This window comes from Macrotis lagotis, chromosome X (genome assembly GCF_037893015.1).
Source record: "Macrotis lagotis isolate mMagLag1 chromosome X, bilby.v1.9.chrom.fasta, whole genome shotgun sequence".
NCBI classification, from domain to species: domain Eukaryota; kingdom Metazoa; phylum Chordata; class Mammalia; order Peramelemorphia; family Peramelidae; genus Macrotis; species Macrotis lagotis.
Genome location: NC_133666.1, coordinates 11,108,428 through 11,180,516, shown reverse-complemented (window position 1 = coordinate 11,180,516; position 72,089 = coordinate 11,108,428). Strand labels below are relative to the sequence as shown.

Sequence of the window (72,089 nt, the reverse complement as noted above, 5' to 3'; positions counted from 1 at the left end):
AATTTGGATCTATGTATAACATGGGAACAATGTAGAGAGTGGCAAATGACCTTCTGTGGGGGGGTGGGAGAGGGAAATAAGATTGGGAAAAACACTGTAAATCACAAAATAAATAAAATCTTTATTTAAAAAAAGGAATACTCATTGAAGGGGTGGCTATGTGATGCAGTGAATAGAGTACCAGCCCTGGAGTCAGAAGTACCTGAGTTCAAGTCTGGCCTGACACTTAATAATTAATTAGCTGTGTGGCCTTGGGCAAGCCACTTAATGCCATTTCCTTGCAAAACCCAAAAAAAAGAAACATCAGGAATTCCATTTGTAGAAATTATTAAGTGTAGAAAGTTATTTCCTTCAGAACCTCCTTGTTTAAATTTGCATGCTTGGGATTTCAAACATGAGCATTTTCCACCCTGGGTTGCCTATCACACCCCAAACAGAAGAATTTATAATCATTCAATTTTACTACAATTGGGGAATTCTCTTGATAGAGCCACTTCATGGTGGGTATTCCAGGCTATATTAAACCAATTATATATCCATAAATAGCATTAGCTAATTCAGAGATATAGAAGGCTATGGCAGCTATAGATGAGATAAGGTATATACAATGGAATAAAAATTTGGGCAAAATATCTTATGCAGTAAAGAAATTGTCTGTGACTGTATGCACAAGACCAGATATTGCTTTCATGATAGGATCTTTCAAAGATGTCAATACTTTCAGAGAAAAAGGGAGGTATAATGTTAACTATTATAATTGCACTATTCAAGCATGTGTAAATAAGGAAGTGATGGAGGATAATGTTGTTTTTTCATGATAAGACAACCAATATTTGCTATAATACCCACCAAGATAGAAGGCTGGTATACGTCTCCTGCTGATGAGTACTTAGAAAAGGTATTAAGGAGAATTAGGCAAAGGAGATGTGTTTGTTGCGTTGTGTTTGGAATATTAAGTAATATGGTGGTCATTGTGGCAACCACCGCTACAGTTATTTCTGTACAAGTGGGGAATAAGGAAAAATGGAAGTTAATATATTTAAGAATTATCATAAAATGTTCAGGAGAGAATTAATGAAGATCTTTATCGTTTCATTGATGCATTACAAACCTCTGTAATGAACACAAGGGACAATTGCAATGTGATTACAGATTTTCTGCTATTTGTGTTACTCCTTTAAAATATAATAGTTCACTTATTCCATAGGATAATGTAAAAAGTTATTTGAATGAAATATGGTATAATGATTCTATAACTATGAATATGATTCAATTACATAAAATTGGTAATGATATTGCTTTGGTACCTAGAATGGAAATGGACTCAGGTATTGATAGTTTGTTTAACTTTGTTAATAGCTTTCACACTTTTCATTTTATAAACCTAGTAGTGTGCAATCTTCCTGGTATGTTTGCATTATTATTGATATTGTGCATTATTCCCATTAGTCTCAGAAGTCTTTTTTCTCTGGGACAAAAGATAGAAGTCCTAACACACCGTCTAAATCTTCAGAATGCCTAAGAAGAGGGAAGATGTTGAGGGCCAGCTTCTGGGAGTGATTTACACATATCCTTGTTGACCTTTTCCATCATATATATGTATGTATTCTTGCTCATTAAATGGATTTGTTGACTCTCCAGTGAACCCTGACCTGAGACAATATGTGGCTCTGGAGGTGGTTGTAAATTTACCCAGGAAATTGTGAAACTGGGTCTTCTTTAAAGCAGTCATTCCTGAGCTAAGTTTTCATTATAAAAAGTCTAAATTTCCAAAAATAAATCAGTAGATTTTATAACATGACCTTGCATGTGTACATTTCGACTCGATCTGACTCTCATTCAGCGTTTGGACTCACACTGGAGCTATCGAAGGTGATAGTTAACTTACCTTGGCAATGGACTTTCCAGGCAGCTACACAATGATAATGAGGTTGACATACACACTGCCAGAGATAGCTCAGAATTTAGGAGACTCGGAGAGAAAGTTTAGGTGAGCAGTATTAGACTAATCATCAAACTGAAGTTCTTGAGAGCCATTGTGCTCACTTTATTGAAGTATACCTATGAAATCTGCATAGGTTATCATGTGTCATGAGTGCCATGCCAAGAAACTGAGTAATTTCCATTTGAACTGTATAAGGAAGATTATGAAGTTCACCTGATAGGGTAAGGTATCAGAAAATAAGGTCCTCTATCAAATGGAACTGCCACACATTCAAACATCACTACAGAGTGCAACTTCAATGGGTTGGCCATGTTGTTCAAATGCTAAACTGTACACTTGTCAAAAAGGCAAATGCTCACATGGTTGTTCATAAAAAGGACACTCTCAATTGAGGTCTCTCTTAAGAACTTTGGAATTGATTGTGCAGTATGGGAGACACCATCCCAGAATCGCCCACCATGACATGCCCTCAAGAGAAAAGGCACTGTTCTCTATGAGCAAAGGAGAACTGAAATAGCTCAAAAGTGAAGTGAGATGTGTATTTTTAGAGAATTCACCTCAGTTGTTTACATGGTCTATGTACCGGATTTGTGCTAGAGTATTCTGAGCTTGAATTGACCTTAGCAGCAGCAGATGGACATACTGTAACTTGACTTTAACATAATGATGCCATTTTGCTCCTCTTTGACAACAAAAGACAACAGTCAACCAATTAGTCTTTCCTGACAAAAAGTGAGCTCCTGGTTAGCTTAGTGCATCCAACATAGCAAGGGTCAACCTGTAATAGTGTATTGTCAGTCCATCTCCATACTGTATAGGAATTTCTTGGTGACAACCTACATAAAAGGCAGGAGATCTAACTTGTGTAGGAATTCATGAGTCTTCCCATTAGTAAGGTATCTACAGTTATCCATCACACATCTCAGGCATCAGGCATGAACTAGAAAATCCATGTAAATTTTTTGATGCTCCCTTCCTAGCAGAAAAGAAGTCTGTCCTGCATTATTATGGCATTAAAAGATAAAATATTTGATATTATACAACACTATACATATATTCTATGCATTTTCTGTGTCATCTGCTGGCCTTCATGTGTCAGCTACAGCTTCCACAAAACTCCCCAATAGTTCCCATTTAATTTCTTATACAAATCTGTAAGAATATTGTTGATTATCATTTCTTTCAAATGATTTCTGAAATCCTACACAAGGGTAAGGCAGTCCTTACAGATCTGTTTAGAAAAGGTTAAGAATCACTGGAGTCGACTTTGTGTTTCCCTGCTACTTAGATAGAACACGGTGTGATTTACAATCAAGTTTCTCAAGGTCCCTCCATTCTTCTGGCACTGGAAAATTAGCAAAGTTCTCCTCTACTTCACAGTACATTTGAAGAACTCAATGTTCTTGTGATAATCTCTGCCATCATTATTCCTAATTTCTCTTAAGCAGGAGGCATGGATTCTTAGGGAGACCAAACTAAGCCCCAAGTCATTGCCTGCACAATTCTACTAAAAGTTGGAGAAGACTGGAGATGGTCCCAAAACACATAGATGTACCAGAGAGAAGGTGAAAAGACATATGAACTAATAGAGATCAAAGTGAACAGAACCAACAAATCAATCAACCAATAATCTTTCACTGAACATCTACTATATGCCAAGAAACCAAACCAGGACAACAGCTTATACAATAGTTACAATAATGCAAAGGAAAAAAAATTCAGAAAGATATGGCCTATCAGACTTGGACGTTCTGACCAAAATGTCAGAAGGAGCTAATTTTTTTAAAAATGAGCTGAATTCTAAAACTTCTCAGACATTTTTCACCTGTATGACCCTGGCCAAGTCGCCTCATCTCCCTGGCCTCAGTTTCCTCCTCTGCAAATTGGAGGGAAGCCTAGAAAGTAGGATAGTTTTGAGAGTTACATGTTAAGTTTCTTATAAATGTGAAAAGAAAAAGAGGCTCTACCTAACAGAGATTCCCACTTTCATGTCCAGTCCTCTCTTTCTGTTTGTGGAAGGCTCATTTGATTTGGTGTGGATTAAAACAAAAAAAGAAAATAAAATGGAAAAAAACGAGAGGAAGGGCTATTAAACTCAGAAGTCTCTAAGGTGCCTTCCAGCTCTAAATCTCTAATCCTATGATCAATGCAGTGCTAAGTCCTGATAGGGAAATATAACCTATTAGGCGAATATTTAGTTACATAGTGGTACCCAACACATGACCAATGTGTTGATTTGGTTTGTTTCACTACTTTTTTGCCATAGTTCTGTTGGAAGGCCAGAGAGTGATAGCAGTGTAAACAAATGCATTACTGAAACTCTTAGAGAGACAAAACAGCAAGAGAGAGAGAGAGAGAGAGAGAGAGAGAGAGAGAGAGAGAGAGAGAGAGAGAAAAAAAAGAGACAGAAAGAGAAAGATAGAAACAGAAAGAGAGAACGTGGCTGAGCTTGCCCCTCCTTCAGCCAATGACTTTTTTCAAGACTTTCAAGGCAGGGGCAGCTAGGTAGCGCATTGGATAGAGCATGGACCCTGGAGTCAGGAGGACCTGAGTTCAAATTTGACCTCACACACTTAATAATTACCTAGCTGTGTGACCTTGGGCAAGTCACTTAACCCCATTGCCTTGGGGGGGAAAAAGACTTTCAAGGCCAGGAGTTAGATTAGGCCATCAAATGAGAATTCATTTCAAGAATTAAGGGAAGCAGAATTAATTGGGGTTGAGCTGCCTTCCTGCTTACCCTTGCTGATAAAGTATGAAAGAAACCCTTAAGTCCTCCTTTCAGAGCTGAGTGACAACCACCCCTGTTGCCTAGAGATTTGCTATTTGTTCAGTTCCTAGTTGGAAGCACCTGAAAACTAAATTTCTGGGTTTTCATCTACACCGATGCTTGGGAAGGTGAACTAGAGATGAAAATGAAATGATAAATTGTACTGTACATTTGTATATTTAATTTCCAGTGGCTCCTTATTGCCACCAAGATCAAATAGCAAATCCTCTGTTTGGCTTTTGAAACCCTTCCTACTATTATAGTCCTTTTATAGCATACTCTTCCCTAAGTACTTACTCTAAGATCCACTGACATGCCTCCTTATTATCTACTTTTGCCCTGGCTATCACCCAGGCCTGGAATGCTCTCTCTCCTCATCTCTCACTTCTTCCTGGATTCTCTGGATTCCTTAAGGACTGACTTGATGGACAGCTAGGTGGCACAGTGGATAAAGCACCGACCCTGGAGTCAGGAGTACCTGAGTTCAAATCCAGCCTCAGACACTTAATAATTGCCTAGCTGTGCCCTTGGGCATACCACTTAACCCCATTGCCCCGCAAAAAAACCTAAAAAAAGAAAAAAAGACTGAGTTAAAATCTTACCTTCTGTAAGAAGGCCTTTTCCAATCCCTCTTTATGCCATTGCTTTCCCTCTGAAATTGGCAGTTAGGTGGTGCTGCAGGGGATAGAGCACTGGGCCTGGAGTCAGGAGGATTCCTATAAAGAGAAAATTTATAAATGTTTTTTGATTGTGAAAGGCAGTTAATCATCAGATACTAATATGCTAATAAAAGAAGTATCATGGTTTATTGGTTAGTTAGACTCAGAGTCCAAACACTTGGGTTTAAGTTCAAATTCTGATATAGGCTGACTATGTGGTCCCAGACAAGTCACTTTATCTCTCTATATCCCCACCTTTCTAAGGCTATAAGTATAATATATTTAAAATAAATATATGAAGCAGTGAAAGTCCTAATCTGCTTTGGTAGAAGGAATTTCCTTGCCAGGTATTCCATGTAGAAATGAATTATGTATACATATATGTTTATATACTTATACATATTTGTTAATGAATTTTGCCCTTTTTTTACTTTGGGGGAGGTGAGAAAGAGAAAAAATAAATGCTTGCTAATTGAAAAAAATGACATAATTTTAATGAAATTTTAATTAAAAAATGAAATAATTTTAAAATGTTTGAAATAGTAAGGCAGTTCCACAGTTCACCAATGTTCAATCTTGAAACCTTTCGCCCTTGTTCTGTAACACTGTTTGTGCCCCTCAATACCATCTACCTTATCCATTCCTATTACCAAGCTGCTAGACATTTCTGAGGAAAGTCATAAAACCGGGGTCACTACAAATTCATGGTAATTTCCAGAATCTCAATGCTTCATTACAATACTTTGATTCTTTACATGAGCCTCTATCACATTCTTTATGACAGCAGGTTCAACCTTTTTCTTCCTGTTCCCAGTGCCACATCAATGCCTCTCTCAGAGTAAATGACTCTTCTATTGCCATTCTTCCCTAATTCTCTGTTTGGTAGAACTGTGAAGTTTTCCAATTATTCTGGAAATCAGTGTGATATTATATAAAGAAAATGACAAATATGTCCACATCCTTTGACCGAACAATATTCCTGCTAGGTATACATGACAAGGAAATCAAAGACAAAAAAGTCTAATATACCCCCCAAATATTCATAGTACCACGTTTAGAGGGCGAAAAATTATAAACAAAATCAATACCCTGTTGGAGCGTGGCTAAACAAATGGTGTTACATGGATATAACAGAATATAACTGTATTGTAACAAATGAATAGGAAGAATATATATGTATAAGTATGTACATATATATATGAGGTAAGTATATCTTATATCTATCTATAAATATATACACCCAATGTTAGGAGGCAGTGTCACATAGTGAATCAAGCATAGGACTTTGAGCTAGGAAAACCTGGATTCAAATTCTGCCTGAGGCAGTTATTATGTGTATCAGCAAGTCATCTTACTTGGCCTCAATTTCCTCATCAGTAAAAGGAAGAGGTTGCATTGGATAGCTTCTAAAATCTAGATCTATAAATATGACAAAAACAATGTAAATGGAAAAAAGGAAAATTAAATGTGTTAAAGTTTTATAATAGCGTGACCCAACTCATGCTTTAAGAAGATAAGGGGAGGGGGTGGCTAGGTGTCACAATGGATAGAGCACCAGTCCTGATCTCAGGAGCATTTGAGTTCCAATCTGACCTCAGACACTTAATAATTACCTAGCTGTATGGCCTTGGGCAAGCCACTTAAACCCATTTGCCTTGAAAGACCCTAAAAAAAAGCTATGGGGAAATTATCTCCCTCCTTCCTTTGCAGAGGTAGTGGAATACAGATTTGAAATACTATATATAAAGTCTGATTTGTTTGATATGTTGATTAGCTTTCTCTAATTGCTTTTTTCCCCTGCTTTGCTTATCCTCTTTCTTAAACTGGAGTTTCTGACACTGCTGATCACCTAGCTCTGCTGCTGAATATTTTTTCCTCCTTCAGCTTCCATTACACTGCTCCCTCCTAGACCCTCTTTGTTGGACCAGTCTTCCTTGCAGAGTCATCATCATCCATCTGCTATTCACTAAGAATATGCCCTAAGGCTCTACCTTGGGCCCCAGTCTCTTCTCTTTCTAAAAGCTTTCCCTGGGCAAGCTCTTTTGGTCTCCTGGGTTCAATTATTTGTATAGAGGTGATTTCTGCAACTGATATCTTTCACTTGAATAAGTCTCCATCACTAGTTACCTGCCTAGTGATGTCCATTTTTCCCTTGATATTGTCAGTGTGTCCAAAATGGAAGTCCTGGCTTTCTTCCCTCAAAAGCTAGTTTTTGTCAAAGTTCCCTATTTATTTGGAAGGTTTTATCATCCTTCCAGTCCCCCGGATTTGCAACCTTGGAGGCAGTTGCTAAAAGAAATTTTCCCAAGGCCGAGAATTGATCATATTACTCCCCCACTCATAATTCTTTCCTTCTGTCCCTTGCAAAACAAGGTCTTCAGCAGGCACTCAAGGCTCTGCAAAGTCTGGCTCACTCTGACCTTCTTATTCAATCTTATCATATTCTTTGTTCTAGCCAAACTATTCTGCTGGCTCTCCTCCAAGTTCATCCAACTTCTTTCTCCATATCAATGTAAAACTTATGCCTGTATTCCCCAATTGACAAATGTTCAAACGATATGCAAAGGTAATTTACGATCAGGAAATCAAAGTGATCCATGGTCATATAAAAATTGCTTTAAATATCTACTTATTAGAGAAATGCAAATTAAACCTTCTCTGAGGTACCACCTCATACATCTTAGACTGGCCAATATGACCAGAAAGGATAGTGACCAATGTTGGAAGGGATATGGGAAATCTGGGACACTACTGCATTGTCGTGGAGATGTGAACTCATCCGACTTTTCTGGAGAGTAATTTGGAATTATGCCCCAAGGGCAATAAAAATGTGTATACCCTTTGATCCAGCAATACCACTACTGGGCCTATACCCTGAAGAGATGAGGAAAAAGGGTAAAAACATCAGTTGTACAAAAATATTCATAGCAGCCCTGTTTGTGGTGGCAAAGAATTGGAAATCAAGTAAATGTCCTTCAATTGGGGAATGGCTTAGCAAACTGGAATAAGGATGTCATGGAACACTGTTGTGCTATTAGAAACCAGGAGGGATGGGAATTCAGGTAAGCCTGGAGGGATTCACATGAACTGATGCTGAGTGAGCTGAGCAGAAGCAGTAAAACACTGTACACCCTAACAGCAACATGGGGGTATGTTCAAGCTTGATGGACTCCCTCATTCCATCACTGCAACAATCAGGGACAAATTGGGGCTGTCTGCAATGGAGAATACCATCTGGATTCAGAGAAAGATCTGTGGAGTTGGAACGAAGACCAAGGACTATTACCTTAAATGTAGAACAAAAATCCTTGATATCTTATGGTCTGATCTTACTATCTCTTATACTTTAGGTTTCTTTCTTAAGGATATGATTTCGCTCTTGTCACACTCAATTTGTATCAATGTATACCATGTAAACCATGTAAAGACTGGCAAATTGCCTTCTGTGGGGTGGGGGGCAGAAAGTAAGATTAGGAAAAAAATTGTAAAACTCAAAATAAATAAAATCTTTATAATTCAATAAAAAGGAAAGATTTTTGCCTTTGTATATCCTTTGACCATTTCTCAATTGGGGAAGGGCTTGTTTTTTTTTAATTTGACTCAATTCTGTTTTATATTTTAGAAATGAGTCCTTTGTCAGAAACATTAGTTATAAAGATTGTTTCCCAATTTACTCCATTTCTTTTGATCTTGGTTACAGTGATTTTGTCTGTGCAAAAGCTTTTTAATTTAATGTAACCAAAATCATCTAGTTTTTTTTTTTTTGGTTATGTACTCCATCTCTTCCTTTGTAATAAACTGGATCCCTTTCCATAGATCTGAGAAGTAAACGAGTCCTTGATCTAATTTCCTTATAGTATTGTTTTTTTATGTCTAAATCCTGTTTCCATGTGTATCTTATCTTGGTATAGGGTTTGAAGTGTTGGTCTAATCCAAGTTCCTTCCATACTAACTTCCAATCTTCCCAGCAGTTTTTATCGAAGAGGGAGTTTTGATCCCAATAGCTGGACTCTTTGGGTTTAACAAACAGCAGATTCCTATAATCATTTCCTGCTTTTGTACCTAGTATATTCCACTGATCCACCACTCTGTTTCTTAGCCAGTACCAGACACTTTTGATGACTGATGCTTTCCAATATAGTTTTAGATCAGGTAGAGCTAAGCCACCTTGTTTTGCACTTATTTTTAGTTTTTTGCAAGGCAAATGGGGTTAAGTGGCTTGCCCAAGGCCATAAAGCTAGGTCATTATTAAGTGTCTGAGACCAGATTTGAACCCAGGTACTCCTGACTCCAAGGTCAGTGCTTTATCCACTACGTCACCTAGCCGCCCCTCTTTTCCACTTTTTTTTCATTGAATCCCTCGAAATTCTGGACTTTTTATTTCTCCACATGAATTTACTTACAACTTTTTCTAACTCATTAAAGTCATTTTTTGGAATTTTGATTGGTAGGCACTAAATAGGTAATTGAGTTTTGGTAAAATTGTCATTTTTCTTATGTTAGTTCTACCAATCCATGAGCAATTGATGTTTGCCCAGTTATTTAAATCTGATTTTATTTGTGTAAGAAGTATTTTGTAATTGTTTTCAAAAAGTTTCTGAGTCTGCCTTGACAAATAGACTCCCAGGTAGATTATATTGTCTGAAGATACTCTGAATGGGATTTCTCTTTCTAGCTCTTCCTGCTGTATCTTGCCAGTCATATATAGAAAAGAAAATTTTTCTTTAAAGAAAAGAAAAGTTATGTCTGTAATGCATTTCTTCTTCATTGGATCCTAGATGTAGAGCTGGAAATCACCTTAGAGGCCATTTGCTTTTATTTTACAGAGGAGCAAACTGAGACCCAGGGTGGGGAAGTGACTTACTCAAGGTCACACATAGGATCCTAGGCCTAGCACTAAAAGGAACTTAAGAGGTCATTGTGTCTAATGCCCCCCTTTTACAGATGAAGAACTAAAGCTCAGGTTCCATAGCAAGCATGTTAACTGCATCCAGGTCTTCCTGACTCCACATCCAGCACTCTGTCCTCTAGAATGGGTTGTCTCTTAACTATGACTCTCAGAGATATGTGACATCAAAACTCAGCATACTGAGATCTCCTAACCAAAGTCGTTCTTGACTTACTCATTCCATCTATTTGGTACTTTCAGGCTCCTTAAGTTGATAAAAAGGACTCAAATTCCTGAATGAAATCTGGTCTCAGACACTTCCTAGCTCCATGACCCTGGGCCAAATGAGAAAACTGTTTCCCTCAGTTTCCTCATCTATTAAATGAGCTGAGAAGGAAATGGCAAGCAACCACAGTATCTTAACCAAGAAGTCGCAGAGAGTTGAACATATCTTAAAAACGAGTGAACAGCAACACATCTCAAATGAATCGGTTAAACATTTATTAATTGCCTACTATGGATTTAGCACTGTGCTGAGTGCTAGGGATTCAGAGAAGGCTAAGAGAGAGTTTCTAATCTCCAGGAGCTCACAGTCTAATGAGGGCGGCAATATGCAAACAAGTATGGAGATACATTGGAAATAACAAAGGGAAGCTTTAAGGAGATTTAAGAAAGACTGTAGGAGCTGGGATCCCAGCTGGGACTTGAGTGAAACCAGGGAAGCCAGGAGATAGAGATGAAAGGGTGAGCATTCCAGGTCTAAGGGAAGGACAACCAGGGAGCTTGCTGGGAGTCAAAAGATGGCATGACGTATTAGAACAGCCTGGAGCCCATGGGCACTGGTTCACTGAGTACATTGGTACAAGATGTATAAAGATGCTGGGGGTGTGGAGGTGGGGGTAGGTTATGAAAGGCTTTGAACACCAAAGGAATGTTTTTTATATTACATCCTTCCAGTTATAAGCAGCCACTAGAGGTGACTGAGTGGGGATGGGATGGGGGAGTAACCTTATCAGCCTGCATTTTATTTATTTATTTATTGTTCTTTTTTATTCATTTTGAATTTAAATACAAAAAAGACGAAATAAAGAACATTTCCTTAAGCACAGCAAATTATAAAAGTTTTCACTTCACACTGTATACTTTTTTGAAAAACTTATAAATCCTACACATCATTTTCAAAGCTGCTCTTCTTTTCTGTTTCCTCCTGTATTCTTTTGTTTTCTGCTGTGCACTTTTTTCCTCCCTCCCTTCCCACTCTGTCCTAGAGAAGGTTGCCATTAGACACAAATATGTATATGTTTGCATGTGTATGTTTCTATATATGCATATATACATACACTTCTCTTTAACAGTTCTTTCTCTGGATATGGATACCAAATTCTTTTATAATACTCAAAATTATTTATCTCAGAATATTGCTTCCTTTTATTCATTTTTTAAAAATTCTTTTTATTTAAGTCAATGTGGTTTAAGTGACTTGCCCAAGGTCACCCAGCTAGATAATTATTAAGTGTCTGAGGTCAGATTTGAACTCAGGTCCTCTTGACCCCAGAACCAATGCTCTATCCACTGTGCCACCTAGTTGCTACCCTTTTTTATTTATTTAAACTTAAATATAAAAAAGTAAAAAAAAACATTTTTATACACAGTACAACATAAGAAGAGGATTCAAAATAAAACCATGAATTTCTGTTTTACACTGTTTTCCTGGTTCTGGTCATTCAAAACTGAATTTTAGGAAAAATCCCTTTGGTGACCAAATGGAGGGTAGAATAGAATGGCAAAAACTTGAGGTAGGCAGAGCCACCAGCAGCCACTGTAATGAGTCAGAGGTGAGGCAATGAGGGCCTGCATGGGGGGTTGGGGGGGGGGGTAGGAGGGCATGTGAGATAAAAGAAGGTAATGTGCATAAGAGATGTTGCAGAACATTTTGTGCTGATGAACTATGATGAATTTGCTCATCTCAGCAGTACAGTAATCAAAAACAGTTCTAAAAGACTTGTGATAGAAAAATGCCATCCATATCCTATGAAGTAACTAAGGAATTTAAATGCAGATCAGTTTTCTATCTTCAGTCTTTTAAAGTTGTCTTATGTATTATGATTTTTGTATCTCTAATGTTCTAGGAATACTATTTTTCACTTTCTGTAATTTGTTGTTTACTTTACTTTGAGTGAGTGTCTTGTTTCACAACATGTTAATATGTTTTGCAGGATTTTACAGGTATAAGTGATATCAAATTGCTTACTGCCTCAGGGAGGAGGGAAGTGAAGGAAAAAGGGAAAATTTGGAACTCAAAATTAAAAAAAATAAATGGTAAAAATTATCTTATGTTGAGCTGATGCTGAGCAAGATGAGCAGAACCAGAAGAACATTGTACATTGTGCACCCTATCAACCTTAATGGACTTGGTCATTCCATCAGTGCAACAATCAGGCACAATTTGGGGGTATCTATGATGGAGAATACCATCTGTATCCAGAGAAAGAATTGTGAAGTATGAACAAAGACCAAAGACTATTACCTTTAATCTAAAAAACCCCATTATCTTATTATGTAATTTTGCTCTCTTATACTTCATTTTTTTCCCTTAAGAAGATATCTCTCTCAACACATTCAACTTAGAACAACGTATACCATGGAAGAAATGAAAAAGACTAACAGACTGCCTTCTATGGGGGGGGGGAGGGAAGTGAGATTGGGGGGGTTGTAAAATTCAAAATAAATAAATTTAAGAAAAATGTAAAAAAAACAAAAAATGTCTTATGTAACTAGAGAAAATACAGTATTATCTTTTCTAATTATTCATTTCTAAATTTGAGTTCTAAATTCTCTTCCTCCTTTTAACCCCTCCTTCACCCACTGAGAAAGCAAGCAGTATGATATCAATTATACCTGGAAAATCATTCAAAAACCTTTTCTTCCAGTTTGTCTGGTCAGATCCAGAGCTCCAACTTGTCACCTTTGAGGAAGGGCTCAAAGGCCAAGTGAAGCCCTTTCTCCTCCAGGGAGCAGGTTCTTGTCTGGATCAGTCACTTTCTCCTCTTGGATGTTCACTCTTTTGGCCTGTCTCACATCTACATCAGTTGCCTGGCTCCTACTGATAATGTCACCTAGGCTTATCATATAAGTGTTAACTTTGACTGGTTACTCTTTCTCTCATGATCCATATCTAATTTTTTTACAGGGTATGTCAATTTTACCTTTCTGACATTTCTTACATATGCCTCCTTCTTTCTTCTGCCATTGCCAATACCATGGTACAGAGCTCATTACTTTAGGGTCACCTGGACTACTAATAGCATCTTTCTGCCTCAAGTGGCTCCCCATTCCAGCTCATCATCCATTTAGTTGTCCAAGTATTCTTCCTAATGTGTAGGTCTCACTATGATACTTCCCTAATTTCCTCATTAAAATGTAAGCTCCTTGAGGTCAGGAACTGTCTGTTTTTGCTTATATATATAATCTCAGGATTTAGCATTGGACCTGGAACATAATAAGCACTTAATATACCTGTGATTTAATAAAATGTAACATTTAATCATAATACATAATTAAAACATAATATAATAATTACATAAAACACTTGACTATAACATAACACTTTAATGTATAACAATTATTATATATAAATATAAAATATACTATAATATGATGTATACTAGTTGTCTTTTGATTATCTTGTGTATAGCTTATTTGTCCTGATTGTTTGCATATCCTCCACACTGCATCCCCACCCCTTAGAAAAGGGGTGGATAATTATTTGGATATTTATAACATTATTTGAGGGTCATACAAACATTTCAACTTAAAAATTAGCTACTAAAAAGCTCCTAGATTTAATGAATTTCAAGTCCTGTCAGTGGTTGCCTTGGTAGCAGCAGATCAAATGATTTCTTGGGCCTTAAACATATATTCCCAGTTCCTGCCTTAGAGTTTAAGCTTCTGGAGGACATGTACTGTTCTTGCTTTTATTTCTATTCCCAGTTGAGTATAGTACCTGAGGCACAGGAGGAGTTTAAGAAATACTCACTGATGGAAGTTAGTATGGAAGAAACTTAGATTAGACCAACACCTCACACCCTATACCAAGATAAGATCTAAATGGATTACAGGATTTAGACTTAAAAACACTACTATAAGCAAATTAGGAGATCAAGGACTAGTTTACTTGTCAGATCTATGGAAAGGGAAGCACTTTGTGAGTAAGGAAGACATGGAGTACATGACCAAAAAGAAACTAGATGATTTTGATTACATTAAATAAAAAGCTTTTGCACAGATGAAACCACTGTAACCCATATCAAAAGAAATATATAAACTGGGTAACAATCTTTACAACTAATGATTCTGAGAAAGGACTCATTTCTAAAATATACAGAGAACTGAGTCATACTAAAAAAAAGCCATTCCCCAGTTGACAAATGGTCAAAGGATATGCAAAGGCAACTTACAGATGAGGAGATCAAAGCAATCCATAGTCATATGAAAACTTGCTCTAAATCATTACTTTTTAGAGAAATGCAAATTAAAGCTTCTCTGAGGTACCACCTCACTGGCCAATATGACCAGAAAGGACAACAATCATTGTTGGAAGGGTTGTGCGAAATCTGGGACACTATTACATTGTTGGTGGAGCTGTGCACTCATCCAACCTTTCTGGAGAGAAATGTGGAACTACCCCCAAAGGGCAACAAAAATGTGCATACCATTTGACCCAGTAATTCTGCTACTGGGTCTATATTCTTGAAGAGATGATGAAAAAGGGTAAAAACATCACTTGCACAAAAGTATTGATAACAGCCCTGTTTGTGATGGCAAATAATTGGAAATCAAGTAAATGTCCTTCAATTGGGGAATGACTTAGCAAACTGAGGTATATGTATGTCATGGAACACTAGTGTTCTATTAGAAACCAGGAGGGATGGGAATTCAGGGAAGCCTGGAGGGATTTCCATGAACTGATGCTGAGTGAGATGAGCAGAATCAGAAAAACACTGTACACCCTAACAGCAACGTGGGGGTGATGTTCAACCTTGATGCACTCGCTCATTCCATCAGTGCAACAATCAGGGACAATTTGGGGCTGTGTGCAATGGAGAAGGCCATCTGTATCCAGAGAACCAACTGTGGAGTTTGAACAAAGTTCAAGGACTATTACCTTTAATTTAGAAAGAAACAGATATGTTATTGTACGATCTTGCTAAGTCTTAGAATTTTTGTTACTTCCTTAAGGATATGATTTCTCTCTCATCACACTCAATTTGGATCTATGTACAACATGGAAACAATTGCCTTCTGTGGGGGGTGGGGTGGGGGAGGGAAATAAGATTGGGGGAAACAGTGTAAAACACAAAATAAATAAAATCTTTACTTAAAAAAAGAGAAATACTCATTGAAGGGGTGGCTAGGTTGCATAGTGAATAGAGCACCAGCCCTGGAGTCAGGAGTACCTGAGTTCAAGTCTGGCCTGACACTTAATAATTAATTAGCTGTGTGGCCTTGGGCAAGCCACTTAACCCCATTGCCTTGCAAAAACCTAAAAGAAAAGAGAAAAGAAATACTGATTGACTTGAGCACCGTGTAAGTTAATTTCCAGGAAATTTGTGAGCTCTATCCAGTGCCACCTACCCGGGGTCTAATCCTTTGGAAATAGATAATTGGTACATATGCCTCCCAATTGGCATATATGACTTACTTATTTTCTTTCCTTGACCTCCTTTCCTTTTCACAAAGTAAATGATGATTAACTGGTAATGATAAAGGGGATACTTTTTATGGGGGTAAAATTCAAGGCAAACTTCCCTTTTTGTGTCAAGGGGCAAAAGGAGAAAGTTGCCCTCGAGTTGGTTCCTGCCCCAACTGTACCATGCTGTCCCAGCAGATCCTTAGGGTTATTGAAATGGGAAAGAGTCAAAAGAAATCAGTGAGAGCAAAGACATCTTGTCAAGTGGGCACAAGATGGGGGATGATGCCAAGGGATTTAGAGATACAGAATTATTAGAACTGAGATAGGCAGCTTCAAATCTTGGCAATCAGAAAGCACCTAGAATTGCTTTGAGCAGCAGTGTGTCCTTCATTCTCAAAGAATATCATATCATCAGGGAGGTGATGCCATGACAAGCACATGAATTTGATTTGAGTGAGAAATGCTGTGTTAAGTCACCAGTCTCATTTTCTCTAGAGCCATCTGGGTCCAGTGACCAGATATGAATCAGGACAAGTGGAGATGGTCCTGCATGGGAGGCATTCAGTGTTAAGTGACTTGCCCAAGGTCACACAGCCAGTAAGAGTCAAGTATCTGAGGCTGGATTTGAACTCCTATCCTCCTGACTCCAAGGCCAGTGGCTCTATCCATGGTGCCAGCCAGAACCAAATGAGCCACATTCCCTGGTGTGATAAAGAGTTTTATACAGGGAAACAAACAATTTATAAAATAATTCAGGACATTATGTCACCAAAGTTTCAGAACCAGATATATTCCCACTAATTCAGAACATCTCTGTTTTAGAGTTGATGGGAACTTTAGAGATTATTTTTTGAATATATTCTCTATTTTATGGAAGATGAAAATGAGGTCCAGACAAATAGTAAGTTTGAAGAAATCAGATTTGGACCCTAGTTCTCTGACTCCAAATCCAGATTTTTAAAAATCATAGAATTGAAAGGGACTCAAAAGGCCATTTGATTCAAACTGTTACTAACCAAGATTTTCTTCCATGACATGCCTGACAGGTGGACATCTCAGCTTTGTTTTAAAGTCTCCTGAAGGAAAGAACCCACTATCTCCCAAAGCAGTCCTTCACTCTTATGGAAAGTTCTAATTATTAGTAACTTTTTTCCTGATTTAAAAAAAGAAACACACCTCAATTTGTCTCTTTACTGTTTCTACGCATGGCTCCCAGTTCTCTGCCCCATCTCCTTCCCCTCTAAGTATCACACACACACACACACACACACACACACACACACACACACACACACACACACACACACTGTTATTCTAATCTTTTGACCTTGTTTTAAGCAGATACTAGATTTCCTTTCAAGACCCAATTTTCCTACTCTGCCATGGGTTCAAGTCTCCATCTTTCCTTGTAACCCTTCTGTCCTGAGAGACATGAAATGCTTAAGCTATCTAAATAGCTTTTGTGTCTGCTTCATCTTGGTCCATCATCTCTGCCCTCCAGCTCATTGCTACCAATATCCGTCTAGAATCCCTGATTTGGCTGGGAACAAGGTGAAGGACATTTAATGAAGACTGCAGCAATGGTCTTCCATTGAATTCAAAATCATATATTAGTTTATGCACCCCTCCCCCAGCTTATCAAACTGGAATTCTGTCAGTCTTTCAAGGTAGTAATTGGCCAGTCTTCTGAAGTTCTTATTTTGTTAAATAAATATTTCGTTAAATATTGCCCGATTACAGTTTTTGTTTTGGGGTGCACTCTCAAGTGTCATGGGGCTATGTGACTGGTGTCTGCTCTCTTAAGACCAAGGTACCCACCCAGCTCCATTGGTGGGAAGAAGGTGCTCAGCCATGGTGTCTGTATAGCAGTGAAATAACAGGCTCAGGGGCTAGATCTAGAGGTGGCAGGAACCTCAGAAGCCATATTGACTAAAGTTTTCATTTTATAGGGGATTTGGGGGGGGTGAGAAGGGACTTACTCAAGGTCAGAAGAGGGTATTTGGGTCTGTTTGGTAAATCACTCAACAAGTGATCATCCACTGAGAGTTTAATAAATTTGAATGAGCCACAGTCCATCAGGATCTTTGTTGCTGCAATTCAGTCATGTTCATGTGGGGCACAGCACACCAGTGCTGTCCATTGGGTTCTCTAGGCAGAAATACTGCAGTGGCTTGTCATTTCTTTCTGCAAATGAGGAAACTGAGGCAAACAGGAGGTTGTGATTTGCCCAAGATTACCCAGCTAGCAAGTGTCTGAGGTCATATTTGAATTGAGGTCTTCCTGAGTCCAGGCCCAGCACTCTAGCCACTGAACCCCCTAGCTGCCTCAAGGCGTTTAATGTTCTCTCTTTTCTTGGGAACTAGCCTCCATTAATAAATGCATGGTTTATTAAAAAATAAATAAATGCATGGCATTTCCCTGCATTTTGCTTTGCATTCTGCTCGCTGGCTCCAAACAGGGGTTCCGGTCTTTGCCGAAACATTTTTTTTTCCCCGAAGTCTGCTGGGGATCTGCAGAAACAGGTGGCTTCTGCCTCGCTTTGCGGGCGGAATACAGGTGCGTGGGCCAGGTTCCGCGTCTGGGTCTGAACGGGGGGAGGGGGGGCCCAGAGCACGCGGCGCGGGATTGGCCCAAGCGGTCTCCCCGATTGCCGCATCAGGCCGCCCCCGCGCTGGCATCCGCCCCCGCGCCGGCATCCGCCCCCGCGCTAGCATCCGTTCCCCGTGCTAGCATCCGCCGATTCACCTGCTCACTGCCCTCGCCTCCCTCCGCCGCTGGAGAGCCGGCATCGAGGTTTCCCCACCCTTTTCCCCTCCCCCCCTGCTCTGCAGCCAATCCGTGAGGAAGCGCCGCGAGAAGGGGCGGTGCCACAGGGAGGACCCCGCCTTTCGCTCCCGGATAGCCAATGGGCAGAGGCAGGGAACTAAGCCGCAGCCAGGGCTCCGCCCGCTCCCGCCGGCAGACAATATAAGAAGGCGCGCGCCTGGCGGGAAGGCAAGATGGCCGAGGCGTCGTGGTGAGTGCGTCTCGCTGCCGAGTCACTGGTCCCCAGCCTCCGCGGCCGGCCTCAGGCCTGCGCGCCCGGACCGCTCTCCCCCGCGCGGCGGCCGCAGAGGTGCGCCCAGCCAGGCCCGCGGGCTGAACATGCCGAACATCAAGCTTTTCAGCGGCAGCTCGCACCAGGACCTGTCCCAGAAGATCACCGACCGCTTGGGCCTGGAACTGGGCAAGGTGGTGACGAAGAAGTTCAGTAACCAGGAGACGTGGTAAGCTGCAGGCCCCGCAGCCAGGGCCGCCTCGTGGGGCAGGCCCGGCGGCCTGGGGGGGCAGGTCGCGCGCGCGCGCGCATGCGCCGCCGGCGGGGCTACCCGTGGGCCGTGGCGCGGGGACCCGGGCTAGAGTGGAGCCCTCGCCTCGCGCCCGGGGGGCTGCCGGGAGGCAGTGGGGAGCCAGCGCCCTTGGCGCGGCTCGCGATTCCGGAGGTGGGCTGGCCAGCTCGCGGGCAAACGGCCCCAGGCTGGGATTCCCCCTCCCCCTCCGGCCCGCGTGGGGTGGCAGATGCGGCCGCGGCCACGGTGGATATCGCCACCCACACTTGGGCACGGGCACCGCAGGCGGACTTTAAGGTGCCGAGAGATGCTTCCCATGCAGTGCAGTCTAGTGGTTAGAGCCCTGAACGCGGACCCGCCTCACCGCAGCTCTGTGACCGGGAACAAGTGCCTTTAACCGCTCCCGCGGCTCAGTCTGTGACACCAGGAGAGACTGAGTCCAGGACTTACTGCACCTCTCCCCCTGTTCGGGTTCTCTGGACGCTTTTCCTGGGGGGCAGGTGGCACCAAGAACCTTACTCAGATTCACACGCCACCGACGGTTTGGGAGGGAAAAGGGCCTGGGTTCAGATTCCTGCCCCCACCCCCCACGTTTGGGCCTCAGTTTCCTTAACCGCGAAATGTTGCAGTTGGGCTCGATAGCTTCCGAGGTCTCTTCCCCCTAAGAACCTAGGAGCGAGTACATGCTGGAGGCCTGCTTGGAATGGAGATTTTCCTGACGCACCCCATCCTGGGAAATGGGAATGTAACTCTAGAATTTAGCACCTCACAGGACCGTTGTAGACTGAATGGGATGATTTCTGGGAAACGCTTTGCAGCCTTACCACCTTACTGACTAGCACTCCTGTCTCTGAATAAGCACACGATACATTTTTAATCTAGAAGCCAGGAAGACGAGACAAAGCTGAAACAGTCAGTGTCCTCAGGAAGTGAGCATTGTATGATCAGAGAAAAAAATAAATTGCCATTTCAGCATTATAAACTGAGTTACAAGGGAGCCTTAGACCCTCTAGTCTAGGCATTCTTAATCTGAGATCCAAAGATAAATTTCAGAGGTCTGGGAACTTTCTTTTTGTCCTTTTGCAAGGCAAACGGGGTTAAAGTGGCTTGCCCAAGGCCACACAGCTAGGTAATTATTAAGTGTCTGAGACCGGATTTGAACCCAGGTACTCCTGACTCCAGGGCCGGTGCTTTATCCACTACGCCACCTAGCCCCCCCCCCCCCCCGGGAACTTTAATAACAAAACAGTGGCATCTTTCTTTTCACTAAATGCTAACTGAAATTTAACATTACCTTACATTGTTTGAAAATATGATTCTGGCCAGCTAGATAGCTTAATAGATAGAGCACCAGCCCAGGAAGACCTGAGTTCAAATCGGGCCTTAGACCTCGCTGTGTGACCTTGGGTAACTCACTTAACCCCATTGCCTTACCCCCCCCCCCCCAAAGAAAACAAAACATAATTCTCTGAGGGGGTCCATACCCAAGGGAAATGGTTTTGAGTCTTCTTTGTTGTGACTCCAACAGGGACAGTGACTTGGGACTGTCTAAGGTTACATTGATTCAGATGTAGCAGGATTTCAGACTAGGTGCTCCGGTTTTTCCCAAATGAGCCCCAACTTCCCGCCTGGGCTCTGTTCTGTGTATAGAAACACACGGATCGAGTTAGAAGTATGCGTTCAGTGGACCTTGCTGGAGCTGTGCTGGCAAGTAGTAGGAACTTAATAAATAGGAAGCTAAGAATTTGAACTCAGCGCTTTCAGACTCTAGGCTCAGCCACTACCCCTTGTAGATCATCCCCTAGGACCCCTCTATCTGCTTCTATCTCATTGAGTCTGTGGAGCTAGGAATTTTTAACCTGAGGGCCTTCTTTTTTTAAAATAACCTGGGGTTGGTTTAAGAAAATGTTCACAGTATTTCCTTATAATTGGTTTCCTTGGCAGTCATATTTTTACTTTGAGCATTGGGGTCCATAGGCTTTGCCGGACACAAGTGAAAGGATAAGAAGTCTTATGCTAAGCTAGAGATAGGAACTGGGGTCCCTGTCTTCATATAAACCATGCTGGCATCTCTCCTTACTACTGACCTGCCCACCCAGCAAGGTCCAAAGTCATCTATCCTAACAGTGATAGCTTTTATTTTTCACCTCACCTGGATTTGTGAATGTGTATGTACACAAGGTACATGAACAGCATTCCTTCATTGTCGAAAGGGAACCAGCCCTTGTGCTGCTGTCAAGAGTTCTGTCTCAATTCATGTATCCCACTGACTATATTTCTAGGCTGAAGCTCCCTTCCTGGGAGTTAGCTCCTTCAATGAAGCCTAAAAAAGAAGGGACTGGGAATGGGTGAAGCAGACAGTGCAATAAAACTAATTTGCAGGTATTCTGCATAGCTCAAGGAAGGGGGTATTTTCTCACTTCTTGGGGGCAAGCTTTTGCCCAGATTTTAGGGAACCTTGCCATGGAATTGTTTTCCTTCCCTAAGCATATATATGTGTATGTTTAGGGGAGGACTATGTATGTATGTGTACACACACACACACACACACATTTTATTTTTCTTTCCTTTTCCTTCCTCTTCCCTTTCTTCTCTCAGACCCAAGATTTCCTCTGTACAGGAAAGAACCCTGTAAGACTCTCCCTCTGAACACTTGGCAAGATCACAGAAGGAAGCAGGACTTTGACCCATTGTCACACAACCTAGTGAGGAGATGCAGAAGGACCTTCCTCCATTGGCTTACTACTTGTGTGACCTTGGGAAAGTCATTTTACCCCCCCCCCCGGGGGATCTGTTTCCTCACTGAAAAATGAAGTACTTGTTGGTTCTAACTGGCCCCTGAGGTGTTGTCCAGGATTCTCTACCTTTTATTACAATAGTTCCTAATTCATTCTTCCTTGGGGCCAGAAGGCTACCCCAGGAGGAGTGCAGCTGGCGAGCCTTTAGGAGACGGAGTTGACACAGTCCACTCAATGTGCAGCTGGCTAAGGAAAGCCGAATAAACTTGGAAGCTGAGGACTGGCACCACGTGTTGGCTGCTTCTGGGGTGTTTCTGTTGTTTTTCAAATGAAAACCTGTCCCCTTGTGGAATAGGATAAATTATATCTCTTTTTGGTTCCTCACCCCCCCCCCCAAATAAAGTTCTAGGCCCAAACAGATTGAAATAAGGATACTGGGGGGGGGGGGAGGCTAGGTGATGCAGTGGATAGAGCACCCGCCCTGGAGTCAGGAATATCAGAGTTCAAATCTGGCCTCAGATACTTAATAATTAACCAACTGTGTGGCCTTGGGCAAGTCACTTAATCCCATTTGCCTTGCTAAAACCTAAAAAAAAATAAGGATACTATAAATACTAGATAGAGATTTGATATGTGTATATATATATATATTTGTACATGTATATATGTATGTGTGTATATATATATATATAGAGAGAGAGAGAGAGAGAGACAGAGAGACAGAGAGAGACAGAGAGAGAGTGAGATCTAGATAGATAGATCAAAAGATAGATAGATGGAAGGAAGGAAGGTTAGGAAGGTTTTGCTTAAAGCATGATATTCAACTGGTAAGAGGAGTTCACCAGGTAGTTAGCAATATGCAAACCTTTAAAAAAAGTGGATTTGGAGGCTGCTCTCTACCTTAACTCCTTAGTATTCGTTTGATCCTCTAGGAATACTAACTTTCACTTTTCAGGGAATGCTTCCTTCTGGGAAGAAAAGGACATCTGTGTATCTATAGAGCTCTTTACAAATATCCCATTTTGTCTTGTGAGGTATGGGTTGTTATCTTCTCCATTTTACAGTTGAAAAAACTAAGGCAAACAGAGGTGAAATGACATGCCCAGAGTTACTCAACTAGCATTTGAGGTTAGTCTTTCTCACTCCAGGCCTAGCATTCTATCCACTGGACCATCCCATGCTTCCAGTGACCTCCCTGGTCCTATCAGTCAGTAAGTAGGCAATTCTTTATATTCAGGAAACATACTCAGCCTTGTTTTAGTGTCTTAGCAGTGAATAAGCACATTGGATAGGTAGGAAGAATACCAAGACTTCAGGAGTCTTTGACCAGAATTCTTTAGTCCTTGGGGTAGGCAGGGAAGAAGCCTAGGGTTGGTAGAGGAGAAAGTGATTTCCTAGAAATTTTCTGAGTAACTGTAGTCCAGTTGAAGGAAATAATTATGTTTTAGACCATCTAACTGTTGACTACCTTTGGGGGGGGGGGTGGCTTTTGCAAGGCAATGAGGTTAAGTGACTGACCCAAAGTCACACAGCTAGGTAAGTGTCTGAGTCTGGATTTGAACTCAGGTCCTCCTGACTCCAGGGCTAGTGTTCTATCCACTATGCCACCTAGCTGCCTCTAGACTACCTTTTTAGGGAAATTTTCAATCAGATTTTAATGTCTATCTTTCAGACTGTTCTGGGGCAAGATGGGGAGTTGTCTCTGAACCACTTTGCCTCAGCCTAAAAATGTAGTCAAAGGGACTCATGAATTGAGAAAGGATCGTGACAGCAGCTCAATGACTGGTTTCCCTTTGACAATGAAGGAACGTTACATGAATACATGGATTCTTTTAGTCCCTTGTGGGCAAACCCCATGCTTAGATAGCTATGGGAGATTCTCTAGCTGTTATAAAAACTGCTTCTGAGCCCAGCTTAGAGAATAGCTCCTCGGTGGAAGAGCCTATCTACTTTTGGCCATTAGTGTTTGCCAGGAGGCTTGTTGATATCAGACTAGGGAAGTATAATGATCCTGACCATTACAGGGCAGTGAGGAAATCTAAACTCATGCTAAAGGTAGCAACTAGAGATAAACTGAGTATGAGATAGTTTTATTTTAAAGTATGTTGCCATTTTGATATAAAGAGAAGGAATTATTTACTTTGCTTAATAATAGTGCTTGTCTAGCTTAATAACTATTTCATATATCTTTCCTTCCCTCCTCATCCCCAAAACCCCTCCCAATTTAATGTAGTACCATTGAGGTTATTGGTTTTTATTAGCACTCTTGTAAGCAAATCGTTTTTGCCAGAGGCAAATATAAATCTATGGATTCTAAAATGATTCACAAATTTATGATTTCATACAAGGTGATATAGCCTTTTTATATGCATTCTCCATAGTTTAACGATGAATATAGATTTCATATTTAGGATATTTATATATTTTAAATTAAATCTATGGAGATGGGCCCTCTCTGATGAAGTCCTCCTTTAGTCCAAGCTTATCTCTGCTTTGGGCACTTTGCTACCTAAGAAGCTGAATGTTGCCACTCTGGTGCAGGACTGCACAGGTCCTCCACTTTCTATTTATCAAAATAGAAATGTAACAGTAGGGCAGCTTCCCCCAAATACTTTTTTGTTTTATCACTGGGTAGTTAGGGCTTTAGGACTGAAAGAAACTTTGAGAATTATCTAGTTCAGGAGTTTTCAAGTAAGGAAGAAGCTTATTTATTAAAATAGAAATGTAACAGTAAGGCAGCTTCCCCCAAATACTTTTTTGTTTGATCACTGGGTAGTTAGGGTTTTAGGACTGAAAGAAACTTTAAGAATTATCTAGTTCAGGGGTTTTCAAGTGAGGAAGAAGCTTCTCAAGAGGGCTCTGGAAATAGTTGGAAAATAAGTAAATGAAGTTAGGCAGAAATTGGATCCAACAGAGTTGGGAATGAACATGTGATCTAGTCCAATCCCTTTCATTTGACAGATGAGAGAACTTGAAGCCTAGAGAAGGGAACTGGTTTGCTTCAATATTAAGCAACCCAGATATTAAGCAACAGTCAGGATTCAAACCTTGGTCTTGGGACACCAGATGTTCTTTCCACTGTACTAGATGTTGAAACTGACACTGGCCACCAACTGTAACATCTTTCACAGGTACGGTGGCAGTTCCATGTGAACTGATTCCTTGAGGGCAGGGATTATTTTTATATTTATGAATTGAAGTCCATGTCTCTTGAGGTATAAGAACAATGTGGATCATCTATAGCTGAGGGATCAGACCACATTTATAGCTGATATTTCTACATGAAACTTAAAAATAGGTGCCAAGAGGTGAATTTTAATCATTCACCTGCCAACGCCTGAGCTAGTTAGCTAGATAAGATAGAGAGCTAAATCAATCACCCATCTTTGGTGATGAGGATCCTAATAGTGAAGCATGCCTAAAGTGCTTGGAAATCCTCAGTGGAATATAGAAATAACATTGTTAATCTAATTCTCCCCTTACTCTATAGTGTGGAAATTGGTGAAAGCGTCCGAGGGGAGGATGTCTACATCGTGCAGAGTGGTTGTGGTGAAATCAATGACAATCTGATGGAACTTCTCATCATGATCAATGCCTGCAAGATCGCCTCAGCAAGCCGAGTCACTGCTGTTATCCCTTGCTTCCCTTATGCCCGACAGGATAAAAAGGACAAAGTAGGAGCAGACTCCAATGTGGTATTTTCTTTTTTTTTTAAAAAAACAAAAAACAAATTTACTGCTGAAGTTTAGCCTCACCCCTTGCATTTTAGATTAGGGTAGAATGAATAAGAGAGCTAGTCTTGAAGGGGAAGACCTGGCTACTTCTAACTTACTCTGGCTATGTAACCTTGGACAAGTCATTTAGCCTCTCCATGCCCTGGCCTCATTTTGTAGTGGTAGAAGCTCCCAGGTCAGCAATTACCTATAGTAATAGAATTATGTCTAGGACACATACAGATTATTTAATTGAGTTATTTTGATTTCATCAGGATGATAAATTGCTAGCTAGGAAATTTCAATTTAATCAATTTTCTAAAATGATTCACAAATTTATGATTTCATACAAGGTTATTTTTATATGCATTCTCCATAGTTTTAGTTTAGTGATGAATATAGATTTCATCTTTAGAATATTTATGTATTTTAAAGTAGTGGTTATTTTTCATACTGATTACTCAACTACATCATAAATGCTTTGTCTGCTTACCAAAATCAATTGAAGCAGCTGTTTAGTGAAGTTGTTGGAGGGAGATAAACTATATCTGATCCTCAGAAGATCCAGACTTGTAATTTCTTTTTTTAAGGGTGGAAATAAAGCAAAAATTTATGAAAAGTAGTTTTAACACATAGGAAAGCATAGGGAGGGAGGGAGGGAGGGGGAGAGAGAGAGAGAGAGAGAGAGATAAAGATAAAAGAACAGCCAATCAGCGTTGGCTGGACCATAGGTAAGAGAACTCTGCGGTCCTGAGCTGGAGTCCAACCCAGGTTTTTATCAGACTTGTAATTTCTTGATAACTACCGGTGAGGAAATTCCCTTTATCAGTTCAGATTATTGACTATTATACAACTTATCAGGAAGCATATATTAAGCACCTACTGTGTGATATAGAGGCAGCTAAATGACAAAGAAGTGGATGGAGTACTGGACTTGGAATCAGGAAGAGTCATCTGTTTGCCTCAGTTTCCTCATCTGTGAAATGATCTGGAGGAGTAAATGACAAATTGCTCTAGCATGTCTACCATGAATACCCCAAATGAGATAACAAAAAGTTGGATACAAGGGGGCAGCTCTGTGGCGTAATGGATAAAGCACTGGCCCTGGAGTCAGGAGTACCTGGGTTCAAATCCCATCTCAGACACTTAATAATGACCTAGCTGTGTGGCCTTGGGCAAGCCACTTAACCCCATTTGCCTTGCAAAATCCTAAAAAAAAAAGTTGGATACAACTTAACAACAATATGTGCTAGAAGCAGTTAGACCTGAGGTCAAAGCTGTTCTCAGACACTAGCTTTGTGACCCTGGGCAAGTCACTTCACTTGTTGGCTTTAATCCACTGGAGAAGGAAATGATAAACCACTCCAGTTATCTTTACCAAGAAAACCCCATGGCCAGTATGGTCCGTGACTGAAGGACAACTGTGCCAGGCACTATACTAAAACATTGGAGACATAAAAAAGGCACAAATGATCATTCCTGCTCTCAAAGGAGCTCCCAACCTACTGAGAGAGCCAACCCTCAAATAAGCTCTCTGCAGGAGAAATTGGAGCTAATGGCAGGAAGGCTGAAAATGACTTCCTGCAGCATGGAAACTTTTAGCTGAGATTTGAAGAAAGGGAAGCCTTAGAGGGAGAGAGAATTCCAGGACTTAGAGGAGAGCCAGCAAAAAAAGACAGTCTGGAGCATAGAGTGTGATAAATAGGAAGGAGGCAAAAAGTCACTAGTTTGGACATTATGGAGGGGATGAATAGGTAAGGAGCCTGAAAATGTAGTGAGGTTACAAGGGAATGTAAAAGCCAATGGAATTGATTGGATGGGGGGGGGGGGCAGGGGAGTATGACAGATTTGTGCTTTAGAAAGTTCACTTTGATAACTGAATTGGAAGATTGATTGAAGTAGGGAGAGACTTGGGGCAGAGAGACCAACCAGCAGGAATTATTGAGGAATTATCTCATTCATGGAACAGTGTCACCAGATCCAAGAGTACATGGCCGGTACGAAGATATAAGAAGATTGCAAGAATAAGAAGGGATTAGGTTTTTGAAAGAATTTGAATGCTGAACAGAGGATTTTGTATTTGCTCCTGGAGTTCATAGGGAACCCCTAGAGTTATGGGGGTTTTCTTTGAGGGGGGTATGACAAGATCAAATTTGTGCTTTAGGAAACTCACTTTGGTGGCTAAAATGGTGGATGAATAAAAGTGCAGAGATGTTTGTCCTTCATTCTCAAAGAAGATCACGACATCAGGGAGGTGATGCCATTACAAACATATGAATTGGATTTGAGTAAGGGGTGCTGTGCTAAGTCACCAGCCTCACTTTCTCCTCTGGAGCCATCTGAGTTCAGTGGTCAGATATGAATCAGGACTATTAGAGATGACCCTGGATATGAGGCAGTTAGGGCGAAGTGACTTATCCAAGGTCACACAGCTAGTAAGAGTCAAGTGTCTGAGACTGGATTCAGACTCTCCTCCTCCTGACTCCAAGGCCAGTGCTCTATCACTTAGCTGCCCAAGACTGCAGAGAAAGTTGAGGCAGGTCTACCCATCAGCAAGCTGTTGGAATAGTTCAGTTCTTTCTCTTCTCTCTTCCCGTGATAAGGACTTTTCACTGGAGAAGTGGCAGTGTCAGAGGAGGAAGAGAGACATGAGTAACATGAGAGATGTCATAAAGGTTAAGTTGAGAGGCTTTGGCAGTGAATTGTATTTGGGGACTGAGATGAGAAACCAACCTAGGTTGCAAGTCTGAGAAACTGAGAGGATGATTCAATAAGAGGAAAGAGAAGGTTTTAGGGAAAAAGCTAGTAAGGTCTGTTTGAGTCATGTTTAAGATGTCTATTGGACATCCAATTCAAAGACACTTAGGATTGTGAGAATGGAGGTCAGCAGAGTTTGAAACAGGATAGGTAGCTCTTTGGGGGGGGGGGCGGGGTTGAATTCATTTATTCTGAAAGAGAAAAACAAAAGAAACAGAAATAGAATCACCCAGGAACTAGAATCCCATCCCCCTCTTCATTCCTCTACATTGTGCCACTAATAAATAATTTCCCCATTCCTCCCCAAATAATTAGAACATTGTTCCTTTTAAACCTTTCCTGCTTCAACTCTATCATGCAGGGTGGTAGCCTACTCAAGAGTGACTGCCCTCTGTTGACTCACACCCCTAATAATAAATGTTACACAGATACAGTATGTACACTCAAGGGCCACAAAGCTTGCTCTCTTGCCCCATGGAACCCCTGTCCCTTCTGCTGTCCTATTCCATTACCTGTTTAAAAGCCTTGCTTACCCTGATGCCCACCATTGCTACCACCCAAGCAACAAAGTCCAAAATGAAATGCCAACTTGGATGAGGTTGCCCCATACCCACTAAGGATCCCCAGCCACTTCTAATCCCCCAGAGAGGTGAGCCAAACCTCAGACCTCCCAAACAAACTGCCTTTATTTGGCTACGCCCCACTCCGTTTTGACTGGAATGAAATAAAGACCCAGCCTAGGGAGGGATAAGCAGCCCTGTGGGGTTAGCATTGAGGAGCTCCATGCTAACCTGTGCACTCTCCCCACTCCAGATGCCAAGGCTGGAGAAGGGGACCATCATTCCTTGAGCCCTCCAAGCTATTCTAGAGTTGGAGGTAGGGGGACAAGAAGTCCTTGCCCTTGGCCTTGGGCTCAGTCCATTTTTTTTCCTATTACTGAACCCAAAGAATGAGACAGAGAGCAAAATAAGTTGATAAGTTTGGAAATCTTTAATTTACGGGGACTGGCTGGGGATGAAGAGGACCCAAATCAGACAATGCCTGAGTGTTCAGGAGATAATAGGGTTTTTAGAGTTGGGGGGGGGGGGTTACTGAGAGCCTGCAGAATGCAGAAGCAAAGACAGCAGTTAGATATATTGTCTTGGGGCGGCTAGGTGGCACAGTGAATAGAGCAACGGCCTTGGAGTCAGGAGTGCCTGGGTTCAAATCTGACCTCAGACACTTAATAATTACCTAGCCGTGTGGCCTTGAGCAAGCCACTTAACCCCATTGCCTTGAAAAACCTAAAAAAAATAAAATAAAAAATAGACATATTGTCTTGTTATACTAATACAAACGTATGTAAACATAAGGTTCAGTATAGATAGGGGGCTGGACAGATTGGGAAAGGGTCAGGGTCTCTGTGTTATGTCTGAACATGTTTCCTGAGATGGAGGGGGTCACATATTCCCAGGCTTCCCACAGGTTTGAGGGTGAAATTTACTATCTTATGGTTCCAGCTGCGTCTGGGGAAGGGGAGGCAGTCCTGGGAGGAAGCAAGAATCTTACAGATACAGCATGATAATTAGGCTAACAAGGCTGCTTTGTGACTCTTAGATAAATTCATGGTATATCCATGACCCCCAGGGTCAAGCACTTGGGTCCTGTCAGACTACTTGCAGACCCAAAGGCGCCTAGCCAAAGTTATATTTCTCAAGAGTTTCTCGGGGCCCAGGAAGGTGTCAAGGACTCCTTCTATACAGGGATTACACAAATATTGGTATTGCAAGTTTATGGAATATCCATGACCCCCAGGGTCAAGTATTTGAGTCCTATCCGGTTATTTTCAGACCCAAAGACGCCTAGCCAAATTTATATTTCTAAGGAGTTTCTCAGGTCCCAGAAGGATGTCCAGGACCACTTTCTATACAGGAATTTCACAAACATTGATATTGTACTTCACTATTGACCCACTGTCAGATCACCGTGATTTTGACTTCAAAATTCTCATCAGCTCTCTAGAATCAGCATAGTGATGGTCATTAAATCCACAGAAGCTGATGATATCACCAAGTAGCATAGATGGAGAAGAGGGGCCAGGGTAGAACCTGCGGAACACCTCCAGTTAGAGAGCATGTTCTGGAGGAAGATCCACCAAATAAGAAAGGAATGATCAGAGAGATAGGAGGAGAACCAGGAGAGAGGGATGCCCTAAAAAACCCAGGAAGGAGAATCAAGGAGAGAGTGATCTACAATGCTGCAGAGAACTTGAGGGTAAAGAGGCTTGAGGAAAAACCCACTGTATTTGGCAACTAAGAGCTTATTTGGTGACTTTGGAGAGAGCAGTTTCAGTAGTGATAAAACTCTGGAGCCAGATGTTAAGTGAGTGGTAGGAGGGAAAGTAGAGGCACCTCTTTTAGATGCCCTTGACCTTTTGAAGGAGGTTTACAAAGGGTAGAAGAGTTATTAGATGGAAGGATCCAGTGAAGGGATGTGATTGCATACTGTGGGATCAGGTAGATTCAGTGGGTTGAGAGTGGGGGGAGAATTGTCCCTCTAATCCGATAACTCGGCCTAGGACAGAGTCCTAATACTGAAATGATTAAGAGTAGGAGTATAGAGAATGGTCTCAGCTCAGATGCTGAAGTTCAGAGAATTGTCTGAGTCAGGAGGTGGTAAGGGACTGAGGTCCTGCCACTATTTTTGTGTCACAGTCATGACTTGACCCTTCTCCCTGAGCCCAACTCCCTGTCCCCCAAGTCATACTGCCTCTCTTTGTTAGGAGCCTGGAGCCTGATGCTTGTGGGGGTTGAGGAGCTATGTAACGAGGTAACTGGTATTTAAAAACAAAAGATGGCCTCCATAAAACTTTCTTTAATATGTATATAGCCTTGTTACCAATTAAAGAAATGAAAATGGAGAGAAATTCAAGGTATCATTATGCATATATTAAATTAACCAAAGTAAACTATAAAAACCTTTTGTTGGCAGGGCTCTGGGGAAAATGAGTATTTTATTGCTATGCACATTGTTGGTCTACTCCCTTGTTTCTGTTCAGTCCTGGGCCCAACTCTAGGTCCAGGTCCACACTCTGATAGATAAGCTCTATAGGTTTTTTCATCCACATGCATGCCATAATTTGGGTAATCAATATTCCTCCTCCACTTGGTCTTCTCTGCATGGATTGTCAGGTTAAACTTTTGATTGCTTACAGAAACTGAAGTATTCCAGGGTATGTTTTGCAAGCAGCACAAATGTCACATACAAACAAGAACAAGTGAATGACCAAAGAGATTTCATTCTCTTCTGCTCTGTACTCCTGGTCTCATCACAGTAATGGAATAGGGTTATTGCTATCATATCTTTAAAGGAATCTTGATTGATTTTGATTTATGGATGGGAGAAACCTTTTTGGAAAAAAAGAAACTTTAAGGTGATTTTTTGCTGTATGAAATGTTAAAAAAAAAATGGTATAGTCCATAAATAGTAAGCACCACAGGATCTTATGTTCTCTACATCTTTGAATCGGTTACAAAATGATAAAGCTGCAGTTCATTGTTGAATATTACTTGTGAGAGAATCTACTTTTTCCCTATGGATATTTCTACCAAGGATTCCCTCAATTTGTACACTGATGATTGTCAAAGATTTTATGTAGGTAGGGAAAGAAGGCATCTGGCTCTATAGTTGTTTTCTCAGTGGTCTTTTTTTGCCTATTAATGTGGATTTTTAAAATTTTATTATTTTTCCCTTTTTCACATACCTTGTGTATCAGGCCCTTGATAGGCTCACAGCTGTATATCTGTCTCCTTGATCCAGTTTGGCTCCTTTTCCTGTTTTTGTTCTTGAGTGATATTTCTCTCATTGGAGACTCTGGTATTATGGTCTGGGTATGGTGGTTACACTGCCCTTGATGGTGAAGACAATTTATTGTAGTATTTATTAGAAGTCTTTTCCAGTTTTCTTCTGGGTTTTTTTTTTGAGGGGGAGGGAGAAAAAGTTCATTTTCATTCTTAAAAGCCCTTAAGATCACTTACTCAGTTGACTCTTTTACTAAGCTTTCTTTTCACTGTAATACATTAAGAATGAGAGATACTCAACCAATGGATAGCCTGCCCTACTCCATTGGTATTAAAACTCCGTAGGATGGGCCAATGCAAGCACATGAGCTTTGGTCTGCATCTTGGTATTGAAGCTGTTCCAAAGGCATTGGACTGTCTTTTTTTTTTTTAGTTTTTTTTGCAAGGCAATGGGGTTAAGTGACTTGCTCAGGGCCACACAGCTAGGTAATTATTAAGTGTCTGAGGTCAGATTTGAACTCAGGTACTCCTGACTCCAGGGCCGGTGCTCTATCTACTGTGCCACCTAGCCACCCCCTGGACTAAGTCTTCATTTGATCCTTTGTTTCTATAAACTTTCATAATTATATCTCCTATCTCTTAAACTTTAGTGAGTTGTAGTTTGGGGACTTTTGAGTGGGGCATGTACAGGGCTGCTTTTGTTTTGCAAATAAATAGTGATATTGATGGAAAAGTTTTTAAAACCAGGTGATCCTTTTTAAAAAATTAATGTAGTCTAGTTGTCATATGTCAGACTTCCCTCTTTTGTCTTTGATAAACAGACTGAGAGATGGGAAAACTATTTTTGTGAGATAGGAAGCAGGCCCACTTTGCCAACTTAATACCTTTGAACAATTTGTCAGTGACTCTTACTCTCTCCCATTTAGAGCCGAGCCCCAATCTCAGCCAAGCTTGTGGCAAATATGCTGTCTGTTGCAGGAGCCGATCATATAATCACCATGGACCTTCATGCCTCTCAGATTCAGGTATAAAAGAGAAAGAAACCATACAAGTTGGTGTGAGGATGGGGGGGGGTGAGGATTGGTGTTAACAAATACTCTGGGAAAAAGACAACCAGGAGAAGCAGGTGGAGGATACTTCTGAAGAATAGGAGACCAAATCTCCTGGGGAGAGGTAGACTAAGTGAAAAGAGCACTGGGTTGTATTCCTAGGAGCTCCTTTTCAATGTTGACCACAGCACTTACTAGGTGGTTGACGTAATGGACATGGGCCTCTGCCTCTCCAGATGGAAGCTTGTGGTAATACACTGCTTCACAGGGTTGTTTTGGAGGAGCTCAGAAGCTAGAGCTCTTATCATTTACAAATGCTGGGAGAGTTTCTTTCCACAGGGGTTTTTTGATATCCCAGTGGATAACTTATATGCTGAGCCAGCTGTCCTGAAATGGATAAGGGAGAACATTGCTGACTGGAAGACTTGCTGTATTGTATCCCCTGATGCCGGTGGAGCTAAAAGGTAGGATTAGGATTCTGCCCCCTCTGTAGCCATTTCTGAACTGGCTGAGTGTAGATGTCATTGGGTGGTGGTGGGGAGGTAATCTACATATCTTCTGACTACTCTCAGATAGACACCTGAGTTCATCATATGTCATGGAATCCTGTAGCTAAAAGGGATCTTAAAGCTCACTTTTTAAGGGAACTGAGGCCCAGAGAGAAGTCTCTGTGTGTCCCAGGATCACATAGCTAGTCAATGTCTGAGTTCAGCTCCTGATATGGCATCACATATATGGTGTGTGACTTTTTTATTTAATAACATTTTACTTTTTCCAATTATATGTAAGGACAATTTTCCATCTTCATTTTTTAAGGATTTTTTTTTTAGTTTTTGCAAGGCAAATCGGGTTAAGTGGCTTGCCCAAAGCCACACAGCTAGGTAATTATTAAGTGTCTGAGGCCAGATTTGAACTCAGGTACTCCTGACTCCAGGGCCGGTGCTCTATCCACTGCGCCACCTAGCCACCCCAAGGATTTTTATATTGCACATTTTCCCCTTCCATTCCTTCCCTCCTCCCCAAGACTGCAAGCAATCTGATATAGATTATACATGTGCAATCATGTCAAATTTATTTCCACATTTGTCATGCTGGGAAAGAAGAAATATAACCAAAGGAAAAAACCAAAATGAAAATGATACAGCATATGACTTCTTCAGACCTGTTTCCCTTTACTGACCTGTTGCTATTTGGGAAGTCAGGAATCCTTTTAGGGTAGGAATCCCAAGAAAAGATCTGCTAGATTGAGCAGGAAGCCTAGAGTTCAAACCCAACCTCAGTCATTTAGTTGCTTTGTGAATCTAGACAAGTCATTTAACCTCTGCCTCAGTTTCATCAACCAAAAAATGGGGTTCATAGCAGCAGTTATTTCCTAGGTGATCATGAGTGTTAAATGAGATATTTGAAAATTGTCTCAAACAGCAGCAGATTCAGAGGAAGTTCCCAATAAATGTTCCTTCCCTCCCTTACTCTCAAGGCCCCGTTTCTTAGGAATAGGCTAGGATTTCAGATGAGCATTAACAGCTATTAAAATTACCTAGAACGTGGTTCCATTGTGTGTCAGTGAGGGGTGGCTAGGTTCTTACCCCAAACCTCCTTATTCTATAGATTCACAGAACAGTTGTTATTCTTAGGATTAAAGTACTGAGCCAGGAGGAAATCATGTTGTGTTATTCTTTTAAAGCCAGGAACCTCAGGAACATTTGAATAGAATTTACCAGACTGAAAGCTAATGCAGATTAAGAGCACTTCATTTCCTCCCTGGATTACTCATTAATAATACATTCTGAAGTGTTACTTACATTCTTAATGGAGAAATAGAACAAGGCATTACAAAACCCAAGTGATTAGAAAGTTAATTCAGGATTCCTGCCAAGTCATTCATATTTTCAACATTTGGTTTCCCTCCACCTCTCCATTAAGGGAAAACATGAAGAGAACTGACTGAGGTTCCTTTTCACACCCCTACCCCTGTTTGTTCTTGCCCTGTCTGTTTACCGATGTCCTCCTTTCCCCAGTGTTTGAAAGAACTGTGAAAAGCAAGGTCCTAGAGACCAGCTAGAAGAACTCTCAGAAGCCATCTTTGAGGTCAGCCCTCTCATTTTACAGAGGAGCGAACTGAGGCCCAGGAAGTAAAAGGGACTTGCCCACAGTCACACACCCTCAGAGGCAGAATTTGAAACCAGTAAAATATGTGATCCCACTTATTAATAGCCCTCTTAATATATATGAAAGAGACTGCCAGCATTTAACAGGGCCCAGTTAGTGGAAATCCCATGAAATGCTACTGGCATTATTCAGTTTCACAAGTTACATTTCCATTGGCCTAGAACTAGTTTGCTTTTTTTATATAATGATAACTTTGGAGAGTGGGATTCTTTATAGAATTAAGAGGGACCCCCCCCCAGCAGTCTGACCACTAGCAGCTAAACTTCTCTTGGGAGGAGGAGTGAGCTGGGAGCCCCTGCAGGTGTGCTTGCAAGGAGTCAGGAGCATAGGATGTCCCTGCTAAAGGCAGCCCCAACAATGGCATGGACATGTCAGGGAACAGCAGCTAAATCAATTTGCTTGGTATAGAGAGTTCCTGAGGGGAAATAAAGTGGAATAAGCCCAGAAGGCAGGGCAGTTTGGGACCCGCCTAGGCAGGGATTTCAGTGCCCCACTGAGGCATGCCTGTGGAGACCTTTATGCTTGGCTGGTCACTGCATCTCTAAGCTTTGAGGCACTTAGCTAAAGACTAGCTCAAAGCCCATGCGTAATTGGAAAGATCTCAAGCAAATGTGGTTAATGGCATCCTGTGTGTCCAGGGGACTTATAATTCACAGCACAGTAGCAAGAGAAAGCAGCATGTGACTTGGTTAGAGCAGGATGTCATAGAGACATAGTGGAGTTGAGTGGAACCAGCACTGAGTTTCGAGGTCTAAGTTCAAATCTCAGCTCTACAGCAGGTGATAGATGACCTGGGGACTTTGCTTCTTCCTGAGCCTCAGTTTACCCATCTGTAAAATGAGGGGCATGAACTGGATGCCTTCCAAAGATCTTTTAGGCTCTAGGTTCCAGAACCAGTGAACTATTTGTAAAATAGCTAGCTTCTCTGTTTAGTGGCTGTAGACACATCTTATCTTGCAGCAACCATCTTGGTACTAAGGCACGCTTACCATGGCGGGTGGGGGGGGCCTCAAAGTACATAAAATAAATGTTTGTGGGTATCATCTTTATAAAAGAAAAAATAACCCAGCTGAATGATTGGTAATCAATACTCTTCTGGCTAGTAAACTGTAGTGTGTTCATAATATACTCTGGTTATTATTGAGCTTTTATACTTCCTACCTCCCTCACAGAGTTGTGGGGAAAACAAAACTTGTAAAGGGATTTTGTTCTCGCTCTTTAACAAATAAGGAAATTGAGACTTAGAAAGGGGAAATGATTTGCCTCCTGACCACAAGGCCTCCCTCATTCCTTATATGCTGCTGGACTGAATTGACTACTGCTTTTGGATAATCTGCTCACCCAGATGGCATTGCTTTCCTATTCACATGGGACATCCCGATTCCACACAAGCATTAACAACATGTGATTACAGAGGAAAGTGAGCTGGGCTTTGGAATCTATGAAGTCCTAGATTCAAATCTTGCCTCTGTAACTGTGGACAAGTCACTTCTCCCTGAGTCTCAACTTCCTCATCTATAAAATAGGACCAATACCTAAGATACTCCCTCTCTGGGCTTTTGTGAAACTCAAATGAGTTTCACAATGTCTTATGTAGTGCCATATAAACTTTAACTTAGACTACAAATGGTATCCAAAAAGTCGTATCTTTGATGGTGATAAAATCTTTAATGGACCAATGGAATTAGCCAGATTGCCCACCTCCCTTTCTCTTCTGAAATCATTAGTGTTTCCTTATGGACAATAGATTCAAAATAAATAGTTCTGTTTCATACCAACATCCCAAAAAAGAAAGCTGTACCTTGAAAAGCTACTTTTTAATTGGTGACATTTTTTAACTCTTAAAAATAAAGTTAACATCCAGGTCCATAGTCTTCACTAAGAAATATGACTGAGAATAACTGGAATGTCATGAACATTAGAGTAGGCTGCCTACCATCAATCTGAAAACGGATGCTTGTGGTCATTCATTCCGTTCACAGACTCTAGAAACTATTTTTATACCTTTGGTTTCTGCATCATAATCATTTACAGATATGTACTCCTTTCACACCCCATCTTTTCCCATTCCTTAGTAACACAAAAAGTTAAGACCTACTGGGTTTACAACATCCCCCACCCCTAACCTTCAATGACTCCTCCAGGGCCAAGAATGATCATTACAATTAAGACTGTTCAGGTTTTGCCTTAGTATTCTTTTCGGTTACGTTATTGTGATATACGAGTTCATATAGATTTTCCTCTGTGTCTCTGAAATCCTCATATTGGATATTTCTCTTAATATAAAAATTGGCTATGTGGTCATTCAACAGTTCAACTGTTCCCCAATTGATGATCCCCCCCACTCTGTTTTATTGTTGTGCCTATGTGTGTGCAGTTTTTTTTCCATAAAAAGTTCTATGAATAAATGCTATGGATAGCTTGAAATCTGTGGGGCTGCTTTCTTTGACCTCTTTGGGGGACTCTATGTCCAACAGCAGAAGGAACCTCTTGGGAGTCAGAAGGTCTGAAACAGTTTAGTGACTTTCGCTGAATATTTCCAAATTGTTTCTCAGAATGATTGGACCAGTTCTCAGCTCTACCTACAGTGTATCAGTGTGTCTCCTCCAACAGCCCCTCCAGCTTTGAGTATTTCTGCCTTTTGCTGTCTTTGTTAATTTGCTAAATGTGAGGTGAAACCTCAGAATTGTTTTACTTCGCTTTCATTTACATTTCTTCTTTTTGGAAACTCCTTTGACTATTTCATTATTAGGGAATGGCTCTTAGTCATATATCTGTTCACAGATTTTCTGTTGTCCCTTTAATTGGAGGAATCTGTGCACTGAGACCAGGATGATGGGGGTTGTATTATTTAAATTGGGAGATCTAGTTCATTTGGGTGATTTAACCTAAACCCTCCCCCCACCACTCCAATTCATAGAGTCAACCTTCCACTGCCTCCCAGAACTGGTGAGTGATTCCCACCCCACCTCTGCTTGATTTCACTACACTAGTGATAATTTGTAAACTGTCTTACCCCATCTTCCTGCAGGGTAACTTCGATTGCAGATCGGCTGAATGTTGACTTTGCTCTGATTCACAAAGAACGAAAGAAAGCCAATGAAGTCGACCGAATGGTATTAGTTGGAGATGTCAAGGACCGAGTGGCCATTCTGGTGGATGATATGGCTGATACTTGTGGTACTATCTGTCACGCAGCAGATAAGTGAGTAACAGTGTGGGGAAGGAATGTTGTTTGGGGCAATGACTGAGCATAATCTATTGGTTGGAAGGATGCGTTTAGAAACCCACATGCTCTCCTACCCTGAAAATAATGACTACCTTAAGGGATGATGCCAGGCCCAAAGCACTTAGTGATTCATTGGATACACACGGTTGTTTCAGACACTTGGGTGGTTTGTAGTAGTCACGGATATTTAACCTGGCAGATCCTGTCCAGCACATCGACGATGTGAACCTGCCGATTCTTCCTGATTCCAGAAGCCATATGCTCTGTATTTCAAGCACTTGTATTTGTGGCTCTTCCTTGTCATTGGGGTTTATTTTGGCCTTTGTTAACCTAACAAAGGAATTTTCTCCCAGCCTTTCTGTCTGCCCATCCTTCACTTCCTCTTACAGTTCACTGATTACTATCTCCCTATCTTTTTTGATTTTTTTTTAAAATTTATTTTAAAATTTATTTTTATTAAAGATATTATTTGAGTTTTACAATTTTCCCCCAATCTTGCTTCCCTCCCCCCACCCCCACCCCACAGATAGCACACTGTCAGTCTTTACTTTGTTTCCATGTTGTACCTTGATCCAAATTGGGTGTGATGAGAGAGAAAGCATATCCTTAAAGAGAACAGAATTCTCAGAGGTAACAAGATCAGACAATAAGATATCTGGTTTTTTCCCTAAATTAAAGGGAATAGTCCTTGTACTTTGTAAACTCCACAGCTCCTTATCTGGATACAGATGGTACTCTCCTTTGCAGACAGCCCAAAATTGTTCCCAATTGTTGCCCTGATGGAATGAGCAAGTCCTTCAAGGTTGAACATCACTCCCATGTTGCTGTTAGGGTGTACAGTGTTTTTCTGCTTCTGCTCTTCTCATTCAGCATCAGTTCATGCAAATCCCTCCAGGTTTCCCTGAATTCCCATCCCTCCTGGTTTCTAATAGAACAATAGGGTTCCATGACATACATAGACCACAGTTTGCTAAGCCATTCCCCAATTGAAGGACATTTACTGGATTTCCAATTCTTTGCCACCACAAACAGGGCTGCTATAAATATTTTTGTACAAGTAACAGTTTTACCCTTTTTTCCTCATCTCTTCAGGGTATAGACCCATTAGTGGTATTGTATGCACATTTTTGTTGCCCTTTGGGCATAGTTCCAAATAGCTCTCCAGAAGGGTTGGATGAGTTCACAGCTCCACCAACAGTGTAATAGTGTCCCAGATTTCCCACATCCCTTCCAACAATGATCATTATCCTTCCTGGTCATACTGGCCAATCTGAGAGGTGTGAGATGGTACCTCAGAGAAGCTTTAATTTGCATTTCTCTAATAATTAATGATTTAGAGCATTTTTTCATATGGCTGTGGATTGCTTTGATCTCCTCATCTGTAAATTGCTTTTGCATATCCTTTGACCATTTGTCAATTGGGGAATGGCTTTTTGTTTCAAAAATATGACTCAGTTCTCTGTATATTTTAGAAATGAGTCCTTTGTCAGAATCATTAGTTGTAAAGATTGTTTCCCAATTTACTACATTTCTTTTCATATTGATTACATTGGTTTTATCTGTGCAAAAGCTTTTTAATTTAATGTAATTGAAATCATCTAATTCATGATGTTCTCCAAGTCTTCCTTAGTCATAAACTGCTCCCCTTTCCATAGATCTGACAGGTAGACTAGTCCTTGATCTTCTAATTTGCTTATAGTATTGTTTTTTATGTCTATGTCCTGTAACCATTTGGATCTTATCTTGGTAAAGGGTGTGAGGTGTTGCTCTAATCTAAGTTTCTTCCATACTAACTTCCAATTATCCCAGTAGTTTTTATCAAAGAAGGAGTTTTTATCCTAATGGCTGGACGCTTTGGGTTTATCAAACAGCAGATTACTATAATCCTCTCCTGCTTTTACACCTAGTCTATTCCACTGGTCTACCACTCTATTTCTTAGCCAATACCAAACAGTTTTGATGACTGATGCTTTATAATATAATTTTAGATCGGGTAGTGCTAAGCCACCTTCGTTTGCACTTTTTTTCATTAAGCTCCTGGCAATTCTTGACTTTTTATTTCTCCATATGAATTTACTTACAATTTTTTCTAACTCATTAAAGTAATTTTTTGGAATTTTGATTGGTAGGGCACTAAACAGGTAGTTTAGTTGTGGTAGAATTGTCATTTTTATTATATTAGCTCTACCTATCCATGAGCAGTTGATATTTGCCCAGTTATTTCAATCTGATTTAATTTGTGTGAGAAGTGTTTTATAATTGTTTTCAAAAAGATTCTGAGTCTGTCTTGGCAAATAGACTCCCAAATATTTTATATTGTCTGAGGTTACTTTGAATGGGATTTCTCTTTCTAGCTCTTCCTGCTGTTTCTTGCTAGACATATATAGAAAAGTTGAGGATTTATGAGGGTTTATTTTATAACCTGCAACTTTGCTAAAATTGCTAATTGTTTCCAGTAATTTTTTAGATGATTTTTTGGGATTCACTAGGTAGACCATCATGTCATCTGTGAAGAGTTGAGTTTTGTCTCTTTCTTCCCAATTCTAATTCCTTCAATTTCTTTTTCTTCTCTAATTGCTGATGCTAACATTTCTAATACAATATTGAATAGTAGTGGTGATAATGGGCACCCTTGTTTCACCCCTGATCTTATTGGGAATGCCTCTAGCCTCTCCCCATTGAATATAATGCTTGTTGATGGTTTCAGATAGATACTGTTAATTATTTTAAGGAACAGTCCATTTATTCCTACACTCTCTAGTGTTTTTAATAGGAATGGATGTTGTATTTTGTCAAAAGCTTTTTCAGCATCTATTGATATGATCATATGGTTTCTGATAGGTTTGTTGTGGATATAATTGAGGTATACTAACAGTTTTCCTAATATTGAACCAACCCTGCATTCCTGGAATAAATCCTACTTGATCATAATGTATTATCCTAGTGATGATTTGTTATAGTTGTTTTGCTAAGATTTTATTTAGGATTTTTGCATCTACATTCATCAGGGAAATAGGTCTATAATTTTCTTTCTCTGTTTTAACTCTAACTGGTTTAGGTATCAGCACCATATTGGTTTCATAGAAAGAGGCAGAGTTCCATCTCTCCCTGTTTTTCCAAAGAGTTTATATAGGATTGGAACCAATTGTTACTTAAATGTTTGGTAGAATTCACTTGTGAATCCATCAGGCCCTGGAGATTTTTTTTTAGGGAGTTCAATAATGGCTTGTTGAATTTCTTTTTCTGAGATAGGGTTGTTTAGGTATTTAATCTCTTCTTCATTTAACCTGGGCAACTTATATTTTTGTAAATATTCATCCATTTCACTTAGATTATCAAATTTATTGGCATAGAGTTGGGCAAAATAATTTCGAATTATTACTTTAATTTCCTCCTCATTGGTGGTGAGTTCACCTTTTTCATTTATAATTCCCTATCTTTTTCTAGACTCCTCTCAGCTGGAGCCACCAAAGTTTATGCCATCCTTACTCACGGAATTTTTTCTGGTCCAGCTATTTCTCGAATTAACCATGCCAGCTTTGAAGCAGTGGTTGTCACAAACACAATACCTCAAGAAGACAAGATGAAACATTGTCCCAAAATACAGGTAAGGTGGGGTTTCACAGAGTGCTTGAGAGGCTGTTTGCCCACCACACAAATGGGTTAAGGCCATGAGCAGATCTGACTTTTCAAGGAAGGTCTCATGACAAATCAATGTTGCTACATCCGGTTTAAGTGGAAGTTGTCCTTGCCCGGAATCCCTCGGGCTCCGTTGGGGGGCGGGGGGGGGGGTGAGAAGGCATTCTTTAGAAACAAACTATTGTAGCAGGAGTGGAAAAATTAGAGACTAATTTACTAAAGGGTAGAGAGAGAAGCCCTGTGATTTCATTAGTCTGGGTGCAGGATACCAGAGTCTGAGGAAATTGTCTCGATTGTCAAGAGGTGAAGAGACTTGGAAGAGAACTCTGGCTTCACACCAGGAGCTCCTTTGTATGGAGCCCCTGGAGTTGACCTCTCCTTTCCTCTCTTCTCCTCTTCAGGTGATTGACATCTCTATGATCCTGGCTGAGGCCATCCGGAGGACTCACAATGGAGAGTCCGTTTCCTACCTGTTCAGTCACGTTCCTTTATAATCATTGCTGCTCTTCACTTTGGAGGCTTTTCTGTGCTAAGCCATTCATTATTTGGTATATTTCAAAAGTTCAGTAGAATTCTCCGCTTGTTCATCTTGCTCTCCATATTTTTTGCTCACATACAGTTTCCTGGGAGTTCGCTTTTATTTCATTAGTCTATGTGAGCCTTTCTGCTTTCACTCTTAACTCTGGAGAGCCAATCCAGTCAGGGAGGGGAGGGTAAATATTACCACTTTGCATGTAAACTTCAGTTTTTGGTTGGTTGGTTTGTTTAAAAATAAAAATCTGCAAAGCCTAAATAAGAACTTAATTGTACTAGTGTTAGGCCATAGCACAGCACAAGCCCTAGACTACTCCAGCTATGGCATTCCTGACTACCAAGTCAGCATTTCTTAAGCACAAGGAGCATGGGAAACATAAAAGCTAGTCCCTACCCTCACAAAACTGAGACAGAAGCTGAAAGAGGGTGGGGGAAGGCCAAGGGGTACCTGTTTAGCGGGGTAAGATGAAGACCTGCAGCCATATGGGAAAGGATATGGGGTTGTCTGGGGTCAGTAAAACTGAGAGAGACTATGTGAGTGAGGACTAGAAACAGGAACACTGGGGTGGAGAGGGGAGTTTTCTTAAAGTTGGCATTCCTTGGCATCAGTGATGACTGGAGCTACTAATATCCTTGGGGCTTTTCCTTTGGTCCAATCTTCTGCTTCCAAACCACTAACATAAGATTGAGGTTTCTCCCTGAGATGGGAAAATACTGGCCTTGGTTATGTTCAGAATCACTTCTACCTTTCCAAAGAAATTCCTTAGTCAAATCTAAGAGACTTGAATTAAGAACAGGGGGCATTTTTAATCCCTCCTTTCATTAGTATATTTTGATGCTTCTTCACCCCTCTCTTCCTCCACAAATTTAAATGAATTCTAGAAGGAGAGAAAACGTAGGCTTCATTTAGATTGTGAGAAGATGACTGTTCTTTCCTGTGTAGTTAAATACTACTTTTTCCCCATGAGTGGAACCACCATGACATGGGCCTTGGAGGGAGGGAAAATCTGATTTTTAACATCAACCCATTCAGGAACGTGCAAAATGAAATGTCAAATGGTTTGATTGGCACAAATAAGATGGGCTAAAAAATCACTCCCTGAGCTTATGGGCAGCTTTGATTCCAAGGTTGAGGTTCCAACTGCCACTAGACCATTAGCTCTGGTAACATGGGAAGAAGGGTCCGGGAGGCTGCAGCCCTTTGTGCCTTGGTGTCCTCAGACACTGAATGGGCTTTTCTCAGGAAATAACATTGAAAGAACTAGGACTGATGGATGAGGGGATTTCAGATTCACCAGACCTTGTGAACTTGGTGCCTTTGAATTCTAAGAACTTCATTTGAGTTTTCTTGGGTGATAGTAAACAGATGCTCCTATTAAAGGAGAGATTTATAGAAAAAACTGTAGAATGAGTGCCGATGCTGGTGTTTTATCTCTAGCAGAAGGTCTGAGCAGATTCCTTGCTACTCCAACTGCAGTTTCCTGGTGCTTTGCTGTTGAGCTATTAGCCAGCAGTGAACCAAAGTGAATGATGTTGGCATTCCTATTCAACTATAAGATTTCAATGAAGGAATTAAACTTACTTTGAAAGCAGTTTTGGTTTATTATTTTTGCATATGTGTTGTTCAGTCACATCTAATTCTTTTGTGGGCCTCCAGACCCTACCCAAGCATGCCAATATTGCCCATGGAGTTTTCTTTTGCAAGGATACTGAAGTAGCCTGCCATTTTCTTCTCCAGGATCTACTATTTGTACACATGTTCAGGCATTCTCTGGCCCTGAATTCCCAAAGGTTCTGCTAGAGGAGAGGAAAGTCTCTTGTCATCCTCCAAAGGCCAAAAGATCAGAAGCCTGACTGGGCCTTGAGAATGCAGAGATCTGGCTCCTCAGGACTAGCCAAGTTAGATAAGCTGACTACTAGAAGAATGGCTCACTTTGCCTCTCCCTAAGGTAGGAAGAGAAACTGAATTGCCAAACTAGAAGGTTTTGTGTGCCCCCACACAAATCAGATTTTTGGTGTTTGTTAGATACTTCTCAAGACACTGACCCAACATGATTTTGAACTGTCAGTCATTTGCTATTCTTGGTCCTGGGACAGGTGGTAGTAGGGAATCTCCTGGAATTTCATATCCCTTTGCTTTCAGTGATGATTATTTATAGAAAGAATACAAATCTGATTTTAATGTCAACCCATTCAGGAACTTGCAAAATTAAATTTCGAATGGTTTGATTGGTCATTGATGGCACAAATAATACAGGTTCAAAAATCAAACTGGTGTCTAAACTCAAATTGACTTTCAGAGCAAGTGTTTCCACTTCTTATCTGTTTGTACAGTTGTACCTTGTTCCCCTTAATTGCAGAAGTATGAAGGGCTTGGTCAATGCAAGACTTTGTTCTTTCTATCTAATGATTTCTCTTTTATATCCCTACCCCTTCTTAGTGATCTCTTCCCCTGCCCCCATCTAGAGCCTTCCCGTAACAAGTAAATGCAGTGCAGCAAAACTAATGTCACATTAACCTTGTCCACCTCATTCCCCAGCCTCTATAGAAGTTCAAAATGCAAAATTAATACATTTCCATAATTTGATTCAAAGACTGCATAATGGAATTTGGGGCTGGAAGCAACCCCCCCCAAGTTCAGCAGCTACTTCTTGGAATGCTGCTGATGAGGGTTTGCTAACTGACAACCTCACCAGCTTGGGTGGTTTTTCAATCCTTACCTTTAAAAACCCCTTCTGTGTCTTTGAAGATCCCCATAGCCCTAATCTTGGCTCTGAGGGACATTGACCTCGCAGAGAGGTGGATAGCAATGCCCAAGCTCTTGGGGTAGCTTAGGGGTAGCCTTTCTTTATTTAGAGGCTCCTGGCCAGTGTGCAAGTATGTTCTGAATATAAAGCCAGTTACTCCCAGACTGTTTGGATGGCCCATTTCCTTTCTATAGTGTAGGCTAGGCAAAGACATTTAACCCTCAGTGTTAACACCTTGGTACTGGTCCAAAAGGCTCAAGGGGCAGGGACTGAGAACATAATTGCTTTTTATAGAAGCAAATAGCCAGGGGAAAACCATATGCATTACCCAGACCTACTCCCTGAATTAGCCACTAGAACTTTTATCTCTTCTCATTCCTTTAGCAGGGAAGGACCAGGGTTCTTAGAAGAGCATGGGATCAATCAATCCCCTTGCCTAGCTGAATTATTCAATATAAGGAACCCTTTAGTTTAATAGGTGATTTTATTAATGAGAGGAACCTGGGCAGAACTAAGTTGAGGCTGAGTATGTCAGGTAGATAATGAAGGGGCATCTTAGGAACCAGGAACCAGGAAGACCTGGATTCAAGTACCTCTGGCACATGACCCTGGGCAAGTCAATTAAATTCTTAGTGCCCCAGGAAACTGAAGTCTATAAGTAACAGCCAGTGGCAATGCACTTGGTTGAGTTTTTCCCTACTGGCAAATTTTGCACATCAGTGACATCACAGGTCTAGGCCAAATGGGAAACCAAATTTCTGTAGAGGAGAACACTTCAGAGTTTTCGTTTTGTTTTTTAAAAGGAGGATCGTTGCCTTGTATGGAAGACTACATGAGAACATGTGCCCTCTTATTCAAAAATTGTTTCATGGTAATTGGGGTGTCAGGTGCCATTTGGGGGCAGAGAAAATGAGATACTTGGGTTTGCCTACCACATTTACTATCCTTTTGTATGTAAAGCACCAAAAGTGTGGGTCCGAGGCTGATCAAGACTATCAGATATTCCTTGATGTAGTGATTCTAAAAAGTGGACTCAATTTCCTGGCCTCTTGAAGGTGCTCACAGCTGTCCTTTGGAAATCCTTTGCCAGTTAAATGATGGAATCTTAAAGATCAGTGAATGTAACCTCATTTTACAGATAATTTTGTTGAATCATTTTCAGTTGTGTCTGACTCTTCATGACCCCATTTGGGGTTTGCTCAGCAGAGATACTGGAATGTATGGGGTGTCAAGGAGGACCAGTACCTCTGGTACAAGAGCTGCCAAGTCCTTTACAGGGCTACTCATCCACATTTGGTGTCTGCCTATCCCCCAACTCTCACCTGTGCCTCCAAGAAGCTATAGCAGCAAACATACTCCAGTAAAATGGTCTTATCAGGTTAAGGGTAACCACCAGGCCTCAAACCTATCAGTGAGAGGTTGTCTACCCCAAGCATGTGAAGACTTCCCCCAACCACAATGGGCTTTTGAGAACAATTTGTTCCAATGGCCATGAATGGGACTGAAGAGTTGCTGTGGAGTGCTTAGTCCTGCATCCCAAGTCATCTGCAGTTGCCTTGACTTTTGTCCTGTCACTGGACTTCAGTGAATGAAAAGGGTTGACAACTATACAACTCTGGCTCACTTAAATCCAATTCATTCTAAAGTCAAGACATCACCCTGTGATGTTATTGGTCCTTTGAAAAAGGACCTTTTGAAAAAAAAAAAGGGACCTTTTGCAGATGGGGAAAAATGAGGCTCAGACACAAAGCAAATTGCCCACAATCACACATTTGCTCACAGATTTGGATCTGGAAGGAACCTTAGAGATCACTAAATTGTAAGGTTTCATTCCCTTCTGACACAAAATTCACAGTCCCAAGTGACAGAGCTGAGAGCCCGATCAGAACCACCACCAACTGCTTTCACTCCCAAATAGACAACCAAATGCAGTGTTGTGACAGTAAATGTTTATTGGGATAACTAATAATAATGAGCATTAGATGTCAGGGCAGGAGCCCTCACAGCAAGATACTACCGTGTTTCTCAAGGATATGGCTGTACTTCATTTCCAACACTGAAGGGCTTCCATAAAAGCCTCCTCCACATTGTGGAGCCCAGAGAACTGGTCTCCTCCTCCTTTGATGTGGTTTCCTCACTTTTGTTGCCCTTGAAAAGGTTTGTGGGACCCATCAAAAGAGAGGGTGAAAATTAAGGCTAGATGAAAGTGAGGGTGCTGATTGGGTTTGAGTGGGATTATTACTCCAAGGTTCCTTTTTGGGATTGTGAAGATGATCTTTTAGGGCTTCGGACTTGAGCTCTGAATGGGAGAAAGGCAGATTAGGGGCAGCAGATGATAGGAAAGGCCCATGAGAAATCTGCGACCTAATAAGGCAAGCCACAGAATACTAGTTTTCAGTAAAAATGCACTACCCTTGTTGGGGACTTTCTGCTCTCCAATGGGACCACCTCGCAGGGACTTTCTGCCCTGGGTCCTCTGTTCATCCCTGTAGGATATCTCTTGTTGGCCTGAGGCTATACAAGTACCACCTATCCATAGATCATCCATATTCTCTGGGGCCATAGCCCACCTGAGCTCCCCAAAGCTCGGGCCTGTTCCACACACACTCTGTGTGATCCCAATCATTTCCCATGCCCCATACCACACTGTTGACCCACTACTCAGTGCCTAACATGCTTCAAGTGACCAAGGCAACACAAATGGGGCACACCTTGTATGTGCCCCATGTACACCAGGGGCTCCATAATGTAAACATCATCCAAGGGCCCTGATATATGTGTCCCAAACCTGCAGGTGACTCAGGCAACATAAGTAACTCAGAACCGTTAGGTTACCTGATCCCTCTATGTCCCCACCTGTTGTGGCCAGTTTTTACTACTCAAAAGTCACCTGAGGCAAATTCTTAGACTGGCAAATTGTGAATTGTGCAGAATGGGATTAGGCTGAAACACTTTGAGATTCAGCCCCCAAGGAAACCACAGTCACAGGGGAGGGAGTCAGGAAGTGAGTAATAAGGAAAGTAAGAGAGAAAGGGCACTTGGAAATACTAGAGATTTCAAGGAGAAGAAATTTCAAAGACCTTGATCTTAATCAAATCAACAGGAAAAGTAGTAACAACAGAAGGAAATATGGCTTCCATATCTAATAAATGAATTCAGGAATCTATGAATAAATATTGTAACATGAAGGATGACAATTCAACCCATGATGAGACAGAGGACCCTCTGGAATGTTAAGGACCAACATGAAACTACAGTAACACACTGTTCCTGAGTGGTTCAAAGAGAAATGAGAATTATGGAAGAAGAACCTAGGTCCCACACAGAAAAAAAAAAGTAGTAGTAGTAGTAGTAATCAACAGAATAGAAAATTTTGGATCTTCAAGTTTCACCATAGAAATAGAACAATAGATTGGGAATGCAAATACACAGAAGTGGAGGGCAGCCTATAAAAAGAGAATAAAATACCTCCAATAACATTAAAAGAAAACATGCTAGGGCAGTTAGATGATGCAGTAGATAGAGAGCACCAGCCTGAATCTGGAGGATCTGAGTTCAAATCCAGCCTCATATACTTCATAATTACCTAGCTGTGTAACCTTGGGCAAATCACTTAACCCCACTGCCTTGCAAAAAACAAACAAAAAAAAAGAAAAAGAAAACATGCTCACTCTGCAAGCAAAACATTTGGATCTCAAAGACAAGATGCAGAGAGACAACCTAAGGATCACAGGTCAGTACAAGAGAAATATAGAAAATTAAATTCTAATTGAAAGCATTCATAGGTTGCTTTCAGAATAAAAGAAAATATAGATATTCAATTAAGAATTTAACACATTTTTAGAAAGATTATTTGCACCTTGAACACCTCAAATGACAGAAAGGCAAACGAGTGAATAAATGCTTTAAGCCAGGCCTGCAACAGCATCAGTAACAACAGAGAGACCAGTAAGAGACTTCTTTCTAAAGGTACAGAAGGAGCTGAATATGAAGGCAGAAATCTGGGCATAGCATCAGATGGACCAAGAACATTATGGACAGAACCCAGCCACACCCTGCCTAAAGATCAGGTTTCTTTTGTGAGACTACATTATAATATGAGAGGTATATAAAGGGGGGGAAAGGGAGCAAGGGGATACAAAGGACTGAAGGATGTGCTAGGATCAAATCAAAGGCTGGCAATGAAGGGAAGGTGACCTCTGTGGTCCCAGAAAGAGGAGATCCTACAAGGGAGTAATTGAAACGGAGTGGGGCTGGGGGGAAGAGACTGTAAAGGGAAAAAAGGAAGGAAGCCTTACACTGGAAGGAGGAGCAGTTCCACTGATGAATGCTTCTATGGGTGAAGGGAGGTGAGGACCTTGCACTGGATGAGGTCTGAGGAATTTGGTACCTGAAAAGCCTACTTGGCTGTACCCAGGAAGATGTACAAGCAAATGTGTGTGGGGGGAGGTGGGGTCAAGAAGACAGAAGGTAGATCAGTAGGGAGGGTGATGAGTCAACATTGATATTATTCTGAGAGTGAAGTACAATGGAAAAGGGGAATTCATGGGGGGAACCCTGCAACGCAGGGGCAGAGAGAGCAGAGCCTAGAATGGATCCCTTGGAAACTGTGTAAAGAATAGAGAGAAAAGTGAGAGACCAAATGGTTATTATGGTCAGGAATCAGAGAATAAGGGTTGAGAATTGACAGAAGATGGATAATGAAGAGAGTGAGCAAAATGCTTTTTGGAAGTAAAATTAATGAACAGGACTAGCTTAAGGAGAAGAGAGGAAAGGGGATTATCAGATGAGAAAAGGGGGTCAAGGGAAAGAGGGAGGATAGGGCCATATTAAAAAAAGATAGGAACTACATTTCCATAACACTACATTTCTGGTGGAAGAGGGAACTTAAAACTAAAAAGCTCCGGCATGGAAAACATTCATGTACACATGAATTGGATGTGTGTGGGGGGGGATGGGAGATGATGAAATGGGAAAAAAAAATCTCATTTGGAGTTTTCTTGACAGAGGTACTAGAGTTGTTTGTCATTTTCTTCTCCAATTCATTTTACTGATGAGGAATTGAGACAAACAGGGTAAGTGACTTGCGCTGGGTCACAAAGCTAGTAAGTGTCTGATACCAAATTTGAACTCAGGTCTTTCTGACTCTGGAAAGTGCTTATCCACTGATCCACTATATCTGTATGCACACATACATGCACATACATATACATACACACATATATACATATATATGACAATAAATAAATGAGCCAAAGGATATGAATAAACAGTTCTCATGAGAACTGCAAAGTTTTCACAACTATATGAAAAAATGTCCCATATCATTAATAAGAAACAAATCAGTTTCAGAGGTTTCACCTCACACTGTAAAATGGCAAAGATGACAAAAACTTTCAAAACTTAATGTTGGAGAGGTTGTGGAAGGCTAGGCACACATACATTGTTGGTGGAACTATGAAGTGGTACAACCATTTTGTAAAGAAATATGGAATCATGCAAATTAAGTGACCAAAATGTTCATAACTTCGTTTTGTTTTGTGAGGAAATGGGGTTAAATGACTTACCCAAGGTCACAGTGAGTATCAAGTGTCTGAGCCTGAACTTGAATTTGGATCCTCCTAACCCTCTATCTCCACCACATAGCTGACACCTGTTTATTATGCAAATAAAATGACTAAGATATTCACACTCTTTGAACCAGAGACCCTAAGACGACCCTGTAAGAAAAAAGTTCCTATATACTCTAAAATATTTATAAAAGCATTTTTGTGACCACTAAAATTTGGAAACAAAGTAGATAACATAATCTGAAAGTGACTGAATGAATTCTGGAATATCAATATAATGGAACATTGCTATAATAAATGTGTGACATGAGTTCAGAGAAGCATGGAAAGATCTACATAAAGCCAAGGAAACAATATCTACATAGTGACTACAACAATGCAAACAGAAAGAACAGGACCACTACAAATTGAAAGCAAGTTTAATAAAATTATAAAGATCAAGTACAACTTGAATGAAGAGACAAAAGAAGACGCCCCCAACTTAGCCCTTAGAGGTGGGACATCCACAGGTGGTACACAATGCATATGCTTTCCAACTTTTTCTTTTTTTATGGGTTTTTTTTTTTTTGCAAGGCAATGGGGTTAAGCGGCTTGCCCAAGGCCACACAGCTAGGTCATTATGAAGTGTCTGAGGCCGAATTTGAACGCAGGTCCTCCTGACTCCAGGGCCAGTGCTCTATCCACCGTGCCACCTAGCTGCCCCCCCAACTTTTTCAATGCATCGAGTTGTGCTGATTGTTTTTCTCTAAAAAAATATTATTTCTCATAGGGGATGGCTCTCTGGGAAGAGGAAGAGGGGGAATGTATGGAATACTAAGGTGATGTAAGAAACAAAATATCAATAAAAACAATTTTAAAAAGAAATAGGAAAATTTAGAAGAAGGGAGGTTTAAGAGGAAAGTTTGGAGTAAGGTAAGTTTGAGATGTCTCTGGGGAAATGTCCACAGGGCAACTGATGTTGCAGAATTGAAACTCAGGGGAGACTGAGGTTGTATATATAGATCTGGAAGTCATCAACACAAAAATGGTTGTTAAGCTTATGGAAGCTGATGAAGTCTCCAAAAAGGATGTAGAGAGAGGAGAGCAAGGGGTCTAGAAGTGATGTTTGTCCTTCATTCTCGAAGAAGGCCATGACATCAGGGAGGTGATGCCATGACAAACACATGAATTGGATGTGTGTGTGTGTGTGTGTGTGTGTGTGTGTGTGTGTGTGTGGAGGGGGGTGGGGAGGCTGTGCTAAGTCATCATCTTCCCAGAGCCATCTGGGTCCAGTGGTCAGATATAAATCAGAATGACTGGAGATGGCCCTGGATGTGAGGCAGTCAGGGTGAAGTGACTTGTCCAAGTTCACGCAGCTAGTAAGTGGAACATGTCTGAGGCTGGATTTGAACTTCCATTCCTCCTGACTACAAGGACAGTGCTCTATTCGCTGCACCACCTAGCTGCCCTAAGGACTTAGAATAAAGCCTTGAAGAATACCATACCCATACTATATCTGAGTATGCCCTGGAGGAAGACCCAGCAGAGGAGACTGGGGCAGAGCAATCAGAGAGGTTGGAGAAGAACCAATAGAAAGTTGTCATAAAAGCCCAGAGAGGGAGAATATCCAAGACTGAATGGTCAATAGTATCAAATTTGGCAGATGGGTCTAGAACATAAGGACTAAGAAGAGCCTATGGGATCTGGCAGGAGATCATAGAGGGGTGGGAGGGAGGGAAGAAAAGAACCTGGGCGAAGCAAACTGAACTTACAATCATTTACTTGTGCATAGTTTTATATAGACACATTATTAAATAGACAAACTAACTTTGGAGAGCAGTTTCAAGTTAGTGATGACGTCAGACGCCAGAGGGGAGTCAGGGGCTAGGTACAGTTTTGTTTTGCTTTAGGAATGGGGGATCCTTGGCCATAGTTGAAGACAATACAGAAGGAACTAGTAGGGAAGCAGAGCATGCGGATCAGAGGGAAGAGATAATTAGGTCGCCATCTGTTGGGAAAGTTGGGAGGAAATGGGTGTAGGACATTAGGACTGAGGGAAGCGCATCAGATTGGGCACGATGTCATTGGCGAGGGCGAAAATGCAAAAGAAAACAAACAACTTAGAATCATATACTTGCATAGAATTTGTGTAAAACATTTTTCAAATACACAAAATAACCACAACTTTGGAAAGAGCAGTTTCAAATGAGTGATGAAGTCAGACGCCATATAACAAAGGGCTGAGGAGTGCGTGAGAAGGAGCTACGGAAGCATAACTTGAGGGCTTGATAGTGCTGGGGAGAATTTTGTTTCGTTTCATTTTGTTTTTTAGGGATGGGGAATACTTAGACATATCTGAAGGCAACAGGAAAGGAACCAGTAGTTAAGGAGAGCCTGAAGATTAGAGGGGGAAGAGATAATTTAGGTTGTAATTTGCTGACGTTGGGAGGGGGTGGAATCAAAGGCAAGTCTCGTTCCCTCTCTGTGCCTCAGTTTCCCCATATGTAAAATGAGGCGATTGGATCAGATGATTTCTGAGGTTCCTTTTAGCTCTAGATCTCGGTGTTATGACTTGACTGAGCAGAACTGAAAAGAGGACTTGACCTTGACCAGAAGAAGGGTCCCCTCATTGTCAGAGACGGGAAAGGAGAAGGGCATGGTGCAGGTTGGGGGAGGTGATGTCAGGGAATGTGAGATAAAGGGAAAGAGAGAAGGAAACTCATCTCTAATAACCTCAATTTTCTAATAACCTCAATTTTCTCAGCCAAGAAGGAGGGGGTGTCCTCAGCTTAAAGAGAGGGGACAGAAGGAGGTGTGGGAGGCTTGGAAAAAGAAGAGAAGATTTGGAATCGTTTCTGTGGGGAATGAGAGCTCTGATTCTCTGGTTCTCCATGAACCCTGGAGCTCTGAATTCTTCCCTCACAGCCTTCTTTTTTTAAAGATACCTGTCCCCCTTCTTCCGAATGTTGGTTTTCCTCATCGTCAAAGGGTTCTTCCATTACTAGATTTTCTTCCCATGGTTTCTTAATATGAAAAAGTGGCGCTCCTTTTCTTTGTTCTTTTCCCTCCTTTATCTAAAGCAGGGTTAAGGGGAAAGAAAGGGAAAGTGCATTAAAGGAGCAGTAAGTGACACCTCCCAATTGTTGTACATCCTTGCTGGAATGACTTGCACACACATGTATGCACATACACAGATACATGCATGCACATATGAAGAATAGCCATGCACACATCAGCACACAAAGACACCCATGCACACACATACAGTTACACAATGCACATGCATGCAGGTACCCATGAACAATAGACACACATATAGACATGCATAGACAATGCAGATATATGCAATGCATAATGCACATGTGAACAATAGACACACATGTAGACAGACATGTGTGGCACAGGCATATGCACGTGAACAATAGATACACATGCATGGACATATGCGTGCAATGAGATATGCATGTTCACATGCCTTTACACATGAGTGCTAGACATGTGTGCTGCACACATGCATGCACATATACACACATAAGGAACATACAAACCATAGATACAATAAGATACATGTGCACATAGAGAAACATATCCACGTGCATGCAAGATACACACTACTACACACACCAATAGACACAATATGCATGCACATATACTACGCACACATATGGACAAGACAGATATGCACACACCGATACACACACATACCTACCTACACACACACACACACACACACACACACACACACACACACACCATTTAAGATTCTACCCCCTCCCCGATTCTTCCCCCATTCCATTTCTTCCCCTTTCGGAATGTAAGTGAAAAAGGACTGATCTCCACTTTGGTAGCTAAGGAGTGGCCAATGGCAAATTTTCTCGAGAGAGTCCAGTTGGAAATTCCTTAAGACCAAGTTCTCCTTGGTTATTACTCCTCTTCTCAGCCACTCTCATCCAAAGGTGAGGAAAATAATTCTTTAGATGAACAGATCTGAAAACACGACAAAGTTCAAAAGAGCCCCCATTCGTTCAGGCCTGTCCAGTTATTAGGATGCCCCCGAAAGAAACTCCTGAAGGTGCTCTCCTGAACACAGGCACAGCCAAGTGCTCCAGCTCGCCAGTTTGGTTGCCATCATTGACAGATGGGGAGAGGGTTTGATAAGCCTGAATGATTACTTGAAAGAAGCTGTTGCCAACCAGGAGGAGGAAGGGAAGACCCTGACTCAGGATTTCATAGACCTAGGCAACAACCTATGTTCCCCAAAGCCTTTTCCTGTTATGCATCCCACTACCCCATTCTAAGAGTCATTATAAAAGGTCCTGAACTGGGGAGGCTCTCTGTTGACACAAAATGATTCAAATCCTACACTTTAGTATGTCTCTCAAGATGGGGGGGCGGGCAGAGCAGAGGAAGCCAGGGAGGAGGGAATTTTTAAAGTGATCACACCTGCCAACAACCTTGGTTCAAATCTCATCCTTAAAGCTACCTGTGTGCCCTTGGGCAAGTGCCTTCCCTTCCTAGGCCTCAATTTTCTTTTCTGTCTGATGAGGGAATAGAAATCCCTTTCAGCTCTCCACCTAGGATCCTATGATTCTGTATTCTGAAATCAAGAAAAATAGAGTGATGATACAATGACAGCTAGGTGGCATCATAGTGTACAGAGTCCCAAGCCTGGAGTCAGGAAGACTCATCTTCCTGAATTATGGGAGCTAGGTGGTGCAGCGGATAGAGCTCCAACCCCAAAGTAAGGAGGACAGGAGTTTGAATTTAGCCTCAGACACTTGACACTTCCTAATTGTGTGACCTTGGACAAGTCACTTCACCCTGATTGCCTCATATCCAGGGCCATCTGCAGTCATCCTGATTCCTACCTGATCACTGAACTCAGATGGCTCCAGAGGAGAAAGTAAGGTTGGTGACGGTAGCATTCCTCACTCCAATCCAATTCATGTGCATGTCACCTCATCCCTGATGCCATGATCTGCTTCAAAAATGAAGGACAAACATCACCTTCCTGAGTTCCAATCAGGCCTCAGACACTTCCTAGCAGTACGGCCCTGGACGAATCACTTCACTCTGTTTACCTTGTTTCCTCGTTGGTAAAATGAGCTAGGGAAGGAAATGGTAAATCAGTTCAGTATCTCTGCCAAGAAAACCTCAAGTGAGATCAAGAAGAACCAGACATGCTGAAAAAGAACTCAAAACCCTCGGTGAACAACGTAAAGAAACTTGAAAACCAATGGGAAAAAAATGAATCAAGATAGCAATTTTAGCAAAATAATGATATAAGATAAGCCTACCAAATCAATATTTCTGTGTATCATCAATAAAATGTAGAAAAACAATAGGAAATTCATTCAAAATGACCAGAAAATGAATCAAATATCTCAGAATTAACCTACAAAAAAATAAAAAAGTAGAAACTACTTTTTAAAGTAATAAAGGAAGATTAAATAGTGATGAATAATTTAACATACAAGGTTAGCTTAAGTTAATGAAGGAAAGATTTTGGGGAGCATTTTGCAAGGCAAATGGGGTTAAGTGGCTTGCCCAAGGTCACACAGCTAGGTAATTATTCAATGTCTGAGGCTAGATTTGAACTCAGGTCCTCCTGACTCCAGAGCTGGTGTTCTATCCACTGTGGCCACCTAGCTGCCCCTGAAGTAAAGATTACACTACAAATTAATCTAGATAAGACTCATCTTCCTGAGTTCAAATCCAACCTCAGATACTTATTAATTATGTGACCCAGGACAAATCATTTAATCCTATTTCTCTCAGTTTCCTCATCTTTTGTAAAATCAGCTAGAAAAGGAAATAGCAAACCACCCCAGTATCTTCCAAGAAAACCCAGAATGGACCACAAAGAGTTAGACAAGACTGAAAAATGACCTAACAACAACAACAATTAAAATCACTGACTTCTGAGTCTTACAGAGCTAGATTTGAATCCCAACTCCGCCACTTCCCACTTGGGGGACTTCGGATAAGTCAATATCTCTGAATCTCAGTTTCCTCATCTGTAAATGATGGCATTGGATTAGATACCCACTAATGTCCCTTCTAGTTCTAAGTACATTATTCTATATAATATCACTCATTGAACTAGATAGAGCTATAGATTAAAATATCAAATTCAGAAAGAAAAATTCAAACATGTCAAGAGTGATTATTTTAAAAAGTGCTTCTTTTTAGAGAAAGGAAAGATGGCACTATCAAGTTTTAAAATATACAAATCAGTAGATCTCACAACTCTAGTATAGGATAAAACATAAAGAAACATTTATTGTGTGATAAGACAATACAATGAGCACCAGTTACTGATAGGAGCTTCATTTCTATAAATCTAGAATCCCAAAACAGTAGGGAAAGTGTTCTCCGTTCAGCAAAAGTTTCTGGGAAAACTGGTTGGCAATACCAAATGGATTAACAATCTAAATATTTTTGAAAGTCATTAAAAAATTAGAGGATGGTGGTGGAATGTTTTATCCTTCACAAATGTGGAGAGGGGATAAATTCTTAACTAGCCATGCCCTAGAAGAAATCATGTGACAAAATAGATTAATTAATCCCCTTGCAGAAAAAGAGAAAGCTTTGTAAACACACACACACACACACACACACACACACACACACACACACACACACACGGAATAATATATTTAAATAAAGAACCAAAGAGACTAGGAAAACATCCCCCCCCACACACTGTTTTGTGACCTTAGATATATTGAACATTCAGAACTGCTATGAATATCTGGTTCTCGATTACTTTTTTCCAATGTTTTGCACTGGTACATTTTTTTCTTTTTTATCCAGGACCAGATAGCTTTGTGTTTCTGTTCTGACATCATGGATGCTGAGAATGTTCTCCCTTCTCATCTTCACCTTCCAGTTCCTTGGGCTTCCTTCAAATTTCAGCTAAAGTTCCACCTTCTCTCCCATAATTCTGGTGCCTTCAATCAACCAGAAATCACAACTGCATGAAACATATGTGAAACTGGATTTTATCACAAGAGAAATGAACATTCATGTAGAACCCCAATATGGGTAAAAGGTAAAGTTGGATTCAGGCTATCATTTCCTACCATTGTTTTTCTCTGATGAGTCCTGTGTAGATCTCGTTGAGACATATTTGTTGGCATCTTATCTCCTCCCTTAGACAGGGAGCTCCTTGAGGGCAGGGGCTGCCTTTTACTTTTCTGTAGATCTCTGGTGCTTGGCACATTTTAGGAGCTTCATAAATAGTCATTGACCAACTAAATGACACCACAACTGGCCCAAGTGAGTGTCATCCTTCAATAGATAGTGAAAAGTTATAAACAGTTCTCAAAAGAGAATATCAATAACCTCATGACAAAATGATCCAAAGTGCTACTATTTAGAAAAATTCAAATTAAAACCTCTCTGAAGTTCCACTAATAATCCTCCTAATAATCCCTTTCATAGACTCATAAGATCAAAGATTTAGAGGTGGAAAGGACCTCAGATGCTCTCTAATACAACCTCTTCATTTTACAGAAAAGGAAAGTGAGGCCCATAGGGTCACCCAGAGCTGGAAGAAACTGAGACCTAGGGAAAGGAAGGGACTTTCCCTAAGGTCACAAAGCTAAGACTCTAGATTGAGCATACCTTTAACTATCCCTTGCTGCTTCATAAAATTGTCAAAGATAATAAAAGAGAGGGGCAGCTAGGTGGCATAGTGGATAAAGCACCGGCACTGGAGTCAGGGGTACCTGGGTTCAAATCCGACCTCAGACACTTAATAATTACCTAGCTGTGTGGCCTTGGGCAAGCCACTTAACCCCATTGCCTTGCAAAAAGCCTAAAAAAACAAAACAAAACAAAAAAGATAATAAAAGATGATAAAACTAAATACTGGCATAGCTGCAGTAAGAATACGCATATTAGTTCCTTGTTGCTGAAGCTTTTAATTGTTCCGACCTTTTCCAGAAGCAATATGAAGTTATATAATAACTTTGAGTCAGTGGTGCTGAGGGAAAAAACATTATATGAGAATATTATGGATACCATAAGAAATTATAAACAGGATGAATTCCAATAAATTACAAAAAAAAAGACATATAAACTGATGCAGGGTGAAAAAATTAGAACCAATAGGATAAGTAGTGTGTAGTTAAGGTTGTTTTTGTAGTTGTTGTCATCATGTTCAAGGAGGTTTAGTGAGCTTCCCAATGCAAAGAGAGGCAATACCTGGGGTGTGCTGGTAAATATTTAGCAAGTGACTCTCCAAAGCAAGACACACTTCAGTTTAATCTGCCTTTATTATTTTAAGTTTGGACAATCAACAAAACAGTAAATCAAGCCCTGATTTGTAGCATTTGCAGATTTCTGACCTTAAATTCTCCAAGCCAACCCTCCCTTGATCAACACACTCTGGAGGCAGCTGTGCCCAACAAAATCAATACTGTATCTTTGCTGAATATCCTTTCTAAGCAACTATTGAGTTAATTTACTTTTGCTGAAGGTTCATTATGTGTTTGGTTAGTGCCTTGTTTTCTTCCAGTGGCCCAGAACAAGGATGATAACATTAACAAAATCTCATTTGATACAGAAAAAAAGTTATTGTAAACGGATTGGTGTGATGATTATTTGTACCTTTGGTTCACAGTTTCTTTTTCCTTGGTGTTCCCTTTGTTTGTTCCTCCTCTTTTTAGTTTATATATGTGTATGCTTGTATTTGTTAGTAGACATTAAAGTGAATTTTTAACGATTTATGGCATTGCCCCAGTAGACAGTAGAGGGCAATATTGGCATAAGCTGAAATTGCTATAGAAGGAGGGATTAGCCTAGCCAAAAATTCTCTAGGTTAAAAGTAGCAGTGAAACTTTAGTTAACGGGAATGCTCAGTTTGTTATGCTAAATTGAATTTTCTATGGATATCATCTATCCTTAGTATAAGTGAGAGTGAAAGTACCTGCTGTATTTTTTATGGAAGTAAAGAGCTGAAAATAAAGTAAACGCCCATCAATTGGGAAATGATTGAACAAACGGCTGTCCATGAATGACCACCAGTAAGAAAACTAATGTCCTATAAGAAACAATTAATATAATGTATAGAGAAAAACATGGAAAGCCTTACACAAACAGATGCAAAGTGAAGTAAACAGATCCAGGAAAGCAATGTATACAATGAATTCAACCATATGAATGGAAAGAACAACCACAAATTAGTTGAAAATTAATGTTGCAAAATTACAAAGTACAAGCTTGGCCCCAGAGAATAGATAGAAAAGGTTATCTCCTTCCTCTTTTTTTTCCTTCTTTTTTGCAAAAGTCAGGGGGAGGAGTCCATGGATGTGTAACAATGTGTATAATGTTAGTAATGAATATTTTTCAATCTATTGGTGTTTTTGAATTTTTTATGATTTCTTTTTTTAAAAAAATCTTTCTTATAAGGGATGGCTCTCCAATGTATTGATTGGTTTTGTTGAATTTTTATAATTTAATTTTTTCTCATTTTTTATTAAAGATTTTATTTTATTTTATTTCTTCAATTTTTTTTCCCCAATCTTACTTATAATTTAATTTTTTAAAAAAATCTTTGTTATAAGGGATGGTTCTCCAATGTATTGATTGGTTTGTTGAATTTTTATAATTTTTTAAAAATCTTTGTTGTAAGGGGTGACTCTCCCAAGTATTTATTAATTTTGTTGTATTTTCCTTCTCTTATTTTTCTTTTTTTTAAAAAACTCTCTGCAGGGGTGCCTGGGTGGCGCAGTGGATAGAACACCGGCCTTGGAATCAGGAGTACCTGGGTTCAAATCCAACCTCAGACACTTAATAATTACCTAGTTGTGTGGCCTTGGGCAAGCCACTTTAACCCCGTTGCCTTGAAAAATCTAAAAAAAAAAAAGCCTCTTTGCTAAAAGGAATCAGTCACAAGGAGAGGGTTGAAAGGATTAGGGGGAAATTCAACTGATGTAAAAACAAAAGATATGAATTGAAATCTCTTTAAGTATAAAAAATAATAAAGTACCTGCTATTCCTCACGCACTTCATCTCCCATCTCCAGACTTTTATCTTGGCATGCTTCTAAAGGCTCTCCCTTCTCATATCTGACTCTTAGCACCCTGAGTTTTCTTTTAAGATTTAGTTCAAATTTTCCCTATTGCTAAATGGACATAAAAAGCAGTTCTCAAAGTAAGAAGTCTAGCTAGCAATACCCACGTGAAAATGCTCCAAATATTTGGAGAAATGTGAATTAAAGGGATTCTAGGATTCTACCTCATACCCCTCAGATGGGCAAAATTGACAAAAAAGGAAAATGACAACTTGAAGGAGCTATGTAAAAACAGACAAAGTAATGCACTATTGGTGGAGCTGTGAACTGATCTACCCCTTCCGGGAAAGCAATTGAGAGTTTCCATTGTGCCCCAAGATGTGGAAAATTCGCATCAAGATTTTTGGCCCTCCCTTTATATCAGAGAAGAAGTTGGAATTATTATGGTATTAAAAGATCAAATATGTTGATTTCATACAATACTATACATAGAGTTTGTGCCCTTCTGAGTTTCTAAACTTTTTCTGTTGTCTACTGACTTTTGTATGTTATCTGTGGCTTCTGCAAAACTCCCCAAAAATTCTAATTTAATTTCTTTTATTAGAAACTGCAATGGGGAACATGGAGATGTAGAAAGGCTAAGTGCATATCCACAATTTCATTAATTGTGTCTACTCTGACTCAATGGAACCACTATAAGGCCTGTACCACAAAAAGAGCAAAAGAAAAGGAAAAGGTTCTAAATGTATAAAATTCTTTACAGCAGCTTTTTCTATAGTGGAAAAGAACTGGAAATTAAAGAGATTTTTCAATTGGAATGACTGAACTAATGATACATGGATGTATTTGTTATCTATAAATGAAAGAAATCTGCTGGAGTAAGAAAATTGAACACTCTATTCACGAATCCCACACAAGGTGGGATAATTACATCAGGGATTATAAAGTCTTTAGAAACTCTTTTCCCTCCCACCTGGATTTTCATAGGCTCTCAGACTCTAAGTTACAGTTTAAGAGGACTGCCCATCCCATGACATGTCCCTAATGTGATTCCCCTCCACATCATATGACACATGTTATGTTGATGAACCCCAATTGTCACAGGGAGTGTGGGGGATAATATTCAATTACCCAATTGCACAAACTCAGTTGCATTGATCTCTAGGTCACTCTGGACCAGTTAAGGACTAGATTCTTCTAATCTTGGCTTTGTCATTTTTGGAATGGGATTAGGAGAACTCTCCCAGTTTGGGGATTGGCTGGGGCCATCCCCCTTTATAATGGATTTCAAAGGGAGCCTCCACCGTGGGAAGCCGAACAACACCCTAGTTCCTCACATATTGAAATGCTTTATTGGTCCATAAGAAATGATAAAAGAGATGGTTTCAAAAAAACCTAAGAAGATTTGTATAAACTAATGCAGAATAAAGTGAGCAGAACCAGGAGAATAATATAACACTAACTCTATAAACACAAATAACTGAAATATTTAAGAGTTTTGATCCATGTGTGACTGGTTGCAGTTGCAGAGGATCCATGATGAGGCCCACCTCCTAACAGAGGGTGAATGGATATGAGATTCTGTATTAATGACACATATATTTTTGAACATGGTCAATATGGGGATTTGTTTTACTTGCCTGCACATTTTTGTTATAAGGGCTTTGTTTTTCTCCCCCCCCCCAAAAAAAAGAGGAAGGAGGTAGGAGAGAGAAAAAAATTTAATGCTTCTTAATTGAAAAAAAAATTTTAAGAGATTGAGTTTAAGTTCCAACTCCTCAAGAGTCCTTTCCCAGCTGCTAGTGACTTTCCCCTCCTCATCGACTATGCTGGATAGATCTTGGAGATAGCCCCCCTCTAAGAGCCTCAATCTCTCACTGATTTTAAATTTATCCCTAGCTACTGGCTGTTTCCACATTCTCAAAAGACCCTGACTTGATCCTCCCATCCCAGCCTCCTATTGTCCTGCATTTCTCCCCCCCCCTTCCTGACTAAACCCCTTGAGAAGTCTGCCTACAATAGGTGCCTCCACTTCCTTTCCCCTCACTCTTCTGAACTCTCTGCAGTCTGGCTTTTGACCTCCTCATTCAACTGAAACTGCTCCCTTCAAAGTTACCCATGACCTCCTGATTGCCTTTTCTCAGCCCTCATCCTTCTTGGCTTCTCTGCAGCTTTGGACTCTGCCCATTGCCCTCTTCTTCCTTATTCTCTCCCCTCTAGGCTCTCTCCTGGTCCTCCTGCTTCTCTGATGGCCTCAGTGTCCTTTGCCACGTGTTCATGGGGGTCACGCCTGCTAATGGAGGCTGTCCCACAGGACTCCCTCTTCTCTTCCACTATACTAATATTCTCAGTGACCACATCAGTTGCCATGGATCCCATTCTCATACTTAAGCTGATGATTCTCACATCTAGCCTCTCCCTCCTGGTTCCAGTCTCTCACCTCTAATTGCCCCTCAGAAATCTCAAACTGGATGTCCAGCAGACATCTTAAAATCAACATGTCCAAAACTGAACTCATTAATTTTTCCTCAACTTCCTTCTTAATGCTTAAGGATGCTTCATAGTTCCAGGCTTGCAATGTAGGTGTCATCCCTGAATCATCACCCATATCCAACCTGTTGTCAAGGTCTGTCAATTTTACTTTGGTAATATCTCTCGAATATTCCCCCTTCTCTCACCGCAGTTTTATTGTTTCTTGTTATCTCATGGAATCAATAGCTTCCACTTGACTAATTCTGATTTTTAAGGAATTATTTTCTAAGATATTTTGGGCCTCTTTTATTACCAAGCTGTTAATTTTCTTTCCACAATTTTCCTATATAGCTCTGATTTCTTTTCCCAATTTTTACTCTACTGCCTTTATTTGGTTTTTAAAATACTTCTTCAAAAAAATAGAAGAAAAGAATAGTTCTGTTAAGTATCTAATCAGGGGAGCTAAGGTGGCACAGTAGATGGAACACTGGCCCTGGAGTCAGGAGTTCAAATCCAAACTCAAACACTTAATAATTACCCAGCTGTGTGACCTTGGGCAAGTCACTTAATTCCATTGCCCATCAAAAAGAAAAAAAAAAGTTTTGTTAAAATACTTCCTTTTTGTTCTTTCTTAATTTCTAGGAAATGTCACTAGGCTTGTGTTCAATCTGGATTTTTCTTTGAGGTTTTGCTCTTAGATGTTTTTCAGTCACTTCCTTTTTCTGAGTTTGTGTCTTGATCTTCTCTCACCATAGTAACTTTTTATGCTCGAGTCTCTTTTTTTGTTATTCACTCATTTTTCCAGCCTATTTATTGACTTTAGACTTTGTATTAGAGTTGGGCTCTGCTCATGTCTGTGAGTATAATGATTTTTGACCTGATCTGTCTTTTATGACTTTATGCTACTTTCACAGCTGGATCTGGGAGTGGAGCGGCTTTTAAGTTTTAGATGCTTCTGCTTCCAGTGTGGTCATCTGGAGAGAAGTCTGGCCACTGCCTTCCTGGTCTGTCCTCTGGTCCTTAGCCAGGTAGGGCCCCTGCTCTTTTATGACTGCGCCTGCTTCTGTCTGTCCTGGAATTGTGACCCAGAACTGGATAATGGTTAACAAGGGCGGGGGAGGGGGGGCACAAACCAGGACCACTCCACTCTGCCCTGGATCTGAGTAATGAGTGAATTACTGAATGGCATCCATCCTGCTCCCAATGCAGGGGTCCTCTTGGGATCTCTTTCTGACAAGGTGTTTAGCCCAACTTGCTGCCACCCCATAACCCACAGCCAATACTGCTTTTCCCCCAACTGTGCTCCCAGACAGCCTCCACCTCAGTATCCACAGTCTTCTCTTTCTGTCTTCCAAAGCATTCCTGACTGGAAAAATGCAGCACTATGACTGTGTTGGTTATCCGGCTCAGAATTCAATCTGGCATTTATTTTAAGTTACGGAGGAGAACTTGGCAGAATTGTTGACTTCACCCCACCATCTTCAAAATCTATACATAGCTGTTTGCAGATTGTCTCTCCTATGAAACTTGGACTATTGTTTTCCTTCTTAGTATCCTCAATGCTTAGCATGGCGCTTTGCATATATTGGCATTTAATAGACATTTATTGACTGCCTTTCAACAGCTTCTGTGTGAAAGAGATAAAATGAAGCCCATTCCTGCCCTCATGAGCTTTCAATTAATCTGAAGAAGCATGAGACTGTGTAAGAAGCTAGAAAAGAAGAAAGTAATTTGGTGATGAGGAATCAAATAAGGATTCATGTTGGAGGTATCACCTGAGCTGAGCTTTGAAGAAATCTAGGGTTTATGAAAGGTGGAAGAGAAGAGAGACCCACTGAGCACCGGCAGGGGAATGATGCCTTAAGAAATTCAGAAGATACAGAGAACTGAGTCAATTAAAAAAAAAAGCCATTCCCCAAATGACAAATGGTCAAAGGATATTCAAAGGCAATTTACAGATGAGGAGATCAAAGCAATCCATAGTCATATTAAAAAATTGCTCTAAATCATTACATATTAGAGAAATGCAAATTAAAGCATCTCTGAGGTACCACTTCACACCTCGCAGACTGGCCAATATGACCAGAAAGGACAATGATCATTGTTGGAAGAGTTGTGGGAAATCTGGGACACTATTACATTGTTGGTGGATCTGTGAACTCATCCAACTTTTCTGGAGAGCAGTCTGGAACTATGCCCAAAGGGCAACAAAAATGTGCATACCGTTTGATCCAGCAATACCACTATTGAGTCTATGCTCTGAAGAGATGATGAAAAAGGGTAAAAACATCACTTGTACAAAAATATTCATAGCAGCCCTGTTTGTGGTGGCAAAGAATTGGAAATCAAGTAAATGTCCTTCAATAGGGGAGTGGCTTAGCAAACTGGGTTATATATGTATGTCATGGAACACAATTCTATTAGAAACCAGGAGGGATGGGAATTCAGGGAAGCCTGGAGGGATTTGCATGAACTGATGCTGAGTGAGATGAGCAGAACCAGAAAAACATTGTGCACACTAACAGCAACATGGGGGTGATGACCAACCTTGATGGACTTGCTCATTCCATCAGTGCAACAATCAGGGACAATTTGGGGCTGTCTTCGATGGAGAATACCATCTGTATCCAGAGAAAGAGCCATAGAGTTTGAACAAAGACCAAGGACTTTAATTTAGAAAAGAAACTGACATCTTATTATCTGATCTCGCTATCTCTTATACTTTATGTTTCTTCCTTAAGGATGTGATTTCTCTCTCATCACATTCAATTCAGGTCAATGTATGCATGGAAACAATATAAAGACTGGCAAATTGCCTTCTGTGGGGGGAGGGAAGTAAGATTAGGGGGAAAATTGTAAAACTCAAAATAAATAAAATCTTAAAAAAAAGAAATTCAGAAGAGCATACTGAAGATTTTTAATTCCAAGTAGAGGAATTTGTATTTGATCTTAGAGGCCATAGGGAGTCACTGCCATTTACTGAGTAGGGAGTAATGCGGTTAGATATGCATTTTAGGAAAATCATTTTGGTGACATAGCTGAGAGAGGAGAAAGGTCAGAGACAGAGAGTCCAACTACAAGGGTTTTGCAATAGTCCAAGTATGAGGAAAAAAGTTAAGTGATTTGCTTATAATTACACACAAGTGTCAGAGATGAAAACTATACTATAAAGCAACAGTCATCTAAACTGCCTGGTACTGGTTAGGAAATAGAGTAATGGATCAGTGGATTGGGATGGGTTCAAAAGAAACTGCAGTAAATGACTACATTAATCTCCTGTTTGACAACCCAAAGATATTAGCTTCTGGGATAAGAACTCACTATTTGACAAAAGTTAATGGGAAAACTGGAAAATAGTATGGCAAAAACTGAGCATAGATCCACATCTCACACTCTATACCAAAATAAGGTCAAAACAGGTACAGGATTTAGACACACCATAGAACATTTAACATACCAAGAAATACTCTATCAGATCCATGGAAAAGGGAGAAATCTATGACCAAGTAAGAAATAGAATCCATTACAAATTGCAAAATGAATGATTTTGACTAGAATAAATTAAAAAGTTTTTGCACTAATAAAACCAATGCTGCCAAAATTAGAAGGAAAACAGAAAGCTGGGAAACAATTTTCACAGCTGAGGGTTCTGATAAAGGTCTCATTTCTTTTTTTTCTTTTTGAAAGGCAAATGGGGTTAAGTGGTTTGCCCAAGGCCACACAGCTAGGTAATTATTAAGTGTCTAAGGTCAGATTTGAACTCAGCTACTCCTGACTCCACAGCCAAGGCTCTATCCACTGCGCCATCTAGCCGCCCTTCATTTCTAAAATATATAGAGACTTGCATTTATAAGGTTACAAGTTTAATTTATTAATTTAGTTTATTAATTAATTTATTAATTTAGTTTTTAATTTATAAGGTTACAAGTCATTCCCAACTGATAAAAGGGTAAAGGATATCAACAGACAGTTTTCAAATGAGGAAATTAAAGTTATATATAATCCTATGAAAAAATGTTCCAAATCCTTATTGATTAGAGGAATGCAAATTAAAACAACTATGGGGTATCACCTCATATCTATCAGATTGACTAAGATGACAAAAAGGAAAAATGATCAATGTTGGACAGGTTGTGGAAGGATTGGGACTAATGGATTGTTGATGGAGTTGTGAATTGATCCAGCCATTTTGGAGAGCAATATGGAACCATGCCCAAAGAGCAATAAAACTGATCATGCCTTTTGACCCAGCAATTCCAATTTTAGGTCTATATCCAGAAGAAATAAAAAAAATGGAATAATTCTTACATGTTCCAAAATATTCATAGCAGCTCTTTATGTAGTGGCAAAGATTTGGACATTGAGGGGATGCCCATCAACTGGGGAATAGTTGAACAAGTTATGGTATATGAATGTTATGGAATACTATTGTTCTATAAGAAACCATAAATGGTGGACTCTAGAAAAGCATGGAATGAATTACAGGATCTGATGCTGAGTGAAGGGAGTAGAACCAAGAGAACATTGGACACATTAACAACAACGTTGTGAGTTGATCAGCCTTGATGGAAGCAGCTCCTCTCAGCAGTTCAGAGAATTAGGACAACCCTAGGAGACCAGCTATGGACTATGTCACCCCATCCAATGGAAGGAAAAACAAAACAAATAAAAAAAAATCCAAACCCTTTAGAATCTGAATGAACACTACATTCACTTCTTAAAAATTTCTCTTCTGCATTTCATTCCTATCTCATGGTTTTCTTTCTTTTCCCTTGATCCTAAATTCTCATACTGAAAATAACTACTCTGTAAACATGTTAACACAAATGTATATGTATAATATATCCCTGACTGTTTGCCACCGAGGAGAGGGGGGTGGGAAGAGAGGGTGGAAGGAAATTATGTAATTTAAAAATATGCATATGCACGTGAATGAAAGCTGAAAAACTTTCATAACTTGTAATTGGAAAAATAAAATAAAATATCAATTGGGGGGAAAAAACACAAGTGTCAGAGATGTGATTTGCACTCAGACCTTCCAAAATCCAAATCCAACACTACCACTGGACTCTAGGGTTCTTCCATTCTCTATTATTTGTAGCATCTACAACTTATAGATTCCTCCGGTTGTCTGGAAATAATTGGAAATCCCCCTGCCCTTAGGCAAATGACAACTACCCTAACTCCCCTTTTCAATCTCTGACAAAGAGGAAGAAGAAAGGAAATGGGTATAAATCATATTCCAGGATGCCTTGAGGTCACTAAAAAGCAACAGGCCCTGTGAAAGAAGTGCCACCTGCTTTATTGTCCTAATAAACCCCCTGGCTACATTTTAAGATTACACCATGATGAGATGCTTTTCTGTGTTCAAATAGGTGGTGCCTTGTCTTACCCATTTCCCTGCACCCATGAAATCTACACAACAGCCCCTGCATTAATCTATCTGATCTATGTAGACATACTTAACTGAAACAAGAGACCTAGACATTGGTATTTTTATCCCTCTAGGGAAGCAAGATACAGAGTTCAAAGATCCCTGACTTTGGGGTCAGAAGACCTGGCCAGTCACACAGACATCAGACCTTCAGAGCATTTCTAAGTCAGAAGGGACCTCAAGTACCATCTCACTCATCTCATGGTCCCCAAAGGACATTCCAGATTCTGTGATTTTGTACTTTTGAAGCTCTGACTCTCCAGTAGACAAGCATCACCTTCCTCACCAGGCCTATTATGATCTCCCCTATTGCTTAGTGACCTCCCCAACAAACTACCTCGGAATTAACTCCTTTGTGCATTTGATATTTATCAAGTTTACTTTTAAGCTAAATGTATGTTCTTGAGATGGCTAGGTGGTACAGTAGATAGAGCACCAGCTGTGGAGTCAGGAGGACCTGAGTTCAAATCCAACCTCAGATACTTGACTTCGGACTGAGTGACCTTGGGTAAGTCACTTAAACCTGGTTGCTCCACCCACACAAAATGTCACCTCTGGAGGAGGATATTATTTTTCATCAAGAGTCCTCTAAGATTGTCTAGGATCTTTGTATTGCTGAAAATAGCTTATTCATTCATTCATTCACAGTTGATCATCATAGTGATGCTGTTACTGTATATAATTTTCTCCTGGCTCTGCTCACTTTACTCTTTATTACTTCACTCTTTCCAGGCTTTTCTGAGATCATCATGCTTGTCATTTCTTATGGCACAGTAATATCCCATCATGATCACATACCACACCTTGTTCAGTCATTTCCCAATTATTGTACATCCCTCAGAATCATAGTTTTTAAAAATAATAGAAAATGATAAATTTCCATTTAGAGATTTATGAAAATAAAGATGTCATTTTTATTCCATCAACATTCATAGATTCCCTTGAAATTCAGGACTGGTGTTCTATCTGACATCGATAGCACCTGAATACAAACCAAAGCATACTATTTTTCATTTTCTTTCTTTATTTTGAGTTATTTTCTCCACAAAATGACTAATATGGTCACATGTTTTGCATAATTGGACATGTATAGATTGTTTACCACCTCAGCGAAGAAGAAGAGGAGGAGGGATGGAACTGGGAACTCAAAACTTAACAATGAATTTCAGAAATTGGTTTTACTTATAATTGAGGGAAAATAAAATATTTTTTAAAAAACTATCTGAGAAGAGGTCTATTGTCTTTATCAGACTACCAAAAGGGTTCATGACACACAAAAAATTAAGAACCCCTGGTCAGGAGAAGATGAAATTCAATAGGAACAAATATGAAGTACACATTTGTACACCTGAGTACAAAAAAAAGTTTCCCAGGTAAGAAATAGGGCAGACATGGCCAGAGAACAGTTCACCAGGAGAATATCTGGAGGTCTTAGTGGGCTGCAAGCTCAATATGATTCACCAGTGTAATGTGGTGATCAACAAAACAAATAAAATCTAGGGCTACATAAAGAAAGGCAGAACTTGCAGGAATTGAAAACTCAGCCCTCTTCAGAACTCATCTGAAATAGTCTCTTTAGTTCTGGGTGCTACATACTCTAGAGAATCCTGGAGGGCAATAATTATTGGCAAAATGATAGGTACCTTCAGGTTATCATGTGGAGGAGGGGTTTAATCTGTTCTGTTTGTCCGCAGTGAAAATAAACTGGAGCAATAAATGAAATGGTAATAGTAAAAATTCTCTAACAATCTAAGTTGTTTGAAGGTGGAAGATGTTCACTTAGGAAGAGGAGGCAACCCTCACTAAAGACTAACCTTTTGGGGTCGTGGGAAATCCGGGACACTAATGCATTGTTGATGGAGCTGTGAACTCATTCAGCCTTTCTGGAGAGCAGTCTGAAACTACACCCAAAGGGCAACAAAAATGTTTGACACAGCAATACCCACTACTGGGTCTATACCCTGAAGAGATAAGGAGAAAGGGTAAAAACATCCCTGTACAAAAATATTCATAGCAGCCTTTTTGTGGTGGCAAAGAAATGGAAATCAAGTAAATGTCCTTCAATTGGGGAATGGCTTAACAAGCTATGGTATATGTATGTCATGGGACACTATCATCGTTCTAGTAGAGACCAGGAGGGAGGGGAATTTAGGGAAGCCTGGAAGGATTTGCATGAACTGATGCTGAGTGAGATGAGCAGAACCAGAAAAACACTGTACACCCTAACAGCAACATGGGGGCGATGATCAACCTTGATGGACTTGCTCATTCCATCAGGGCAACAGTCAGGGACAATTTGGGGCTGTCTGCAATGGAGAGTGCCATCTGTATCCAGAAAAAGAACTGGGGAGTGTGAACAAAGATCAAAGACTATTACCTTCGATTTAGAAAAAATACTGACATCTTATTGTCTGATCTTGCTATTTCTTATACTTTATGTTTCTTCCTTAACTGTATGATTTCTCTCTCATCACATTCAATTTGGATCAATGGAAACAATGCAAAGACTGGCAAACTGCCTTCTGTGGGGGGGGGTGGGGGGAGGGAAGTAAGATTAGGGGAAAAATTGTAAAACTTAAAATAAAATCTTTCAAAAATAAAAAAATAAAAAGGTTGCCCTTCTTTAGGGGTCTCCAAGCAGAGGTTGGATACCCATTTATTGTGTATGGGGGCATGGGTCAGAGGTCCCCTTTGACTCTTAAATTTTGTACTCCTTTATTCTAAACTTAAGTAATCATTTTCAAATACATTCTAGGAGAAGATTACACATGAAACTGTATCTCTTAGCAGAGATTTCTTTTCTTTTAAGCATAGTAAATTCACCATGTGTACTTCAAAAATATATTGCTTATCTGCGATGGAAGGCTTCTAGCCTTCCATCTGGTCTCATTTTTGGGGTGGAGGGAATCAATCACCTCATTTTACAGATGAGACTGAGGCCTATGAAGTTAAAGTGAAGACCTGAATGACACATAG

General features: G+C 40.5%; 1 protein-coding gene across 3 annotated transcripts; it reads left to right on the top strand.

Annotated features, from left to right (window-relative positions):
* The first annotated feature begins 18,961 nt into the window (after positions 1 to 18,961).
* Positions 18,962 to 44,479, top strand: PRPS1 (phosphoribosyl pyrophosphate synthetase 1). Of its 3 annotated transcripts, none has more exons than XM_074208711.1 (7): positions 18,962 to 19,220; positions 25,512 to 25,695; positions 33,197 to 33,295; positions 33,659 to 33,783; positions 38,520 to 38,693; positions 42,165 to 42,324; positions 42,758 to 44,479. In XM_074208711.1, exons 1-7 carry the CDS (start codon positions 19,099 to 19,101, stop codon positions 42,848 to 42,850), a joined length of 957 nt encoding a protein of 318 aa, XP_074064812.1. In that variant the 5' UTR covers positions 18,962 to 19,098; the 3' UTR covers positions 42,851 to 44,479. The 3 variants fall into 3 exon arrangements, with proteins under 3 accessions (XP_074064812.1, XP_074064811.1, XP_074064810.1); XM_074208710.1 differs by having other exon boundaries at positions 25,512 to 25,713; XM_074208709.1 differs by having other exon boundaries at positions 25,512 to 25,716.
* Positions 44,480 to 72,089: the final 27,610 nt, after the last annotated feature.

What these genes read in the sequence shown, in the direction of transcription:
- PRPS1 (XM_074208709.1), top strand. Translation starts at nt 19,099, where the DNA reads ATGCCGAACATCAAGCTTTTCAGCGGCAGCTCGCACCAGGACCTGTCC. An exon ending in TAGGAGCAGACTCCAATGTG is followed by an intron (nt 25,717 to 33,196) that starts GTATTTTCTTTT and finishes TCTCCCATTTAG; the next exon opens with AGCCGAGCCCCAATCTCAGC. An exon ending in AACATTGTCCCAAAATACAG is followed by an intron (nt 42,325 to 42,757) that starts GTAAGGTGGGGT and finishes TCTCCTCTTCAG; the next exon opens with GTGATTGACATCTCTATGAT.